The 72,089-nt window shown below is 42.9% G+C and overlaps 1 protein-coding gene and 1 long non-coding RNA gene across 2 annotated transcripts; both read right to left on the minus strand.

Annotated features, from left to right (window-relative positions):
• Positions 1-26,926: 26,926 nt before the first annotated feature.
• LOC120100575 (uncharacterized) lies at positions 26,927-33,305 on the minus strand. Its single transcript, XR_005500402.2, has 2 exons — positions 33,160-33,305; positions 26,927-28,251 (listed from the first exon to the last, which is right to left on the minus strand). It is a non-coding gene; the product is annotated as an uncharacterized LOC120100575 (long non-coding RNA).
• An 18,448-nt stretch (positions 33,306-51,753) lies between these two features.
• On the minus strand, positions 51,754-52,530 carry LOC108350184 (keratin-associated protein 4-4-like). Its single transcript, XM_017591378.2, has one exon. The coding sequence runs from the start codon at positions 52,528-52,530 to the stop codon at positions 51,754-51,756; it is 777 nt and encodes a 258-aa protein (XP_017446867.2).
• Positions 52,531-72,089: the final 19,559 nt, after the last annotated feature.

A 72,089-nucleotide genomic window follows, 5' to 3' on the forward strand; every position in this document is an offset into this window, starting at 1 on the left:
AGAAACTCAAACCAATCTCACTGAAATTAGGAACAAGATAATGTTGTCCAGTCTCCTTATATCTATTCGGTATAACATTTGAAGTCATAGCTAGAGCAGTAAGGCAACTGAAGGAGATCAAGGGGACACAGATTGTAAAGGAAGAAGTCAAAGATGATATGAACACAAGTAACCTAAAAAAAATTCTACCTGCTGACTCTGACAGCTGATAACCACCTTCAGTGAAGTGGCTTGGTACAACATTAAAAGAAATAAGTAGTTCTCCTATATACAAATGACAAATGGACTGAGAAAGCATCATCAGAATAGCACCTGCCACATACTTATCACCTTGAAGGAAACTCAACTCCAAGTGGATCAAAGACTGCAGCCTAAAACCAAACACTGAACCTGGACCTGATAGAAGAGAACATGGGAAATAGCCGTGAACTCATTGGTACAGGAAAGACCTTCTGAACAGAATACTATGAGCCCAGGCATTAAGATCAACAACTAATAAATGGGACCTTTAAAATTGAAAAGCTTCTGTTAGTCAAACACTGTCAATCAGACAAAGTGGCAACCTACAAGATGAAAAAAAGTTTCATTTCGACTTAATATCTGATAGAGGACTAATATTCAAAATAAAGAACTAATATCCAAAATAAAAAACTCAATACACTAGATATCAAAAACGAACAAACAAGCAACCCAATTTAAAAATGGGGCACAGATCTAAACAAAATTCTCAATAGAAGAAGGTCAAGTTGTTGAGAAATGCTCAGCATCCTCAGCCATCAAGGAAATGGAAGCCAAAGCTGCCTGAGATTTCATGTTACACCCGTCAGAATGGCTAAGGCTAATGAGAAAAGTGATGTTTCCTGCTATCTGGGATGTGGAATAAGGGGAACACTCCCCCACTGCTGATGGGGTTCAAACTTGTACAGTCACTGTGGAAATGAATATGGAGTTTCCTCAGAAATCTACCACTCTTGGGCACATACCTGAAGGATGTTCCACCCACCTCAAGGACTCTTGCTCAACTTTGTTCACCGCAGCTTTATTCATAATAGTCAGAAACTTGCAGAACTTCTGGGAGTAGCCAACCAATGTCTCTCAACCAAAAATGGTTAAAGAAAGTGTGTTAAATTTACACAATCGAGTATTACTCACCTATTAAAAAATGATACCATGAAATTTGCTGACAAATGGATAGAACTAGAAAAAAAATCATCCTGAGTAAGGCAATCAGACCCAGAAAGACAAATATGGCGTGTAGTTACTTATAATTGGATATTAGCTATTAAGTAAAAGATAACTAAGCTATAATTCATAGTCCTAGAGCAGTTAGGTAACAAGGAGAACTCTAGGAGGGTATATATGAACTCCTGAGCAAGGAAACACAGAATAAAGGTTTTTGGGTGGACTAGGTTTGGGTGGGGATGGGAGTGGGTGGGATCAGGTGGAAGGAGATGCAATGAAGAGAATGCTGGAATTAGGAGTTATTCAGAGGTAAGGTGGAACATAACACAGTGAAAACTTCCTGGAAGTCTATAAGGGTGATCCTAGAGAGGACTCTTAGTAATGGGGGAGACAATGGAGTCTGACTTGGCCATCTCTTGTAGCCAGGGAAGTCTCGCAGTGGTGGGTCTGGGTTGTATTTGGTTGACTTGTTGGTTGAGGAGGTCCCATAGAGACCCAAAACAACCCAGGCTGATGCTGGTCATCCTCTGAAAAATGACAGAGGGACCCTATTGCTGAGCACAACATCTGCACAGTTCATGGAAAGTGGAGAGATCAAGCTGGTGACTGCATGAAGCCTTTACCCCTACTTTCTAGTCTCTTCAGCGTGAGAAGGAACTCTGCAGGCTACCAAAAGAGAAATCTAGACACTAACCCAGTCATCAAATCTTTGACCTACAACCTGTCCTGCCCGCAAGAGATGATGGGGCAATCTAGTGTTGCAGAATTTGTGGGAGTGGCCAACTAATCTGATTTAACTTGAGGCCCACCCCATAAGAGTGAGCCCATACCCTACACTGATTGGAAGGTCAGGAACCAGAGACTGGGTAGCCTAGAGGCCTAAGGTTGAATCAAGCACACTGGTCTTAAAAAGAAAAATCAATGAAATGATTTGTGATGATATTTTGCTATACTCATAGATCAGTGCCTCCTTCAAAGAGGCTTTCTCTCTCTCATAGGAGAGTGGGTGCAGAGATCCCCAGCAAAACTGTATGCAAAGAGAGTCTAAATTGGAGGTCTCCATTGGGTTCTTCCCCTCGGGGTTTGGGGAAATACCATGGAAGAGGGAAAGGAAAGACTGTGTAAGTCAGGGGAGAGAGTGGACACCAGGAGAGCATGGTCCACTGAATCAACTATGATTCAGCATATGAGCTCATAGAGATTGAAGCAGCAAGCACAGAGTTTGTGGGAGTGTGCATCAAATCCCGTGTGTGTGTGTGTGTGTGTGTGTGTGTGTGTGTGTGTGTGTACGTGTACAAGCATGGATGCCATAGGAGGCTAACAGAGAGTGTTGGATCCCCTGGAGCTTGAGCTACAGGTGGTTGTAAGCCATCTGAAAGGGAATCCAGGTCCTCTGCCATAGCAACAAGTGTTCCTAACCACTGAGTCATCCGTCCAGCCTCTGTTCATGTTTTCTCTATGAACTTTCAGCATGAAAGTTGTCATTTTCATCTTGGTCGTTTCTAGCCTACAGAGGTCTCTTATGAAGGATACTGGAACAATTCAACCTTCACATCCTAACCCAGCTAAGATGGAGAGCATATCCTCAGAGTACTTCAACTGACTTCATGTATATATAGGGAAATATATACAATATAAATATTACTTATGAAACATCCCTATTATTTAAAGACAACCACAGGTATATAATGACTGAGGCAGCTTCTGTCATCAGTGCTGCTCCTCAGAAAAGCATGCCCTCTACAAAGGTTTCTTTTCTAAGGCCACACGCTGAAGGGAACATGGCTGCACCCATTTCCTCCTCTATTGCAACAAGAGGTCATGTTTGTTTAGAACGCTCATGTCTGCTCAGCTTGCACACTCTACAGCACCCTGCCAAAGAACACAGTCCCCCAACCACTTAATCTCTAGTGCCCTCACTTTCTGGTCCTTGGCTGTTATTATAGGAACTGGATCTAGCTAGACTTTGCCTCTGCTGCAACAGGGGAATATTAGGGTATCTTGTGCAATAATTTGCAAACAGTGGCTTGAGAGAAATGGGACATAGAAAAAACATACTTCACACTCTGACCTCTCTACATTGTCACAGGGACTGTTTGGCTGGGCTGGCTTCCCAAGATGGGTGAGGGTAAGAAAGAAAGAAAAACAAAAGGGGGAGAAAAGAAGAAGAAGAGGTTAAGAGCTGGGAGAGGTGGGAAACTTGAGGTCAAATTTCAGCTTATCTAACTAGCATGAAACTTTATACAAGACACTGTTATCTTTAAGGCTCAATTTCTCCATTCATAAAATTTGAAAAATATGAGCTGCCTGGATTTCTCAATGGGTAGAGACCTGCTGCTGAGCCTGATGTCTTTAGATGGGACAGGTAAATAATTAGCAGAGTCTAGCTTATGTTTAATTTCGTTACACTGTTGTTGCTGATGCTGTATTTAGGATCATTAATGAAGTTTTATATGGTCTTGGGTTTACTTGGACCCCAGACAAAATGGCTACACACAGAACAAAACCTTAAGGAAAGAAGGGTTTACCTTGGCTCCAAGGGAAGGCATGGGGACAGGAACTGAAAGAAACTAGTTACATTGCATCCACAGCCAGATTACACAGAAGTGAGGCTAGGCTATCAGACTCCCCTCCAGTACCTTGCTACCTGCAATGAAGCTCTCTCTCTTAAGGGTCCCACAACCTCCCACAATATCACCATTAGCTGGAGAGCAAGTGTTAAAACACAAAGCCTATGGCCAGTGCACATTCAGGCCACAGCAATGGCCAAGGTGAAATGAGCATTTTTCAACCATGTCCAATACTCCCACATAACACAACTATGGTCACTATGCTGCTAAATAGGACATAAGGCAGCAATTCCGTAGCCATGGGGAAAGAGAGTCCTCACACTCCCAAGAGGCTATGAGAGTTCCAGCTGGGATACCTCTACTTGGACAGACAACCTCGAAGTGTGGCAAGTGGTCAGGTGCTTCTGATGGTAGGACTCATGTCTCTCTGGAAAGTCTGCCTCTAGAATGGTAGAGTGGACATCAGTGTGGCTGAGCATCTGTATGGTGTGTACTCTCCTCTAATGGTGGTTGAGAGACTGTGGTATAGTCTATGAGCTGTGAGAATGTTCAACATTTTCCATATTGTTGACATAAAGTTTCGGAAGGGTCCAACACTCTAAGTCAAAGTCTTAAAGTCTGTTAGCTTCTGAAATTCTAAAGGCATACAGCCTTTGGGTACTGTAAAAAAAAGTAGACAGGGTTCAAAGGTTTGAAACAACAAAGAATACAAGATGGAAGCAAGAAGAACAAAAATAATGTAAGTGAAAGTAATATTTTGTAAAGCATTTGATCAACTCAAGATTCAAATTAATATTTCTTCAAATGGTTTTAATAAGATGATGGAACAAAACCCCACAGAGAGCCTAATGATGAGTGGCTGTCCATCCTTTCCGGAAAATACACCCTTGACTTCTTTCTTCCTGGACAGAGATGCCTGTTTATGCAAAGCTCTCCCTTGCTCTTGGTTCTCTCTGAGAGGTTGCCTTGGTGTCTATTGGGTTTGGTGGATGCAAACAGGCCAATGTCTCCTGCTCACCTCCTCCCTAGCTCATGGCCAGGTCGGGCAGAAGCTCCTCCCTGAGTAAGATGGGGTTTATAATTATCCTATTAAGAGGTGAACTGGTTAAAGCAGCATTCAATGTAAAACACCAGATATCATTATTACCACACATTGTTTATGAATGAAGCAGAATTATGAATGAAATAAGATTATGCAATGATATTGGAGATTAGAGATGGGTTTTCAGGGAAGAACAAAATTAAGAACAATGGACCATATTATCATTTCACTAAAATAAAAGCTGTTCCCTAAATTATGCAAATATCTAACTATCCACACAGTGGATCCCTGCTACACAGGACTTGGCTATCTTATCTCTAGAAGGGTCCTTTATTACTACACATTACAATTATCTGCAATGAGAATCACTCAGAGGACAGGATAAAATCTTTTCTCTCTAGAACCCAGTGCAACTTTTGTGCCACATGAATGAAATAACTATTTAAAAGATATAATCATCTATTTGACTTGAAATTGTCCTCATGTATGCAGAAAAGTCAACTGTGTATGCTAAGATTTGCATGTTACAACAAGGTGGTTAAGGCATCCAATAATTTGTATTATATATACCACTGAATTGACTACATACCATTTAGAGAAAAGAACTTGGGGACCAGGCACAAGTCCCGTGGGGTTATGATCAGGATTGTGTCCTTTCTGGCTTCACTTGGTAGAACTGATGCAATGGTGTTTGTTTCTCGTGAAATTACCACATTGAACTTCCTTTGGAATTTTGGTTTTGTCTTCTTCCAGGCTGAAGGATGTACGTGCCAAACAAAATGGGACCCTTTTAAAGGCTCCATTGAATTTCCTGCACACTTGTGAATGTCTGTGGTTTTTCTCATCAAACCACAAGAAAAGCAAGATGAAGACACGTGTGTCTTACCGCCAGGGTGAAGACTTCACATTCATCACGGATGAAAGGCTCAGTGGAGCCCAGCAAGTCCGGATTAAGTCTGGCAAATTTATTGTTATTTTCCAGAAAACTGGCCAAATTTTGGAGGGGGGGGTTGGGCCGGCAGGAGTGGGGCTGCCTATCCACAGCCACATGCTCTCCGTGTGTCAGGCACAAGCTGAGATTTGGACAATCGCACTCTGGATTTAGGGGAGTTGGAAAGAACTCTGACAGGCTCTAGCCTCTTGGAATCTTTCCTCTGTAGACAGACATTCTCATTGAAGTTTTTATTTTGAATTATGTGATTGCTGGTATCTGCCCTTTGTATTAAATCTAACTCTTAAAATGACCAAGATCTTGTGATGTGGCTAGCTGTCAGCAAAATATTGGTGTGCAGGATGGCCAAGAGTCCTTCTTGTATTGACAGAAGGGTTTCTTAACAGGCATTGCTCTTTTGAGAACATCGGAAAGACTGTTCTGCTACAGATACTTGGAAGGGTCAGGCTTGGACCACTACCCCGAAAGCAGCATGCATGATACGGGTACTGGGATTTTTGGTTTCAGATCTGGGTGTTCCTTTCATTATTTACTGTAGACCCTCAGAGAAGTTTACAGTCCTCAACATCACTTCCTCTAGAAGAATACCACTTGGAATCCGTATCCACATCAGAGTTCTAACAGGAAACTATGAGGTATTAAATATGGTGAAAGTAAGAGAATTTAATGAGCTTACTTATAGTGTGGGCACATGTGAAGAGAGCAGAGATGGAGACTGGCAAAGCCATCATGGGGGCACGGCCACATCCATGGGCAGACTGCGGAGAGGATGTTTAATGGTGCCAGCAAAAGCCCTGGCAAGAGAAGAAAGCGGAGCTAGTAAAGTAGAAATATTGCATGTACAAAGTATTTAGAAGACATAGCAGCACGAGGGCATGCAACCATTAGTTTTAAAATGGCTAAAATGTTCACATGTGGAAATAATGAATTGTGTAAAGACATCAATCAATTTTGCCTAGAAGATTGGTCAAAATTTGGAGGGAAAGACTGTTAATGCTGCACTACAGGCAAAACCAAATACCAACACAGCTAACCTAAAATGCTGGAAATAGTAAATTCCGGGAAAAGTGTGGCTGTCCCTTAGCTGTTGAACTCTCATTTTCTCTAGCTGATTTAATATTTACTTCCTGTGTCCTTTCTGGCATTTGACTCGTGTGTGCTTTCCTTATTTAATCTGTCAGCAGCCATTCATTGTGTTTCTTTAATTTGGGGATGGGGATGTGGATATTTTATAGTTTCTGCACAGTATATATTGTCAAGTCCTTGAACAGTTTCTGTTTTCCTAAGCTCGTTAGTGTTGTCACTGGCCCTGGAAAGAAACAATATATCACAATTCCCCACTCTCCAACCCATCTGACTTACATATGGAAAGACATTTCCTGTGGGGGGGGGGGAACAGTATTAATTCTATATTATTTTCTCTATCAATGTCTTGCTCTTAATTCTACTGGATAAACATAAATGACAACTATCTGATTTAGAATTCAGAAAGTTATTTTAACTCTTGTAACTAATTTCTAAATTTCCTTTCTTAGGCTATTTTCAAAACATGAAAGTTGATTAATCTTCTCAAGAGAGCAAACTTCTTAGTGGAATTTGTGAGAATTATATTTTCACTAGAAATTTTGGTAAAAATTTAATACATTGTATGCTTTATTTATCATTTGTGGGCTATGACTTTTACAACCGTAGTTCTATACTCGCTGGGCATTTTTGAGATTATGTAGCCCAGTCAGGCTATGGTCTTGCTATCTAGTAAATGCCAGCCTCAAACTCTTTGTTTCCCCGGGCTGCAATTACAGGGATGTGCCGTCTTTCTTGACTTGTTCTGTGTTAGGACTAACTTAATTTCTTTTCTTTCAGTCTTAGGCAATCAGCTTTATTAGAAAGGAGTTAATACTTAAATGCTGAGCTAGAGAAATGTTTAAGATTTTACTTCTCCATTAACACACACACACACACACACACACACACACACACACACACACAATTTTAAAAGATTACTACACACAGAGGCGGAAAAAAGCCTCAATTACAAAAACATAAGAAAGAAACAAAATCCATGGATAGAATAGATGAGCAAATATACCTTTAAAAGACGGGATTCTGTTGAACTCAGTAGCTTAGTCAACACCTAGTAGAATGAAAAGAACCTATTAATATAAATAACCAGAGAACAAAAGACCAAATTACAGAAACCAGAAAGTTGTGCTCAATAAAAACTCTGAATGTACATACACGATCCTAACTCTCCAATTAGAAGACGAAGTCTAGATGATCAGGTTATAAGACAAGATCGAGCTGCTTTCCTTCCAGTAATGGACTTCATTAACATTTTTAATATTTTAACTAATATTAAGCTACTTCTTCTAATCAACTAAATAGACCCTTCTTGGGTTGTAGTACATGGAAATTTTTTTTAGAAATGTTATACCGCACATTGAATAACAAGACTGAGGGATACTTTAAACAACGAGGTCTAAAGGTCACTACATTTCGTCCTTAGGTTTTTGCAGTCGCCTGTGGAATCTTCGACATGTTAGAACTGAAGATGTGAGGTGCTTGTTTGAACAAACTGCTCTCTGTGTTCTCGATGACAACGAAGGGCAAACACGTGTAAGCTTTGTAAAGTCTTCTAGAAATGATCACTGAGCACCTTGGAGGCTGAAGCCTGTATACACATCTCTTAAACAGGGGGTTGGAGAGCTGGAAAAAAAATGAAGATATGTAGTCCACAAGGCAGAGTCCAGCAGGTCTCATAAGCAAGGGTGAGCAGCCTCCTTCCTAAGCAAGTTCTGACTGTGCTTCATAGCTGGTTGGCTATGGAGCCTCCAACTGATCCCTATGTACAGAGGTACAGAGGGTTTTGTCACCAAGGTTTGCTACTACTGATTCCTCCAGGAAGTAGCATTTCCAGGTCCTTCTTGTAGCCCCTGATGCCTGAGTTCTAGCACCCTAGATTCAGGGAACTTCTAGAGGCCAGGCTGAGTACACACAGCTCCAGCCTCCATGAAAACATCAGCCTTGAGGGCCGTTTTCTGGTTCAGCTTTGTCTACTCTCTAGAGATAGCACGAGACACATGGGTGCCTGCGCTTGAGGGAACAACCATATTGATTGTTGAGTGTGTTTGAGTGCACATGCATGCTTGAATGTGTGCACATGTGTTTGAAAGGCTGTAGGACAACCTGGAATGTCATTCCTCAAACAACGTCCTTTCTTCTTCCCATTGTTTTTCTGGAGACAGGGTTTCTCACTAGCCTGGGGCTAATGGATTAGGCAAGGCTGATTGGTCACCAAGTTCTAAGGATTCACTCTTTTCTGCCTTCCCTGCACTTGGAATAATTCATTTCGCCTGCGTTCGGAAGATGGGACTCAGAGCCATCTCCCCACCCACAGAAGCATCTCAATGATTTTAAGGTTAATAAGGAAGGCAAAAACACCGTCTTCACGACAGGTGGAGATCACAAGCCCACAGGTCAGGGACCAAGATGCTCTGAAGCCATATGTGTTTGGGAGAAGTTGGAGGGATGCAGAGTCCTTATGGCATCACTGGGGGAAAAGCAAATGAAAGCACAGATAGTGAAAACATTGATTTTCTTCTTAAAGCATGGAGACATCAAGGTCCTGGTCACACAGGCACACAAAGCCTCTTACATGGGGGAATGCACAGCTAGGTAAAACAATATGGTTCTAAGTGCGCTTGGGAGGGTGGAATTGTGGGTGGTCAGTCAGCACCAGATGCAGTTTATTTCTTGCTGATTTTGGAAAGAAAAGAGAAAAACAAAACAAAGAAGAAAAAATGTTAAAACTATTTGGACATGTTCCCTAATATTTCAGGAAATAGTCTAGCTTTGGCCCCTGGGAACGCTCGTGTATCTAGATGTTTTCCTTAAAACGCGTGAGGATGAATCTGGTTTTTCTCCGGCGGATGAGTACATCGGGTTAGAGGCAAAAGCTGCCCAGAGCCCCTGTGCCTCTGACAGGCTTCCTGAACTGCTCTGGGCCCGGCTGAATTCTCCACACCTCGATGCACGCCATTGCCGGGAGAGAGGAAAACACCCCACGCGCTTTCATTTTTCTTCCTTCAAAAGCCCAAACATCCAATCTTTGGATGGGTTTCAACCCTGCTTTCATTCATTAAAAAGTGAAACAAAACCATCTTTGGCTTCCTTGACAGTCAGGTTTCACTGGGTCTTCCCACCCCTGCCAAGCGACGCAAGTTCCATTCAGCCCAGTCACGGTCCTTGGAGCGCTGTACGAGTGGAGCCCATCCAAGCACATAGAGACGGGGACCCAAGGGTGTGGGGTATAAGCCAGTGTACTGGTGCGTGGGAAGTCTTAACTACAAACTTCAAAAGGAGCCTGCAGGGAAAGTTATGTGAGGGCCCAAATCAGGGGGGTTTCGATGCCTGTGGGCAAAGAACCTATCCAATCCGTTTTCATCTTTAGCTGAGCAGCTAGATCCTGAAAGCAAGTGTTCTTTGAGAACAGGTTTTGTTTCACTTCCTAAAAACAAAGAAAGCAGCAGTTGGCAAACAGCAGTTACAAACCTCAAAATGGGAACACAGCAGAAGTTTCTGAGTTTAAATTATAGTATTAATTTATTTATTTATTGGCAGGGTGAGAGCAGGGGGTAGAGTGTGTGACTTGGGTGGGGTAAGGAGAAAAATCCTAAATTGTGAGCTTTGTGTGTTGTATTATTGAAGAAAGAAAGGCTGAAAGAAAACACATTCCCTCAGGAAGTGACTAGTTGTAAACGCATTAATTAAACATCTCTTTCTGTCATTTTGTTGGCTGACTAGGGTTTGGGTTAGTTGTGACCATTGTAAGCATTGTCGTGAGGCACGCAGTGAAGACTGAAGGAGCCTGGTGTTCACTCTTAGCCAGGATTAAGCTCTCAGTGTTGACCCTCAACTTTCTCAGAGAAGCTAGCAGCTGACTGCGATCTGCTTGGGAAAGCTACCCTCGGGGTCACTTGTTATTGTAGGCTGTTACTTGATCTAAGTTTTCAATTCTTCATTTATAAGTTGTCCTAAAACAAGTACCTCCCTCCCTCCTTGATAGCAAAGAATCTCAGGACAGAGAGATGGCTCAGTATTGCCTGCCTTTCTAAAGGACCTGGGTTCTCTCATCCCCCACAGGGTGGTTCACACCTATCTGTGACTGCACTTCCAGGACTTCTGACACCCTCACACAGACATACTTGCCAGCAAAACAGCAACGAACACAAAATAAAAACCAACTATATGTGAGGGCTGGCTATGCAGTTATGAAGACTAGTGTTCAGATTCTAGTAACTGGTTAGCCCAGGTAGTATTGAGGTTAAGAATTGTCCCCTTGATTGGCCTAAAAGGGGAGCATACTCTTTTTCTGTCCAAGGTCCACGTTACCCTGGTAGGAGGGCACTCTTGTACTTTTAATGGGAACTGCAGAGAACAATGGCCTTGGGGTTGGTTGGCCAGCATGGTTCTTTCTTTGTTCCCCAAGGTTTCAGTCCCTTGAGTTCTAATGAAACATAGCGTTCTGACTCCACTCCACCTCCCTTGTGCTGGGAGCTGATGAGACCTCCAGCTCACCTCTTTTCTTGTTCTCTCTCTCTCTCTCTATGATCTCAATAAATGTCCCTACTTCACTTCCCAGTCTATGTTGAAGTTTCTTTATCTGTGAGACCAAAAGATGCCAAGGGGAGCCTTGCTCATGACACTGATGTTGAAGGAATTATTTTGGGGTAGCCCTTCATATGTGTCTTTGCTCTTCCCAGAGGCTGAGTTCTCCTCCCTAGGTTCCCTGCAGACCATAATAAATAGCCAAGCAGCACAGGGTAGAGGCAACTAGGCTGAATGCTGGGCCTTGGAAAGAAAGGCCCAGATCCATGGCTTTGTTAGAGGGTGGAGGACTCTGAAAATTTTGTCCCTGTTTTCTAAATTTAGAGTCCTCTACATCCCATTGTGTTCATAAAGGGTTCATCCATCCAGAGGGTAATTATGGTTTTAAAAAAAATGACCAGTTTATAAGGCTTTGAACTGTCACCAATTGCCTTGGTGTTTCCTTCGAAATTCATTTGTTTAAAACAATGGAGAGGAAAATGAAGGGATTACCATTCAAAACAGATTTTTCAGAGTCCTTCAGAAGTTCTGAAGTTCATTTCTGTGAGAGAAGCCGCTGGCTTCGGGACGCACAGTGAAGTTCCTGCTTCTCCTGAATTCAACATCTGCAGCACTAGACATCGCTTATCGCCTTTGTTGTGATTCCCCGTATCTAAATGCTAGGAATGCTTGTTCTACTTACAGTACAGATGTTTTTATGCTGCACTGACGCTGGGATGCTCCTACTAAGCAGTGTTTTTGTATTATTCATTTCAAAGTTTCTTCGTAGATGAGACTCGCTCTGCAGTGGATGGTGGTCTTTGGGTAGAGTGAAAAACCTCTCAACTCCAGTCTATTCTCTCAGGACAAGGATGACTGATCACTGAGAACCCTGAATAGGAGGGGAGAGGACTTCCTGTCTGTGCCCTAACATAATGGGATAAACGGGAAGGGCGGCCACAGAGATGCACAGCAGGAACAACCACTCGCAGCCAAACTAGACAGTGAATACAATCCCAGGATCCAGTGCTAGCAGGAGAGAACTGACTCCCAAATGTTGGTCTCTGACAGCCATGTAGTGCTTACCACCATAAAGCAGCAGCAGTAATAATACGTAAACAGAAAGAGAAGCTACTGGCCTGCGAGCTGGAAGCTGGTATGGATCAAGTAGCCCTCTCTAAGGAAGCCATGGTCTAAAAGGAACCTGACACTTGGTCAGTGGTCCCATCCACTGCATACAGTATGATCCCTGTGGAGCAGCTTGTATGTAAATGAGCATAATACCACACTGGGCAGGCGGGCAGCCATGTGACATGTAATGTGTCATATGACCTGGCATGCTAAGCACCATTTGCTCAGGTTCAGCACTGGCAACAGTGGAGGTTTGACAGGAATGTTTTCACCTGTGTCAAAGCTTATACGCTCTACAAGTGTCATGTACTTACTCATAGGTCACTGTAAAGCTAGCAAAAGGAAATGGTCCTGGCTCTCTGTAGAACCTCTGGGCTTCCAACCACAAAACTGGATAGTCGGCGGCCCTGGGGAATCCAGCAGGGAACGCTGATTCTGCAGGCCAGGGATTTTCTCAAGTCCTGTCAGTTGGCACCTTTATGCACAGTCTTTGGTGAGGGTTTCCCACAACACAGGCTGTGTCTTTTTCCAGTGCCATTCTGCTGTACGTGAACCTCACTCACTCTGTTCGAGAGTCCTTTCCAGCCAGAAACGCCATATCTTCATGGTTGGACTGGAAAGAGTGCTCACCACATCTGAGCAAAAGGTGAATGCTTTCTGTAATTTCCTACAATCTTCTGGGTAAGAGAGGTATCTGATGGGGCTTGAATGTGAGATGTCTCCCGGGGACCCATGTGTTTGAACACGTGCTCCCAGCAATTTGAGGAGGTTGTGGAAATGTTAGGAGGTAGGGCCTCACCAAATGCAGTCTCACAAGCATTTAGGTTTGACCGAATCTATGCTTTCCAGAGGTCACAGAGGAAGCTATCACTGTGACCCTCCCTCAAAAGATTGTGGCCAAAAAGCCCAGAAAACCTTGAGATATATAAACCAAGCATTTCCTTTCTAAAGGGTTCTTAACAACTCCATAGTATTTGTGTTCCCTCCTAACCTGCAGGAGAGATTTGGAGACACTGGCTATGCACACAAACACTGTTTTTCAGGAGGTAGAATTCTCCTGAAGACAATCTTCCATGAAGCACGCTTTGGAAAGCAGCTATCTAGGTGCACTAATCGCTATCAGCAACAAAGCCAATAGATGCTGCCTGCCACATTTCAAATGGCCACAGCCAGAACAAGGATGAGGTAAGCATCTCACAGGACAGCAATAGTGCCTTAGTAGTAGTCCCCATCCCACAACATGTACAAATTCTCTGTGGAGAAGCACAGGCTCCAAGGGTCCCAGCTGCAGCAGCATGCTAACCCGTGAACCACAGGTGAGCGGAAACCCAGGAAACGCACTCTGTCCTGGCAACCATTTGAATCATGCTATTAAATAAAGCAGAATGGAGGTGTTTAGGATTGCATTAAAAGAGCAGAGAGGAATGGGGGCTCTCTCCTTTCTTATATTTTGTGTGTTGATATTCTATTACCCCATAGCCTTCCCTCTTCTCTTCAGAATGAGATGTTTCTGTTGTTTCGATTTGATTCCTTAACTTCCATTTTTCACTTACAAGCAGTTTCAAATCCAGAGCCATGAGTACTGGCGTGTACCTCCTGTGCCTTTGAATACTCTGTGTGCCGACGGGCGGCATCTTACCCCCTCAAGCCTTAAATCCTAGGCTGTAAAGTTTCTGGAAGTGAGTATTTTCTCTGTGGTGAGCAAACTGCTTATTTAAAATTATTTAACAAGCTACTGCTGTGGAAGGCTCACATGCAGACCCCCGGGCCAGGAAACTGTCGCTGCAGATTCCCCTCTCCCTTTTATAGCTCAGGCGTGACTATCAAATTCCATATTTTAGTTGTGTGCTGAGAACTTTCCAGACAGGCAATTCCTGGAAACAACATATGGTGCATCTGTTCTGTCTGCTGGGAGTAACAGTGTGAGAGGAAGGGAGCACAGCCAAGTGGTTTACACTGAGTGGGATTCCCGCTGATCACTTTGACGGGAGATCCCTGTGGTGGCATCATTTGTCCCATAGGTCAGGGTTTCAGGCACTGCCCACATGGACACGCATATCAGGGTCACGATAGGCGTTTTACTTCCTTCAGGTTTAAGTGTGAGGTCAGTGAATGTCGAAAAGTGGGGAAGGTGGATATTGGCGCTCCAGCCTCCCAGAGACCTTTCTCACTTCTTCCCACTCTTTTCCTGGCTCTTGCTTCACAAGGCCTCACATCCTGCTTAATGCTTAGAGACTTCTGGGAAATAAAAGAGTGAATCAGTCGCTGCTGGGGCTGCCCCTTCATAAGGCTGCCTCCTTCCCATTGCCTTCTTGGTCCTCAGCATTTCTGCAAGGAGTGGACCCCCAGCATTGGTGAAGACTAGAAGGTGAAATGCTCAGAACACTCGGGTGTTTCTAAACATTGGGGGAATTCATCTTACAGAACATGATCTTGCAGCAGCTTCGTGCTTCGACTGTGTATGGCTGTGGGCAGCAGCAGGGATGTCCAAAGGGCTGAGTGATACCCCATCCACCGTCAAAGAGACAAAAGATGCTTATTTGGTGCTGAATTTATTACTATAGGAAACATAAAGATCACAAAATGTAGATGTCTTGCTTTGCATTTTTTTTGCTGTGGTAAACACTATGACCAGCACCAGTTTGGGAAGAAAATGGGTTATCTCAACTTATAGTTCGTCATGAAGAAAAGTTGAACTTGAGGCAGGAACTGAAGCAGAGACCATGGAGGAACACTGCTTATTGACTTGCTTTCCCTGGCTTTCCCTTTTATCCCAGGACTTCCTTCCCATAGTGGGCTTGTTGGCCCTGCCACATCACTCACCAATCAAAACAAAACAAAACAAAAAACAAAAAACAAAAAAACCCAAACAAACAAAAAACCAAGTCCCATGAACTTGCTTATAGGCCAGTCTGATGGAGTAAATTCTTCTTGCAAGGTGACTCTAGTTTATATTGGCAAAGACTTAGATTAGGAATTCAATTCCTTTTGAAGTCACAAAACATCAGCCCAACAAAACTCCATGCTAAAAATATATGCAGCCATAAGAGAAACCTCTTCATGTGATGGAATTGGGATTGCTGATTAATAGAAAAATTCAGACAACTCCAGTAACCATAGAAATGAAGTGTTTGTGTTACGATTTCACTTTCTCTGCCAGCATGAGAGTGTCACGTTTTAGGGAATGCCACTCTCTCCCTAAGTGGTAGTAGCTCTATCATGGAATCCTTGTTGAATGTCAAGAATCATAAAGTAAAATCTCCTTTTGATCCCATTAGTGTTAAAACCTTCAAATAATGTTCATTAAACAGTGCCCTAACGCCCTCCAGGTTCATCTGAAAGTGGTCCCCATCAACCTTTGTCCCTCTTCTTCAGGCCAAGCCTCTGGCCTTTGCCTCTGCAGGCTGTTACCAACCTGGAAGCCTCTGATTGTGTGAAGGACAGTTAGATAAGATCACACTGCCCCAGCATGCAACAGTGCTTACCTCTACAGGACAGTCAGCAGTTCCTTCCCAGGTCTCCCTGTAGGATCGGGGTGTCCTCCACTTCTCATGTGCAGGCTATGGACACAGTGTGTGTGCTCCACTTCTCATGTGCAGTTTGTAGACATAGTGTGTGTGCTCCACTTCTCATGTGCAGTTTGTAGACATAGTGTGTGTGCTCCACTTCTCATGTGCAGTTTGTAGACATAGTGTGTGTGCTCCACTTCTCATATGCAGTTTGTAGACATAGTGTGTGTGTGCTCTCTTTCTCATGTGCAGGCTGAATGAGGAATCTCACATGCACAGCCACGTTCATTATCCTCAGCAGTCCTACCACAATCATCATGACTTATTGTTTCATCCCGTCATATTTTAGCCTTCTCTCCATAGTTGGAACAGATATGTAAATGTGTCATTATTAAAGACATTTACCTTCAAATACACTAACCAAGGTTGTTTGCTAACAAGACTGTATCACTAAATTTTGTTCTCTTTTGCAAAAGAGAAAGCCATCAGTATTGGCTGAATATGAGAAGTCCAAGGAACATGCTCTTGTTATGCTCACATTCAATTGTCAAAGTTTACCTAAAATACTAGAATCATCGTTGAAAATCTGTGGCTGTTTTCTTACATTTTATTTAGAGTCAGCTATTTTTAGGGCACTGCTTGCTTCTCTGTCAGCGTTACCTCTGTGCTTGCTAGCTTCAGTTAGAACATTAGCAGGTCTAGATCAAGGATTTTCTATCTCTGTGTATTTGTTTAGTGGGAGTCATGAAAGGAAATAGACTCCTGATCAGAACATGTCTAGTCCATCGATCAGGAGGAGAGAAGAAAGAAACACACATGGAATCCACGGAAGCAGTCTGGAGCAAGGACATGCATGGTCATGAAAACAGACTGGCTCATAAAGCCACAGTGAGACAGCAGGGCTTTTGCATTGGACCTTTTGATATAAGTGGAAACTGTCTGTGCTAGGCAAGGTTTGGGCTGCAGTTACTCCTACTGCTCAGGCTGCCTCTGGGAGAGGACATGGGATGTGCAGGCACTGGTGTGAGAAGGTATCAGTTCCATATTACGGGATGGAATAGAAGCTTCAGTTCCCTTCAGGAGGGTCTGTGTGTCAGAAAGATTCCTGCAAGGTCTGAACTATAACTCAGTCAATAAAGTGCTTGTCATGCAAGCTGGAAGACCTGAGTTCAATTCCCTGTAATCCACAAGAAAAGCCAAGCCTGGTGGTGTGAGTTTGTCATGCCAGCGCTGGGGAGGCAGAGTGTGCCCGATCCTTGAAGTTCCCTTTGTCAGATCTCAGGCCACTGAGCAATTGTCTCAGACAAAGGTCAACAGTGTCTGAGGGGCGATACTTAAGGGTATGCTCTGACCCCTACAGATACATACCACATATGTATGCACACACCCATTGCTTACACACCTGTGCACTCACAGACTCTGCAGCTGCTTATGAAGACCTTCGGCAGCCGCACATGGAGGCCTTCCGCAGCCGCACACGGAGGCCTTCCGCAGCCGCACACGGAGGCCTTCCACAGACGCACACCGAGGCCTTCCGCAGCACTACTTTCCTTTGTTGAAGGAGGCAAAGGACAGCTACACTTCTTCCCTGATTGGACGACTACCCTGACACTCCTGGGCATGCTAGTGTTTCCTAGTTTTCTTTTGCCTTTAAAACTGTGAGAATGAACCATCCTCATCTCATCCTCTTAGAACTCTCCGATGACTGTAATTTTAGCAACGTGGGATTTGCTGAGTTAAACTAAAACATTCTATTCCTCCTCTTCATTCTGTCTTCTAATTGACATTGTAAATAATGACTTCACCACTTTCTTGGCTTTTCCCATTTCAACGCTTGGGCTATTATTGTATTACAAAGGTTTAATTTTGTCCTTAATCACTGGTAGAAATTAATTTATTCAAGGAAAATTGAATATTTTCAAAAGCAAAAAACTAAAAAGGTATTTAGAGGGGTAAGTGCCAAACTTACAAGTAAAGGATCATTTGAAAATGTGTATTTTCTTCTGTAGTAACAATTTAATTATTTTCGATTTTTTTAAAAAAGAAGAAAAAAGCAGTAGATAGAACATATTCTAATTCCTCTTTTAGTGCCTGCCTGTTAGGAAATCAGTTTTTAAATATGTGTCACATCATTTGTTCTCTGCTGGACTTATTAATAGTGTAGAGAAGTCCATTTTAGTAGGATGCATAGGGTTTAATTTTAAGGTTTTATTGCTCTTGTATGCTGTGTGATCTGTCAGAACTCCAACAGAGAAACTTGGACTTCACACTGACATGATGCACTCAACAAAGGTGCAAGGCAGGAGCTGGAAAGAACCCAGATGCCCTTCAACAGAGGAATGGATACAGAAAATGTGGTACATCTACACAATGGAATATTACTCAGCTATCAAAAACAATGACTTTATGAAATTTGTAGGCAAATGGTTGGAACTGGAAAATATCATCCTGAGTGAGGTAACCCAATCACAGAAAAACACACATGGTATGCACTCATTGATAAGTGGCTATTAGCCCAAATGCTTGAATTACCCTAGATGCCTAGAACAAATGAAACTCAAGACAGATGATCAAAATGTGAATGCTTCACTCCTTCTTTAAAAGGGGAATAAGAATACCCTTGGCAGGGAATAGAGAGGCAAAGATTAAAACAGACACAGAAGGAACACCCATTCAGAGCCCATACATATACAGCCACCCAATTAGACAAGATGGATGAAGCAAAGAAGTGCAGGCTGACAGGAGCCGGATGTAGATCTCTCCTGAGAGACACAGCCAGAATACAACAAATACAGAGGCGAATGCCAGCAGCAAACCACTGAACTGAGAACAGGACCCCCGTTGAAGGAATCAGAGAAAGAACTGGAAGAGCTTGAAGGGGCTCGAGACCCCATATGTACAACAATGCCAAGCAACCAGAGCTTCCAGGGACTAAGCCACTACCTAAAGACTATACATGGACTGACCCTGGACTCTGACCTCATAGGTAGCAATGAATATCCTAGTAAGAGCACCAGTGGAAGGGGAAGCCCTGGGTCCTGCTAAGACTGAACCCCCAGTGAACTAGATTGTTGGGGGGAGGGCGGCAATGGGGGGAGGATGGGGAGGGGAACACCCATAAAGAAGGGGAGGGGGAGGGGTTAGGGGGATGTTTGCCCGGAAACCGGGAAAGGGAATAACACTCAAAATGTACATAAGAAATACTCAAGTTAATAAAAAAAATAAAAAAAAAGCACCAGTGGAAGGGGAAGCCCTTGGTCCTGCCCCCAGTGATCCCCCAGTGATCGTGATTGTTGCGGGGAGGGTAGTAAGGGGGGAGGATGGGGAGGGGTAGCCCATATAGAAGGGGAATGGGAGGGGTTAGGAGGATGTTGGCCCGGAAACCCGGAAGGGGAATAACAACCGAAATGTAAATAAAAAATACTCAAGTTAATAAAGATAAAAAAGAGAGAGAGAGAGAGAGAGAGATCAGGCTAAGCCATGATGTAATGGGGAATAGGACCTTTCTTTCAAACCCACGGGAATCACTGAATTTTTTTTTTAGACCAGGTACCTCTTTGCCAAAATGAGAACAGACAAACTAAAGTAAGCAACCAACAAAGAAACACCGGGATTCCTTCGGTTCTTCTTAAATTCTCTTTTACTACTCAAGTTCGATACAATGTATAGACTGATGTTTGGAGAAGAAAATAATACCCTTTAGCGTTTTCTTTTTAAGTCCTGGGTAAGTACACAGCCAGGGTGGGCCAGAAAGAGTGACCCTGACATAGTCTCTGCAGCTCCCCTTTGCAAACCAAGCCCTACTCCAGACACTTTGAAGTCAGACTGGCATTGGGCCAGAAGAAGTGCTGTCTGTACGTCCTAAGTAGCCAGTCAACCATTTCCGTTTCCATAGTGTCACTGAACAAAGAAGCTGGCTGCTGGTGTGCCCCAACAGAGAAAGGAGTGCTCGACTATCCCCTCGCTGCCGCTCAGTGCCAAGGTGGTGTTCAGTCATGGAGTTTGCAGGGAAGCTGCCATTCCAGTCAGCAGTCACACAGCCCTTCCTGCTTCCTATGGGAACTAAGGTCTTGGGGAGTCAGGAGCAGAACTGGTGAGGCAGCAGCTCCTCTCTGGCGAGACTGGAATGCTTCCTTTTCATCCTTGCACACCTTTCGTCTGCTGTGAGACTCGCTGGAGGGGAACGCGATTCTGTTTTCAGCCATTTATGCATGGTGACCCCGGTCAGTTTCCTGGTCCTGTATTCATGTGGCCTTTCTTGTGCTTGCTCCACATCCTTTCCCAGAGTCATTATAAGTCAAGCTTGAATTCACCCTTTGAATTTTCTCTGTCTCAGTCATCTGAATGGGTTCCCAGCAGTAGCTACAAGTTGTTTGATCCATCTCCTTTGGCCCACTGTTTCCGGTTGCTATGTTCATGTTTTATTCTCATTTTATCCTTAGGCATTGTGGATCACAGCTATTTGATGGACGTATTTCCTTTCATGCCATAAGTGAGAATTCAGGATAAAATCAACAGTGTTTTTTTATTTATTTTTTTATTTTTTAGCTTTGAACTTGGCTCTTTTGAGCCTATATTAGAAATGGGTTTGCAAATAACTTTCAAGGCCCAGGGTCTGTGGTAGTGACAGGGAACAAATACACTGTGTATATATAAAATAAGGAAATGTATTTATTTGAGTGAAATTATGGACATGACTATAGTCCAATAAAGCAGATTGGCAGGCTTGTTAAAATAGAAGAATTCATGGAGGGCGAGATGGCATTGCTGAGGGCAGCTGGGGCTAAGGAGATCTTCTGAAGCAGTGACAAAATCCCAGTGGAACAGGATGTTTGTGAGAACTTCTCCAGTTGGCACCGTTCACAGGACTCAGTGGGTCAGAGGGAGTTCTGCAGGTATGCAGGGTAGGACTGAAGCTACAAATCTCTTCTTCATCACAGAGGCCCCATGGTCCTCTATCCATTTCTAGATTTCTGTAGGCTTCTGGATGACTAAATCTGCATGGCCTGGCTTCCCTAGGATGTGTCAAATGGGCAGACCCAAGGAAGAACATTGGAGCTGTGAGTAATGCTGGGGACTGAAGCCTGCTCCCCAGGGCTGCCATGTGTCTGACGCCTTGGGTACCATGTGCTTTGCTATGTGTAAAGAAGCTTTTGTGGTGTGGCTCCTAATTTTGTTTCTCTTGCTGTGATGACATACCTTGGGAGAAAGAAGTTTAGAAGATAGAATTTACTTTGACTCACAACTCCAGGCCATCACTGCAGGGAAGTTCACAGCAGTGGGAGCTAAAGATACCTAGCCACATCCCATCGGCCATCGAGAGAAATGGAGCTTACATGCTCAGTGCTTAGCTGGATGCCCACATCAAGGCAATCAAGAGAATCCCTCACAGAAATGGCCATAGGCCATCCCTCACTGATACTCTATTCCAAGTTGATTCTAGGTTGTGTCAACTTGACAATTAAAGCTATCTCTCCCTGGAGACATTGGCTTTAAGAGCAGCAGAGCTTCAGGTGCCGTAAAAGTTGACCACTGATGCTGTATTGAGTGAGGCAAAAAGCAAAAGCAGACAGAGGAGAAACAGTTGGATGCATCTTTAGAGGGGTGGATGAAGCACCATGGCGCCTTGTGACTAGTACCAAGGACGATATTTCCACACAAAAGAGGAAACTAAAATTCTGATAGTGTCAGAAAGTGGTAGAGAGGGCTAAGGACATCGGTGCAGTCTCCCCTCACAGGCTCAATTTCCAGCGAAGAGCAGTCCCCTAACTCTGAGAAATGAAAACACACTCACCGTTGTGACAGGTCTGGGAAATGGCCCTTCTTAGAAACTCCATGCTAGCAACCACATTTCAGGGTAGATCCTCTCTAGCAAGAAACTCTGCATTTAGAGTGGTCGCTGTAGACCAACAGTGGTTATTTTCTTTTGATGAGTTCTTTAGTCCTCCATGCAGGCTGCCTGCTTCTCATCCACGCAACAGCCCCTAGCCTGCACCATGACCACTGGATTTGAGAATTGGTGTCAGAGATAGAGAAGATCTTTCCTCCTGCACTGTCTAACCAGTGCCAAAATAATCAGATTAATCCTGGTGCCAGCATGCCAAGCTGACCCGCCCGGTAAGTCTTGAAGTGTATCTAGACATTCATATTGGTTCGTTTTGTTTTCTATCCCTGGGGTGATCTTGAGATTCCTGCCAAGGGGGTCTAATATCTGTCAGCAGATAATGCCACGTGAAGGTTTTATAAGCTGACATTTCCTGTTGCTGGGCTTCCATGTCTGAAGGCCAAACCAAACAGTGTTTGGACTCTTTGGATCTCAGACTGTTTCTGTCTCTCCGTCTTCCTCCTCTTGATCTCGCCCTTGGGTCCTCTCACCTCTGCCTCTATCCAGCTCAGGCAGAAGCACAGGCCAGGGTGAGAAGGCCTCCACCCTGACAGAATCACTAAGAACCCCCTTGAGAAACTGAGGCAGATGTTGATGCTGGCATTGTTCTAAGACCCAGAGTGGAAGCCCTGACTGGAGTGCTTCCTGTAGAATGCCAGAAGTTTTAGGTAGAAGTTCAAATCTTTCCTGCTCCTAAGTTCAGGTTCCTGTCCATTGAGCCAGATCAACACAACATTGAAGTCAATAAAGCAAAAGTTAGGAGAAGGAACCAATTGCAATATGGAAGGGCCCAAATGTGTGTGTGTGATGTTTCTCATTAGGTTGTTGTGGTAACTGCATCCCTGCACCATCAAATGACAGCCCCATAGAAAAGTATCAGGGTCCTGAAAGTGTAAGCCATTCTTGATGGTAGAACTCCTGAGCAGACAGGCTAAGAATGCCCCTTTTCCAGAGCTGGTGAATGTCCCCTGGAGCTGAGCAAGGCAAGGCCTGTACATGTGTTTACAGTAGCACCAACCTCCTGCTTTCAACAGCACAAAAAAGGAGGAGGGATGTAGCTGAGTGATAGAGTGCTCACCCTGCATACCTCCCTGAGCTCCATCCCTAGTACCCTATAAATCAGGAATGGTGGTGTACACCTGTAAGCCCAACACTTCCCAGGTGGAAAGCAGTGTAAGTCATTCTCAGTCGCACAGTAAATGCATTGCCATTCTGGGCTGTAGGAGGCCCTGTCTCAGTAAAATAAAACAAGAGAAATTAAAAGAAAATATCAGCCACAGGAAGGTACTGCATTGCCTGGATAATGCCCCCCAGCTCCTCTGAGACCCATGATCTCTTCATGAATGTGTCCCTGTAAAGCCCAACCAACTCTACTTTCAAAGAAACTCCACTTTCTATGAGACCAGGGTCTAACCTTCAATTCCAGGGAGAAAATCACAAAGTCCACCTGAGCAAAGGTCCTTTGATAGCCCACCTTAGCAACAGCCAATCAGCCTATAATAGCAGAATCAAAGTACATAGAGATAACCTAAGACACCCTGCAGAGAATAAACAACCTGACCATCCTGTTTGTCAGGTAGTTTTGCCCTCCTGTTTGGTTCCTACACATTACACCAGAAATACAGTTTTTAAAATACTAACTTGCTGACCCCTATAAAAATTCCCCAAGCTTACCCTAACCACAGTTAAAAACTTTGCATCCCTAGACCCAGGGCTCTCACTCTGACCCACTGAGATGGTGAGCATTTGAGAGTCCTTGCTTTGGAGTTCATAATAAAGACCCTTATGTGTTTGCACCAGAATTGTCTTCTCTGTGGTCTTTGGGGTCCCTGAAACTTGGGCATAACATCCTTATGCACACCTTTTGCCAGCATTGTTCTGACTGGCCTCTTCTTCAGAGAAATCTCAGCTCTCTCAAACTTATATAACTCAAAACCAGTTGATTTTAAATCTTGTCAGGTCAACAAAATTAATTGAGGAAATATAAGAAAATGTGAATGAATTCTGGGTGTCCAGTATGAGTGACTAGACAGAACTCTCATCAACTAAACCTGGGGCATGTTTCTCAAAGAGAAGGATGAGGGAGGATTTAAGACTGTGTTGAGTTAGAAACTCTTGGAATGTGTACCTGGACTTCTGTAGTTGTCTATGTTTGAAATTGAAGAAACAACATAGATCATGACTCTTTCTAGTTTCTCTTCACTTAATATTTTTTAAATGAACATGTATAAAGTTTGTAGTAACACTAAGGAAATAATAAAATTATTCACTCCTCTAGTCATTAATAGGGAGGATGTGTAATGATGGAGACCTCAATGCTTAGCTCTCACTCCTCGGACCTCCTGCACAAGCTCTCTCAAATTTTCTTTGTGGTGACCAGAGTCCTGATAATGATTAGCCCTGAGGCTGGGGATTGACAGTGTTTGAGGCTTAATGATCAGCATATTTTGGTTGCTTTTGTGTCCTAAGGGACATTGGCACTATCTGGATAATGTCAGTTCCCTCTCTTGCCTGCATGAAGCCCTTGTGTTACTTCCCTGCTCATGACTCAAAGTCCCCTATTTACTAATTAATTTCTTCACTAGACACATATTTCACTAATGACTTCTGTTTTTGCCACTTCAGTGTGTTATTCCATCCAAAACAAAATAAATCCTGTCACAGCCTTGACTGTTATTGATACATGAGCAAAGTCAGCTCCAGATTATTTTAGAACTATCATCATCTTCAAAGAAAAGCAAGTGATCTGGAAAGTCTCCTAAATGTAGATTTGTTACCACAACAAAACCAAGTACCATCCGGATGCATGGGCATTTGCACAGAAAAGGAAGAGGATTCAGAATAATGTGAATAGCCTCCTTAGAGATAGCTGGGTAAACAGTATTGAGAAAAGATGTCTAGTAATGACCTGTGTGGAAACCCCCAACACATAATGGGATAATGCTTGGTTCTCTTTTTATTTCAAACATGGTCACCCCATCCCACCCCTATGCACACAGAATGCTAGAATTTGTGTCAGGGGCAGGGAGTGACCTGAGGGTTCCATGCAGGTAAGGCATGTCTGTAAGAGTTCCTGGAGAGGTTTGCCTGAGGAACAAAGAGTCATCCTATTGGCTGCAAAATCCAGTGTTGATGGGCTGAATAAAACGAAAGAGTTCTAAGCACTGGCATCTGAGCAGTGGCTATACCATCTCTCCTAGAATGCACGGCAGCCTTCTAGCATCCTTCTAGAAGCATGAGAAGACACAATTCTTCTTCCCTTAAGTTACTTTTGTTGGATATATTGTTATAGCAACTACTACACTTAGCCACCAAACCCTGTTAATTAAATGGTCTGAACTTCTTTGGGATTCACTCTTCCTTCCGTAGCTCCCGCTAAGGCTTTGTTTGCATCCACTTCATTTGCGTCTTTCCTCATGTCCTGTAAGTGGCACCCTCAGTTCCTAACTGAGTTGTCTGGTGCAAATCTCTCTCTGCCTCCTGGCGTCATCCCAGCCAATACTACTGCTCCATGTAAAACGGCATGGACTCTGTGTCTCTCCCTCCAAAGACCCTTTGTTATCTTTACTAATTGTCTAACAAAGTCATGCCACAGCTATTTTTATACTTAACAAAAGCATCAAGCCATTATTCGTTGTTGGGTATGAGCTAAATGAATACTCAAGATAGAGAAAGGATTTCACCTTAAGAAAGTATTCATGATTTAAGTGACATTAAAATTGAATTATTTCCATTGTTCAGAAAGCAACTTTCACAGATTGAGTCTCCAAACCACATCAAGAAATGCGGTGTTTGTAGCTCATATCTGTGACGAGGGACTCATTTATGTTTTATGAGTCTCCAGAAGTTTAAGAGGCAAATAACCTAATACATAAAGCAGGCAAGTGACCAATGAGCCAGTGCGACAGATGACAGGGAGATGGCTAAAATATGGAGGAAAAGGAGCGCAGAGGAGAATGACAAGTACTGCTAGGTGTGATTAGCACCCCACTCAATCACTGGAGACCACAGAATGGGGAACATGGAGAAAAACACCACCCAGTGTTAGTGTGTGGATAAAAACCACTTTTATGTTCCTTAAGGCAGAATTCCTCTTCCAGTCCCATAAATGCTTTCTGGAACAACAATTATGCATGCAGCCATATTAAAATAGGTCTCTAAGGACAAGGTCTCAGGGAAGAGCCTGTTGTAGAATTGTATTCAACAACAAGAAAACAGTTGCCTTCAATCTTAAAATCTCAAAACTCTTAGGGTCAGGGACTAAAGTCAAATGCAGAGTGGTGAGCTAAGATTTCCATGTGCACTTCTGAAACTGGACAAAAGTAATGTTCAGCATGAAAGAGAGGCAGGGGCTTCTGAAAAGGAGGTAAGCCAGAAAAGCAGAAGTCTTACCCAAACCTAAGAGACTAGGCTTCTACCTGGAAACCCTCTGTTTCTATCACTGCAGCATAGGAGTGGGGTGGACTTCTGAAGGCTCTGTGGACGTCACATCCATAACTGCTCTCATTTTTATCTCATGCCACATATACTAGCACGTACGCGCGCGCACACACACACACACACACACACACACACACACAACAAATCCTTTAAAAAATAATATAAAAAATGGACGAAGTTGAAATCAAGCATGATAGTATATGCTCACAATGCCAATGCCAGGGAGTATGTAGAGGGAGGAGGATTGCTGCAAGTCTGAGGGTACCCTGAGCTATAAGAAATATCAATCCCAGGCATGGCTATACAGCCACGTGAGACCTTGTCTCAAAAAGTAAAACCAAATAATGCCACCCCACAAGAATGTATAGAATTAAAGCCACAGTGATAAGAAAATGTGTAAGAACTTACCCTGAACGGGAGCAGAATGGGGTAAGAAAGACACGCACGCACGTGCACACACACAGTGCACACTCTCATAATCCCATACACATAAGTAAAAATATAAGTAAACATTTAAAAGAAAAAATATGTGTCCCTGTGGTAAACTTTCAAAATAAATAAAAGTAATTCAGACTGAAAATTACATAATTCCAGCTGTCAAACACAGAAATCAGGTCAAGAGCCAAGAAAATGGGAAATCTTAGCAACAGGTAAGGATCAAATACCTCTGTTGCACAAATGATGTTTATTTGTTGAGCTTTTTGAAATCTTTACATGGAACTGTGAGTCTCAACTGGTTTGGGTTCCTAATAAGCTTGACATTTGTATAGGTCAACAAGAGTTTTGCCAAGGTTCATGAACTTCCATCAATAATGGGCTAAGGTTTTATTATTTTTATTTTAAGTTGGGCTATTCAATAACTTTGACCATGTTTAAACTAGATTCCTTTTCAAATGAAGAGTTTCAGGTAACAGACAAAGGGAGATAGTGCAACTAGTCTTTGATTTTATAAAGGAAATCTACTGCATTTTTTTCTTCACGCCTTTTTTCAAAGTTTCAAAGAAAAATTGACTGACCAGGGGAAAAAACAAAAAAACAAACAAAAACCCAACTTAGTCTGTACGGAAGAGTCACCAGAATTTATATGACCAGGGAAGCTAGTTTCTATGCAAAACCAACAGTATTAAGCTTATATTGCCATAGCAATACAAATATTTACTGTTATTATTTAAAGTATCTTGTGTGTATTCCATGATTTATGTCTGCTGTAGATCCCTATTGTAAATCCCCTTAGAGACTAAACCCAGCTTTGTCAGCCTTAACAGGAGCCAGAGACCCAGGTCCATGCCACATGAGCCCAGCCTCTGGAATACTGCAGTGACCTCTACTCTTGTGAAGCCAGGCTTCTTGACTGCAAGACAGGAAAGACTGTCAGGATGGATTTGAAGCAGTACTGGGGTTTATTAATAAGATGTTTTAACACTGGTTTAAACATGGGTCTTAAGATGGGGGAGGGTGGGGGTGGTATTGCATACGCAAGTGGGGCCGGCTGAGGTCCTCTCAAGGAGGAGGAGGAGCTGCACTTAAATCTCTGTAAAGAGCTACATGTTTTGCTGTTCCGATGTTATGTTGTTCAGAGTATTTCTATGCACCCTCCCATTTGCCCTTTCAGTAAATGAGACAGGAGGGTCTGTCTGTGGTTCACAAAGGTCCAGGAAAACCTCACTGGTTGTGAGTTGTCCAGAATAGAAGTTAGGAGCTGAAATTTGGTCTCCAGGAAGAGGAAAGCTCTCTTAACCACTGAGCCATCCCTCTATCCCTAATCTTAACACTTTATAGTTTTTAAATAAAATATTATTACAAATGCAATTTTTAGATGTTTGCCGGTGATGTAGATGATTCAGTCACGAAGTCAAGGATGGGCTAATTCGCATTAGACAGCAGGCTCTTGGGAGTTCCTTTAGATTTGAACACAGTGGAAGATGGGCTTGTAGCTGGAACCTTAGACGGAAGACCTAGAGAAAAGAGAAGCAGTCTGAGGTTACTCCCTTCTTGGTGAGACAACTCTTCACAACCGTGGACCCCTGTATCTGAGTTCCAATAAGGTTTACAGCAAGAAATTTTTGCTTATTTGCTCAGGAAATTAAAGTAGATCTGTTGGAAGGACACAGTCCATGAAACGGACACTCTGCTGCTGTCAGCTATTTATTGAGTACACACCCCCTTTACTAGGATTTCCTGGCCTCTTCATAGTTTAACCCTGACATATACATCAACAAAAAGGACAAGATGCTGTGGAAAATCAAAGTGTAGAACAATTACTTAAATGCTGGAAAACACGTCTGTTATGGTGACTATAAACAACCTGTACAGCATTTCACAGGGAAATACAATAGCTTCTGATTATGCCAAGACTGTGAATAACAGCATTGTTTAAGTCAGGCGACCATTTAGTTATTTGGCAGAAACACATAGAGGGGTAATTAATGTATGGAAACATCAGTTGTAGCGAGGCTATTAGTATAATCAAATTAATAATGGAATTCTGTAACCTTGGGAGCTTCCTCTCGCATCTGCTTTTGGTAGAAGCATCATGTTTTCACTGACCCTTCCTCCCTCCCACGAGTCTTGGCATATAATTCAAACCTGAGTTTGGCCACGGCAAGGATCAGGGTTCAAATGTTCCACTCTTGATGGCGGTCCAATGGCTTAGACTTTGCCCAGGGGTCTTTGTGCTAATTACAGTGATGTTACACTCACAAAGCTTCTCTTGGCTTAAACATCAGAAGACAGCCTGTGCTGCACACTGAGGGGGAAGCTGTCATTCATGTGTTCTGTCAGTTACACCGTGGAGTTTATTAGCAGTTTGGTACACTGGTATTTTTAAAAGTGATTTCTTTTGATCTCAGGGTTGTGTGTCAGGATGTACCTATGAATACTGGTGTGTAAATGTGAGTGCGGGTACCTGTGGAAGAAAGACATATCGGAGTCTCTGGAGCTAGAGTTACAGGCAGTTAGGTGCCTGATGTTTGTAGTGGGAACTGAACTCTGGCTCAGTTCCAGTACTCTTCAAAAACAAGAATGCTTTCATAACTTCTGACCCATCTTTCTAGTCCCCAGTTATGTTAAATTTTTGATATTGGTTAAATTTGGGTAAACAAACAAATAAATAACAAACAAAACAGATTTAGGTCCTATTATAAAATGTAGCCTCTCAAACTCATGAACTTTGAACAATAAAAATGAACTAGGACCAGAACTGCTGTTGCAACTTAGCATAAGCACTGAGCCTATATCCTTGCTCCATAACTCCTGTGCCAACCCTTTGTGCAAATGTTTTCTGTACAAATGCAACATGTTCGGTTAGTAGAAGAAGCCAGGGTGTCAGGGAGGTGTTCAGCAAAAGGCTGCAGTATTCCCTGGATATGGTTATTATTTGGACTCTCTTAGCAACAGCTGATAGTTTGCCTGAGATGAATAGTTTCTAGGAGGCTGACATGGAGATGACTTAATACAGAATATGGCTTGTGTTAGTTAAACTCCAAAGGATTAGTCTTGCTAGCTTTCATAAATAACACCTGCTCGAGCCTGCTGGAGATGTCTGTCCACAAGGAACGCACCAGTGCAAAACCTGGCAGAACTGACAGACTGAATTATCAAAGACAGAATATTTTATTGCTAAAAAGAAAATCTGATGTCTTTTTAATACTGAGAACTTGGAAATTAACCCTGAAACAGCCATTTCCAAGCAACTATAAAAATCACACAATTTTACATACACATAGACAGACAGCAAGCAGGATTGATGCTCTAGTATGAGTTTCCCAGTATTTTTTATAGGGAAATAAGAGTCTTCTAGAATGTCTCTAGATATTAGCAACATGCTCATTGAGAACAGTCAGCATAAATACAAAGGACTTGGCAGGCTTAGTAGGTAACATTCGCAAGTTCACGTAGTTGATGAACTGCAAAGTTGCCTTCACTCTGAGCCATTTGGAACATTGTTTTCCCAGGTGGTTCACTTTGCAGACAATTCCAGATACAGAACTTTTCTCCTACTGCAAGAATCTGAGAGGGCACGTGGCTTGTCTGTGTGTCCTTCTGTTTCTGTCTTTATCCCATTTCCCCCTCTCTTCACTAGCTCTGCCTACCTCCCAAACAAGTTTAAGCTAGCCTGGGGAAGAAGTGCAAATCCTTTGGAGTACAGCCATGGCTCCCTGGCCAGTTTGTCTATCTGCCAGTCAACTCAGATCCCCACCCCAGCTTCCTCGTGACATTCAAGTGAGCCCAGCTGTATCAGTGGAGAGAAGCTTAGATCAGGAAGCATCATCGCCTTTGTGTGTGTGTGTGTGTGTGTGTGTGTGTGTGTGCGTCCTCTGTCTCAATAGTTTATTTTCTTAAGAGAAGAAGTATTGTACTGAGAGCTTGGCTGCTTCCACAAGACACCATGGATGAAACTCCTGAGGGAGGTTAGGCTTTCCCTCAGCTCCCTTTCAAGACCTACATGTGGACCAATAAATACCCCTGTGCAGTTGGAAGCAGCGACCCATGCAGGTACTGTACAAAGGCTGGGAAAGTGTGCTGTTTTCTCTTTTCTTTTTTTTTCTAATGCTTAAAACCCTAGCAGTTCACAGTACTAAATGGAACGTGGACGTCAGAGGCCACTCAGCACAAAGAAGACAGACTTTGTAGTTTAGAGAAGTAATTAAATAAACTACTATGACAATAGCAACAACACCAAAACACAGGCAACTTTGAGAAGACTTGATATGTGAGGAACATCTGATTCCCAGAGCTGTCACATTCTAAAATTCAAAATGTTTGGTTTTTATAGAAATTACTTTCATTTGTGTCTGTGCACACATGTACATATGTGTGTGTGCGCGAGTGCACAATAACGTGTGTGTGTGTGTGTGTGTGTGTGTGTGTGTATCAGTGGAGGCCAGAAAAAGAACATTGGGTCCCCTGGAGTTGTGTTATAGGCAGTTGTGAGTCACACTGTGTGGTTCTGGGAACTGAACTGGGTTCTCTCTAAGAGTGGCAAGTGCTCTTAACTATTGCCTTCTCCAGCACCCAAAATGTCTAGCTTTCCTTAAGTTATTCAGTGTACAACAACAAAAATAAGTTTATCCCTTTCCAGGGAAAGAAAAATCAATGGGAAGCATTCCTGAAGAGACTTGGCCATGGCATTTTTTAGCCACCAAGACTTTAGTCAAATACATTAAATATGTTCAAAGAGATAAATGAAATCATGGGTGAAAGACGAAATGAAGAGGATAAGTTAACAATAGAGTGTGGTGGTAATTACTGATTATAAACTGATGGGAACTACAGTTACCCAGGAGACAAACCTCCATGCACAACTCTGAGCTATTTTTTAAATCAGGTTGACTGCATACCTGTGAGCACTCATCAACATTAGATTAATCGAGGTGAGAGGATTCCCCCCAAAGTGAGTGGCATTGTTCCCTGGACTTGTGTTCTGGACCATACAAAGGAGACCTGGAGTTAAGCACCTTCATTCATTGCTCTCTGCTTCCTGACTGCAGATGTGTTGCAACAGCTGCCTCATGCCCCCGCTGCCATGATGGGCACACTCACAGCAGAATTTAAAGAAATTGGGAGAGTCTGTACTGGTTTTTAAATTTTATTTGTTTCCAGATATCACAGAGATAAGTGTCATGGGAGTTAAAGGAGTTGCTGTCAGCCAATGTTTATCTCTGATCAAATGCCTCCAGGGTGCCAACAGGTCTCATCTGCCCTAGCGCGGATCCATCCCGACGTTTATCATGGATGGATGCTATCTCAGATCTGCCTGAAGAGTTAAGGAGCTTGCGTACCCCAGTAACTCTGACTTCTTTTCAAGGAAAGATGTTGAGAAGCACAGAAAGATAATTGAAGCAACATGAAGCTGAACACGTGCTACTATACAAACACTCCCTGCTTTCTCAGTGGAAAAGGTCTCCACCACGGGGTTCAGATCAAGCTAATGGTGAACCACAATCTTGGATCAAGAAAAATCTAATCAATAGTATTTTCCCAAACATCTATAAACATTTTAATGTTTATAATATTTTTAAACATTTATAATAATGACAGAGAATCCAGTTATTTTTAAGTGATAGTCTAATTCCTGCAGAAGCGTAGGAACTTTAAGACAAAATGTAAAAACAATAAACTAAAGCGTTAACTGGAGATCCCTAAGCATCCAGAACTTGACAAAATGCTGACTTTGCCCTCCTCTGGTGCCATCTTGACTTGAAGCCCATCAGGTGACTCATATTTCAATGACTGCCACAGTGTCTCTGGTCCAAATTGCTACAGGGTAGGGAAGTACTCTCTAGATACTCAAATTGATTAATAAACCCTGTTCAGAAAACCTGTAACAGCCACACCTTGAGGAAGACACAATGTCTCTTATGAGCCCTTCTTGGAAGGAATCTACATTCTGCCTGAATCTGAGAAGCAAAACCAAAACACTGTTAAAAATGAATTATGGTTGCTCACTTAGATTGTGTGTTTGTGTGTGTGTGTGTGTGTGTGTGTGTGTGTATGTGTGTATGTGTATGTGTGTGTGAGTGTGTGTGTGTGCACACACATGTGCACGCATGTGTGCAAGATATTGGGTGTTTGTTCAAAACATTGTTAACTTCTTCTTGCCTGGAAATGAGAATGGCTATTGGGCCATTCTTGAGGGTGATTGCACAGAGTTCAGAGTACATTCCACGAGGCCTCTCTATGTGCAAGCGCCGTCTCTGTAAGAAAGTGCTCTGAGAGTGCCATATGGGATGCAGGGTGTGGGCCAAGGTTTAGGTACAGAACCACACTCACCTAAAAATCACTGCTGTACAATAACATGGAAAATTCTGTAGAGATAGGGTTTAAAGGAAATGTTCACAGTCGTTCCTAACTTTAGCTTTTACCTTAATTGACTTCTGCAGGCTTCTTCTTATGGAGGCAGCTGCTTCATCGGTCTAGCTCCACCAGGAAAAGAGTAAATAATGGATTAATGAGTCCTTGCGCATTTTCACTGGGTCGTTTGGGAGATGCAGGTGATTCATAACCACTGTCAGCTGGAAAACAGTAAAGAGACCTGATGCGTCTCAGTCCATAGACCACAGAGAATCCCAGGTTTCATCTCCAACACATAAACTTCTCTGACTGGACTGGGAGCATAGACCCAGGTCTGTTTGTCCCAGGTCTGTCCCTCCCTAGGTCTGTGTTAGGACAGGTGGGGGTGGCCAGTGTGACCTGAGACACGGTAGTGGTAAACAAGAATTTAAGAAAGAGCAGCATAGTAGCACAGAAAATGGAGTATCCATTTGCTGTCAATGCCAAGGTGAGAAGGGAACATTCCAGAAACTCTGCTTGTGAGACCACAGAACCTAAGCATCTCCCCAAACTTAGGCCTCGCTTGTCAGTACACAGCACTCTCATGAGTTGGGACAGATCACTGGGAGACAGTGGACAATCTAACTTCTCTGTGAACAAGATGCAGGTGCTCTCAGAACCAAACCATTCACCAGGCTGTCTGTCTGTCTGTCTATGTTCATGTCCTTCTCCATGGAGTTTTAGCTCCCCCCAGGTGACAGCTTGGGAAGGCTGTGGGCCTTGTCTGAAGGTGCAACGCAAAGTTAAAGTGTTCATGACCAAAAAGAAAGCTCAGAAAGGGAGCACCTTTCACCCACTGTCTGCTGGTACACTGGCTGTGGACTTAGAAACACCTAACCTAAAGATGCTTAGTTGATTTATTCTTAAAGTCATTTGTGTTTACCGAGGAGGAACCATTTTGTACTTTAAAAGATTTAAACTGACTGCTCCTAATTTCTCAGAAGCTTGGCTCTCCGTTACTATATTTTTCATATTAGAAGTAGTGATATTATCTACTTATTGATGGAGTCTGTGCTCTCTGAAAAGCATTTAAGTGGCTTAACCCTTTATTACAACAGCAAAAGGTACACACAGCCTCCTCTTCCCACCTGAGGATCGGAAGAGCAGAAAGGTAAGGTCCATGCTCATGAAGCTTCCAAACAGTAAAATTTCTGAAAAACAAAAAATAAAACAAAACAAAAACCCACAGAACCAGTATTTAACCTCACTGGGAACATTTCAGAGGCCGGAGGTCACCATGGAGTCTGGGCTACTTTCAACTCTCCATTCTCCTGTCTCTAGAGAGCTGAGATTCCAGGAATATGCACAAGAGCTTAACACTGTCCGTGACCCTTGGACATTCTATACTCATTCCAATTTAGATTTCACTAAAATACTGGTGGTGTCACCACCAGGGAGAGACAAGCTATTTTAAATACAGTATTTAATAATCATTTAACATTTTTTCTTCTAGACATTTTATACACACAAAACAGTTTAATCATCCCAGCAACCAAACAAACTCGATTTAATTATGATCTCCAACGTGTAAGGAAGAAATTAATGGAGGAAAAGTTAAGTGACCTGTCCCAAACCACACAATGAATAAATGATAGTGGTAGAGCTTGACTTGGGCAGTTTGATTTAGGCTTAGTTCCTTAGCCACTATACTTGGCACTTTTTAAATCAAGAAGAGACTAAGTCCTCTTCTAACTCCAGTGTTTCATGTCCCCTCTTGGATGAGCTCTGTCAGTATTTTATTATGTTTGTGTTTGTATCTTTACTCCTCTGTTTCCAGGGTCAAATGTACTCCTTGTGATCCAGGAAACAACCAAGAACTAGCCAAGGGAATGACTCCTGATCATTTTCTGTGAGATTCTTTACATAGCCTTTGCATGGAGACACTCATTGCAGAGGGCAGCGCCACAGTGATTTACTTTAAGTTCATTCAGAGCCGTCACTGAATTTCTAGATCACTTTTGCTTTTAATGGCACATTTTACAATCAGTGGGTCCCAGTTGTTTTTTGTTTTGTTTTGTTTTTTGCTTGTTGGTTTTTTTTTTTTTTTTGCCATATCTTCATGTTATACCCATTGGGCAGGAAGTAGTCAGGAATTCTGCTGCCCTTGTGAAATCTGGCCCCACCATATATTCAGAAAACTAACAGCAGTCACCCTAGAGTTTGAAGACCAAAGATCAAGATTATTAAAGCTACAGCTGCTCCCATGGGCTGTTAGTGTTTTCTGGATAAATAACTTCACTTCTCATTTAAGGCATAACTTTAAAGGCAGAGATTTGAATATTTCACAAAGATTCACTAGCTAAACTCTTCAAACACATTGTTTAGGCTGCAGGCAGTGGGAACGCTGTGTTAAGACCAGGGTTAAAGATTCAGGACTCTAAGATAGCTTTGACTAGGTTTCTACCCACAACCAATGTTCTGAAGCAGAATTCCAGGGGTGTTAGCAATTATAATATTATTTAGCACATAGACAATTCTTTGTGGACAGTAACCATTAATCACTGGCATCCCACTGTTTCGGATGCATGCTTAGAGACTGCTAGTTTATAGAGGCAAACACTGAAAAGGTCAAGGGTGTGTTCAAGGTCACGGCCTGAGTTTCTGCTTCAGACACAGTGGTGCATGCATTTTCTGACTCAATCCCAATCACATTCCCCAAGACCCGACCGGATTGTTATGCCAAGAGCTTTTTAGGTAACAAGGAGAATACACAATTCTGTCAAGCACTGCTTGCTGTCCTCAAATCGTTTTCAGAAGACCTTGCGGAAAGGAGTCTGAAGCCATAGGTTACACTTCTTGGACACACCTCCAGTCTGTGGAATCTGTGGGGACCTCCAAAGATGTCCAAGTTTCATTATTCTCTAAAGTACAGAGCAGATCACTGTTTTTCAACTGAAGAAAACGTTGAGAGTTAAACATAGTTATACATAGGTAAATTGATGCTAGAAATCAATCATATTTTGGATAGTCACTATATGCAAATATTCAAATTCTCAGCAGTTTATTTTAAATGTAATTTTATTTATTTATTATTTATTTTTATTCAAAGATACTTTATATTGCATGCCTGCAAGGCATATTGTTTCATGGAGTAATAATAAAAGCACTCACTGTCAAATCTTCATGGAAGAGAGATAACAAGAAACTAGTATGCAAATACACCTGCAGTACGAGGTGGAGATTGTAGTGTGACAAACTTCATGAAGAAAAACAAATGAGAAGACAGAGAAGGGAGGCTCACTGCTCTCTAAAGAGCACTCCGTAAGATGTTCACGCAAATGTATTTGAAGAAAGGTCCCAGTCAGCCTCTGGCTGGGCATTCTTCGTAGAGAACACGTTACCCACAACCCCACTGGGCTTGTTCCTCAGTTCAGAAGTGATGAGGAATCCACAGAGGCCGGAATGGGGTTAAAGAAACAGAACCAAATGACTGAGGCACAGCAGGCTGCCAATCACTTGGCCGAAGGTCCCAGTTGGAATTTGGGATTTTACTCCAAAGCAGCCTAGCAGATTTCAAACATGCCATGCACGACCTGAGTTTGTTTATGTGTTAAATAAAATCTAGAGCATGAGTGGCAGTAGGGAACCAATATGGAATGGTACTGTGACTAAAATTGATGGTGTGGGGTTGGAGGAATGACTGAGCAGTGAAGAGCACCTGGTGATCTTACAGAGGGTCCAGGTTTGGTTTCTGGCCCCTGTGTGTATGTCTGATGGCTCACAATTCAGGGCTAAGAAATATGGCACCCTCTTCTGGTCTCCACGGGCACCTTCAGTTATGTGTGTACATGCACACAGAGGGGGGAGGGGGGGAAATGGGGGTGGGGGAGAGAGAGAGAGAGAGAGAGAGAGAGAGAGAGAGAGAGAGAGAGAGAGAAACTAGAGACTAAATCTTTGATAAGATGACATAAAGCAGAGAATCAAAAATAGAAACCAGATTTAAGGTTTTAAGCAGTATTTTGACTTGATTGAAATATAGCAAGAAATTGGCTGTTAAAGTCAGGAAGGGAATTCAAGTTGATATTGCCGGCATGTTGAACTATTAAAGGTCTCAATGGTGGATGTCAATCCCTAGAGAAACGGTAGAGAGAGAAGTATATGGGAAAGCACGAAAATACTGCAGCTGGTTAGGAGCAACAGAAAGAAACAGGTAAGAAGGGCGAGAAGAATGATGGAGGTTCTAGAAGGATCAGCAAAGCAGGGTGGCAGGGAGGAAGAAGTAAACGTTGTGTGCATCCCTCTGGGCTGTCAGGTAAGGGGGTATCTGACTATGTCAGTGGGAAGGTCTCTGTGTCCATGGGGTGGGTTGAGTTGTGCTTCCTGTCTGCGCGAACATTCATTTTGTTTGAGTCTAGTTTAGTGGAGCTGTTTTGAGCCTCTGGTGGCTTACCTGCTCATCCATCTGATGATCTGTCATCAGGGTACCAGCACACAGGGACATCAGGTGGCAATGAGCAGATGGAAGCTTTATTCTTTTTACCTTTGACATATCACCCATTCTGCCATCAGAATTAAATTCTCAAACCAAAACTCGAACAGTGTTTCCTCAGTTTAAAAAATAAACACTTCCTTATTTTTAAAATGTCTTTCCTAATGTGAATACAAAGCCTCACCCTGGTTTCCAAGATTCTGGGCTGTGGGACTCAGACTGGGCTGTGGGTTGGGGGCTGACGTCTGTGCTTCCGACACCTGAGACAATGCCGCAGAATTTCAGCTTTACAATCCAGTATGACTCTAGGAACACTGAAGGTTTCCACCAACAGATTACATGCCCTGTAAGGAGGAGATCTCAGCTTTGCTTGACACAGCCTGTCAGACGTCCTGGCACTCTGCCCGCCTCTGTAGAATATCTGCGTGAAGAAACTCAACCCAAGGCTTACGCCTTCTTTTTTATCTAGGGAATTCTCTTTGGAATCTGGGGGGCCTCTGGGGCGGGGGTCTTACATGACATGTCTAAATGTGTAATGCCTTTGTCCAGTAAAGCTCTGCGGTCTGTTGACTCAGATAGAAGCAGCATATTTACTGAGGCGGCAGAATCAGCCAGTCCTTTGTCCTTCCAAACTGTAAAGCGGAACACTCAAAGACAGTCAGGGCGAGGAAACCAGAGTGGTTCCGGTCTCTTCCCTGATGACGTACTTGGCACACCGACTCCCACACTGCTGGACTGATAGTCACCAACCACAAAGGAAAGGTGGACAAGTCCTTTCTTCCCCAGCCTTCCCCAAGGACCTGCAGCTGCCACTCTGTCTCTTGGAGCTAAAGGGGCTCTCTGTCCGTTGGTTTTTCGACTGAGGAAACTTTCCATGCATCAGAAAAGACATATGTAGCCTTTTGAGCAGGGAAGCCTGCCAAGTTTATTGCACTAGATCAATATAAACCTTTCTACATTACATACTTAAAATTCTCTTCCATTTATGGTAATTCTTCACCATATAGTGGTCTCTCTTCTTTCTTTTAAGAACAAGAGCCATACATGAAATGTCCCAATAACATCACACTATAAGGTGAATCTGCAAAGGGCTGCATCAGCCCACTCTCTGACATGTGACAAAACGTATGGGATAATCAACTTAACAAAGAAAAAGGTTTGGGGTCATGGTTGTTGAACCTTGCTACTTTGGGCTTGTGTCTGCCTGTTCATCATGGTACCAACACATGGACAAGGATGTATGTTCACATCACGGTGGCCAGGAAGCAAAGGGGCCAATGTCCTTCAGGGTACATCCAGAATCATCTAACTTCCTTTACCGGGCTCCACGCCTAACATTTCCCCTGTCTGTGCTGGACATTCATGCACACAATACAGAGAGCACTCAGGCTGATTCTCCACAAACACTAAGTTATCACCAAGTACTCACTTCAACCCAGTCCGTGACTGAGGCTGTCCACAGGCCTAGCTGAGTAATTAGAGGATGCTAAGCTTCTCGGCAGAACATATAAGGAGCAGACCTGAAGTGTTAGACTTTAAAAGGGGAGTTTGAGGTTGTGGATGTACCTTTCCATAAGGACTTTTGCCTTACAGTTTTGGACCCCTGACTTTGGTCACCAAGACCACACAAACATAAAAAAAGGTGAAATCACAAGATTTGTTTAATCTTATCAGTAAATCTCTATAGTTTATCTAATTCTAATCCATTGCTTTTCCAACAAAATGTGTGGGAACAAGAGAGGAGGAATTCAGACCTTTGACAACAAAGGATGCAAAGAATCGCACACCTCAGGCCACACCGAGGCTCGGGCCCTTGGGAGTGAGAAGAATTTGATGATGGCTGCACTGTCACTCTCCTTGACTCCTGTAGCAATATACAATGACTCACAAATGGAATCAGTCTCTGTGGGAAAGAAAGTCAGCCACCTCCTCACCTGGTACTTAGCCTCTCCCTCACCTGGGCATGACACTGGTGACAACTTCTTAGACTGGTGTCATGGAGCTGAATTTAGAGGTCACAAAAATTGTCAGCAGCAGAAGGTTTATGATCACAGAATCACTATTGGTTCAAAATCAAAGGCAAAATGAATCTGGACGTTTTCTGGCTGTGCTGGTCTATGTCATATGATGTGACTTCCCTGGGGCCTTGGGTCTGAAGATATACCATACCTGGTTGACACTGTGTTTGTTCTCATGCCTCGTAAGGCCAAGGAGGCTTGCGTGGAGTACCTCAGCTCAGACCCTGACCATTCTGTGCTCCAAGCTTCACTGCCCATGCACAGTTTCTGCTCTCACAGAAACAATCACAGAAAGCAAAGACTTCCCTACCGTCTTCTGCAGCCTATATAAAACCAGAATATTTGGCTTGCATGGTGGCAGAACATTTGGTTTTAAAGATTGTTGTTTGAGCCACTAGCTTGAGTTTAATAAAAGTAGTCAACTTTGGTTTGGGGTTTGGGCAGATGCTCCAAGAATTCTGAAGTGATACACGTCCACCATTTTTCCTTCTGTGTTTATGTGAAACAGTGTCTCAGCATTGACACTTAAAACTACACATCAACTCCAGGATCTTTCAGATGTTCAAAATGCTTCATGTTTAACAGTATCGAATAGTGAAGACTTTAAATACTGTTATGTGTGTTATGCACAAGATCATGTATATGACATGCATGTAGGTGGTGGAATCAGAGGGCACCTTTCAAAATGAGTCTGCTCTCTCCTCTTACGTAGTTGGGGCAAACTTCCCCCCAACACACACATGTACTCTAGTTTCTGTTGAGTTGGAGACTCAGTTAGCCTTGAATTTGGGATGAATCTTCCAGCTCCCATCAAACCTTAGACGCGCTGGGATTATGGAGGCACACCACCTCTTTGGATTTCTTACATGGGGTCTCGGGATCATGCTCAAGCCTGCTTATTGCAAGCACTTTTTCCTTCTGAGCCATCTCTCCAGTACAAGATTTAATTCTGTATGTAAAAACAAGCAAATTCATCTCAGTAATTTTTAATTTGCCTTCACCTTGGACAATTGTATACCTGTTTAAAGGATAGCTGTAAACTGTTTATTACCCATAAATACTTGATTCATATACAATTACACTTTTCCACGTCCACTGCCCCTGAATGGGTTTTTAGAACTTTGAGCCATGACTACATAGCGATGGAAGGAAGCTTAACAGAGGAACGTCAGACAGACTCTCAGAAGTCCTCTAATTGTGAAAACGATTAAAAGTGGAATAAACATTCTCAGGGAAAGGATGGCTAGACAATTCTGAAAGTTTGAAACTGGGGCTAGACCAAGTGTCGGAAGAGAAAGGAGGGCAAGATTGATTCCTGGTGGAGAAGTGAGCCGGTGATAGAACGATCTTTCCCCTCTGCACCCTGAGACCCTTTCATGTATCCACAGAAAGAGAAACAGACACCTAGCCCCAAAGCAGTATTTGAATGTGGAGAAACTCAAGTTCCAATGGGAACATCACCAGATAGACTGTGATGAAGGCTCCAGGGCGTCAGCTACCTCGTTTCCTTTGTAGTTGACTATGAAAGACAATCGGGCGCCAGCCTGTTGGATTTCCTGGCACACTCCCATTGTGGTTCTTCTTCTTTGTCTGTGTGTCTGTCTTGCTCTGACAAGAGGTCTGTTTCTCCCCAAAACAAAGTAGTTTTTATGTATTTACTAATGCCAACCATAGTGTGTTCAACTGCTACATGGAGGCATTCTTCCTTGCCTGTCTGGAGACTTGTGAATTCATATGCTGGGGTTGAAGAGTAGTACAGGTCTTAGAATTTAAAAAATGTGGTGGGAAGGATTGAAGTAGATTGGAATGGTCACTACTGGTTGAAGCCAGTAGCTTTCCAGATCATGAGATGACTTTTGTAGGCAGGCGTTGTCTAGGAGGAGAAAGCACCAAAACTCACACACCAAGCATTACCGTGCTGTAGAAGTGAGTGAAGACAAACTGGGGGAGTTGACTGGATGAAAGGACCTGGATGCTTTGATTAATGGTTTTCATGTATTCATTTCCATAAAAGTTTACTTAAACATGATCATCATCTGATCTCAATAGCGTTGGTTCCTGTAGGTCATAGCACTTGATCTCTTATGTCAGGACAGTGGCTGTAGGACTTACATGTTTCAGAGTATTCAGTGCTCCATTCTTTATTATGAAGATCATGGCATGATGGGTTGTGAGGTGCTCCCAATTAGGATGTCCATGTGAGGTTTTTTCCTTTTGAATATACTGGGTTTATTCACACAGACATTCCTTATAATACTATGCTATTATCAAGATTAAGGTCGTATTATGTAAACTGACATCTCACCCCAGCAGGAACACTTGGGGCAGAGAACGATGCATAGAATCACTGCAGTGGTAAAGATGCTTCTGGAGCACTCAAGTACTGGCCATGAAGTCCTTCAGTTGTGGCAGCTTTGAAGATGGAACTTTTGGAGATCCCAGGAGGTCCTGGGGAGCCTTGGCCATTGACTAGTGCTAACAGATAGGCATGTGTGAACTCAGCAACCATGCCAGAAGCTTAATGGACATTACCACAAAGCAACCAGGCCACCATCCACATTTCACACCTGCCTTTCTGTGAAGCAGTAAGCTAATTTACACAGGGACAGTTTGCGCATAACCAGAAGTCCCATCTTTTAAGAAGCTCGGTGGCCACTGAAGTCAGAGTTATGTGGTAGACAGTTTCAATGTTCCCCTGTCAATGCGCTAATCAGCACAGACTTCAGACATTGTGTCTCAGGAGCAGGGCAGTGGGATCCTAGAGGCCATCTCCAAGGTTCCAATTTTTATGGTTTTCCAGTAGGCCTTAGCTTAGTTTGGGTCGACTCATTAGAATATCAAAGCCTGTCTTGGGCTTGGTTCCTATATTGCAAGCTTTGCATTATTCTAAGTCACCCCAAAATGGTTTTCAATTGCTCAAAATGGTCGAATTTATAAATCAGTTTGGAGGCTTCTGGCTGGTAAACAATGAGCAAAAAGAATTTTTATGATTCAACTGATCGTAAAGATGTTAGTGTATGCTCAATGTTTTCCACCTAGCCATGACCTGTCATGGCTCAAGCAATCCTGTTCTGCACATACAGTTGTGAGGTAAGACACCCGGTCTGGTGAGATGGCTCAGTGGTTAAGAGCACTGACTGCTGGCTGCCGCCGCAGAGAGCCCTTGGGCAGCACCCCGCGAGCAAACTTGAACCTCGGGACCACAGGTAAGACCAACTTGTCTGCTGCAAGAGAGCTGCCTGGTGAGATCGGGACACACAGAGGCAGAGTTCATCTAGGACCAGGCACATCCTGTGTTTGCCGGAGGTCCCACGCCCGCGGATCCCGGACCCGCAGCAGCTCTCTGCTCCCAGACCCTGTGGGAAAGACACCTCACCGCCTGATCAGGTGGGCACTCCTGAGGCTACAGAGCGGAAGAGACCACCAACACTGCCCACCCCTGCCCACATCCCTGGCCCAAGAGGAAACTGTATAAGGCCTCTGGGCTCCCGTGGGGGAGGGCCCAGGAGCGGCAGGACCCCTGCCTGAGACACCACCGGAACCTGAGGGAAACAGACCGGATAAACAGTTCTCTGCACCCAAATCCCGTGGGAGGGAGAGCTGAACCTTCAGAGAGGCAGACAAGCCTGGGAAACCAGAAGAGACTGCTCTCTGTACATACATCTCGGACGCCAGAGGAAAACACCAAAGGCCATCTGGAACCCTGGTGCACTGAAGCTCCCGGAAGGGGCAGCACAGGTCTTCCTGGTTGCTGCCGCCGCAGAGAGCCCTTGGGCAGCACCCCGCGAGCAAACTTGAGCCTCGGGACCACAGGTAAGACCAACTTGTCTGCTGCAAGAAAGATGCCTGGTGAACTCAAGACACAGGCCCACAAGAACAGCTGAAGACCTGTAGAGAGGAAAAACTACACGCCCGAAAGCAGAACACTCTGTCCCCATAACTGACTGAAAGAGAGGAAAACAGGTCTACAGCACTCCTGACACACAGGCTTATAGGACAGTCTAGCCACTGTCAGAAATAGCAGAACAAAGTAACACTAGAGATAATCTGATGGCGAGAGGCAAGCACAGGAACCCAAGCAACAGAAACCAAGACTACATGCCATCATCGGAGCCCAATTCTCCCACCAAAACAAACATGGAATATCCAAACACACCAGAAAAGCAAGATCTAGTTTCAAAATCATATCTGATCATGATGCTGGAGGACTTCAAGAAAGACATGAACACACTTAGGGAAACACAGGAAAACATTAATAAACAAGTAGAAGCCTACAGAGAGGAATCGCAAAAATCCCTGAAAGAATTCCAGGAAAACACAATCAAACAGTTGAAGGAATTAAAAATGGAAATAGAAGCAATCAAGAAAGAACACATGGAAACAACCCTGGATATAGAAAACCAAAAGAAGAGACAAGGAGCTGTAGATACAAGCCTCACCAACAGAATTCAAGAGATGGAAGAGAGAATCTCAGGAGCAGAAGATTCCATAGAAATCATTGACTCAACTGTCAAAGATAATGTAAAGCGGAAAAAGCTACTGGTCCAAAACATACAGGAAATCCAGGACTCAATGAGAAGATCAAACCTAAGGATAATAGGTATAGAAGAGAGTGAAGACTCCCAGCTCAAAGGACCAGTAAATATCTTCAACAAAATCATAGAAGAAAACTTCCCTAACCTAAAAAAAGAGATACCCATAGGCATACAAGATGCCTACAGAACTCCAAATAGATTGGACCAGAAAAGAAACACCTCCCGTCACATAATAGTCAAAACACCAAATGCACAAAATAAAGAATATTAAAAGCAGTAAGGGAAAAAGGTCAAGTAACATATAAAGGCAGACCTATCAGAATCACACCAGACTTCTCGCCAGAAACTATGAAGGCCAGAAGATCCTGGACTGATGTCATACAGACCCTAAGAGAACACAAATGCCAGCCCAGGTTACTGTATCCTGCAAAACTCTCAATTAACATAGATGGAGAAACCAAGATATTCCATGACAAAACCAAATTTACACAATATCTTTCTACAAATCCAGCACTACAAAGGATAATAAATGGTAAAGCCCAACATAAGGAGGCAAGCTATACCCTAGAAGAAGCAAGAAACTAATCGTCTTGGCAACAAAACAAAGAGAATGAAAGCACACAAACATAACCTCACATCCAAATATGAATATAACGGGAAGCAATAACCACTATTCCTTAATATCTCTCAACATCAATGGCCTCAACTCCCCAATAAAAAGAAATAGATTAACAAACTGGATACGCAACGAGGACCCTGCATTCTGCTGCCTACAGGAAACATACCTCAGAGACAAAGACAGACACTACCTCAGAGTGAAAGGCTGGAAAACAACTTTCCAAGCAAATGGTCAGAAGAAGCAAGCTGGAGTAGCCATTCTAATATCAAATAAAATCAATTTTCAACTAAAAGTCATAAAAAAGATAAGGAAGGACACTACATATTCATCAAAGGAAAAATCCACCAAGATGAACTCTCAATCCTAAATATCTATGCCCCAAATACAAGGGCACCTACATATGTAAAAGAAACCTTACTAAAGCTCAAAACACACATTGCACCTCACACAATAATAGTGGGAGATTTCAACACCCCACTCTCATCAATGGACAGATCATGGAAACAGAAATTAAACAGAGATGTAGACAGACTAAGAGAAGTCATGAGCCAAATGGACTTAACGGATATTTATAGAACATTCTATCCTAAAGCAAAAGGATATACCTTCTTCTCAGCTCCTCATGGTACTTTCTCCAAAATTGACCATATAATTGGTCAAAAAACGGGCCTCAACAGGTACAGAAAGATAGAAATAATCCCATGCGTGCTATCAGACCACCACGGCCTAAAACTGGTCTTCAATAACAATCAAGGAAGAATGTCCACATATACTTGGAAATTGAACAATACTCTACTCAATGATAACCTGGTCAAGGAAGAAATAAAGAAAGAAATTAAAAACTTTTTAGAATTTAATGAAAACAAAGGTACAACATACCCAAACTTATGGGACACAATGAAAGCTGTGCTAAGAGGAAAACTCATAGCGCTGAGTGCCTGCAGAAAGAAACAGGAAAGAGCATATGTCAGCAGCTTGACAGCACACCTAAAAGATCTAGAACAAAAAGAAGCAAATACACCCAGGAGGAGTAGAAGGCAGGAAATAATCAAACTCAGAGCTGAAATCAACCAAGTAGAAACAAAAAGGACCATAGAAAGAATCAACAGAACCAAAAGTTGGTTCTTTGAGAAAATCAACAAGATAGATAAACCCTTAGCCAGACTAATGAGAGGACACAGAGAGTGCGTCCAAATTAACAAAATCAGAAATGAAAAGGGAGACATAACAACAGATTCAGGGGGCTGGGGATTTAGCTCAGTGGTAAAGCGCTTACCTAGGAAGCACAAGGCCCTGGGTTCGGTACCCAGCTCCAAAAAAAAAAAAAAAAAAACAGATTCAGAGGAAATTCAAAAAATCATCAGATCTTACTACAAAAACCTATATTCAACAAAACTTGAAAATCTTCAGGAAATGGACAATTTCCTAGACAGACACCAGGTACCAAAGTTAAATCACGAACAGATAAACCAGTTAAACAACCCCATAACTCCTAAGGAAATAGAAGCAGTCATTAAAGGTCTCCCAACCAAAAAGAGCCCAGGTCCAGACAGGTTTAGTGCACAATTCTATCAAACCTTCATAGAAGACCTCATACCAATATTATCCAAACTATTCCACAAAATTGAAACAGATGGATCACTACTGAATACCTTCTACGAAGCCACAATTACTCTTATACCTAAACCACACAAAGACCCAACAAAGAAAGAGAACTTCAGACCAATTTCCCTTATGAATATCGACGCAAAAATACTCAACAAAATTCTGGCAAACCGAATCCAAGAGCACATCAAAACAATCATCCACCATGATCAAGTAGGCTTCAATCCCAGGCATGCAGGGATGGTTTAATATACGGAAAACCATCAACGTGATCCATTATATAAACAAACTGAAAGAACAAAACCACATGATCATTTCATTAGATGCTGAGAAAGCATTTGACAAAATTCAACACCCCTTCATGATAAAAGTCCTGGAAAGAATAGGAATTCAAGGCCCATACCTGAACATGGTAAAAGCCATATACAGCAAACCAGTTGCTAACATTAAACTAAATGGAGAGAAACTTGAAGCAATCCCACTAAAATCAGGGACTAGACAAGGCTGCCCACTCTCTCCCTACTTATTCAATATAGTTCTTGAAGTTCTAGCCAGAGCAATCAGACAACAAAAGGAGGTCAAGGGGATACAGATCGGAAAAGAAGAAGTCAAAATATCACTATTTGCAGATGATATGATAGTATATTTAAGTGATCCCAAAAGTTCCATCAGAGAACTACTAAAGCTGATAAACAACTTCAGCAAAGTGGCTGGGTATAAAATTAACTCAAATAAATCAGTTGCCTTCCTCTATACAAAAGAGAAACAAGCCGAGAAAGAAATTAGGGAAACTACACCCTTCATAATAGACCCAAATAATATAAAGTACCTCGGAGTGACTTTAACAAAGCAAGTAAAAGATCTGTACAATAAGAACTTCAAGACACTGAAGAAGGAAATTGAAGAAGACCTCAGAAGATGGAAAGATCTCCTATGCTCATGGATTGGCAGGATTAATATAGTAAAAATGGCCATTTTACCAAAAGCAATCTACAGATTCAATGCAATCCCCATCAAAATACCAATCCAATTCTTCAAAGAGTTAGACAGAACAATTTGCAAATTCATCTGGAATAACAAAAAACCCAGGATAGCTAAAGCTATCCTCAACAATGAAAGGACTTCAGGGGGAATCACTATCCCTGAACTCAAGCAGTATTACAGAGCAATAGTGATAAAAACTGCATGGTATTGGTACAGAGACAGACAGATAGACCAATGGAATAGAATTGAAGACCCAGAAATGAACCCACACACATATGGTCACTTGATTTTTGACAAAGGAGCCAAAACCATCCAATGGAAAAAAGATAGCATTTTCAGCAAATGGTGCTGGTTCAACTGGAGGGCAACATGTAGAAGAATGCAGATCGATCCATGCTTATCACCCTGTACAAAGCTTAAGTCCAAGTGGATCAAGGACCTCCACATCAAACCAGACACACTCAAACTAATAGAAGAAAAACTAGGGAAGCATCTGGAACACATGGGCACTGGAAAAAATTTCCTGAACAAAACACCAATGGCTTACGCTCTAAGATCAAGAATCGACAAATGGGATCTCATAAAACTGCAAAGCTTCTGTAAGGCAAAGGACACTGTGGTTAGGACAAAACGGCAACCAACAGATTGGGAAAAGATCTTTACCTATCCTACAACAGATAGAGGCCTTATGTCCAAAATATACAAAGAACTCAAGAAGTTAGACCACAGGGAAACAAATAACCCTATTAAAAAATGGGGTTCAGAGCTAAACAAAGAATTCACAGCTGAGGAATGCCGAATGGCTGAGAAACACCTAAAGAAATGTTCAACATCTTTAGTCATAAGGGAAATGCAAATCAAAACAACCCTGAGATTTCACCTCACACCAGTGAGAATGGCTAAGATCAAAAACTCAGGGGACAACAGATGCTGGCGAGGATGTGGAGAAAGAGGAACACTCCTCCATTGTTGGTGGGATTGCAAACTGGTACAACCATTCTGGAAATCAGTCTGGAGGATCCTCAGAAAATTGGACATTGAACTGCCTGAGGATCCAGCTATACCTCTCTTGGGCATATACCCAAAAGATGCCCCAACATATAAAAAAGACACGTGCTCCACTATGTTCATTGCAGCCTTATTTATAATAGCCAGAAAATGGAAAGAACCCAGATGCCCTTCAACAGAGGAATGGATACAGAAAATGTGGTACATCTACACAATGGAATATTACTCAGCTATCAAAAACAACGACTTTATGAAATTCGTAGGCAAATGGTTGGAACTGGAAAATATCATCCTGAGTGAGCTAACCCAAACACAGAAAGACATACATGGTATGCACTCACTGATAAGTGGCTATTAGCCCAAATGCTTGAATTACCCTAAATGCCTAGAACAAATGAAACTCAAGACAGATGATCAAAATGTGAATGGTTCACTCCTTCTTTAAAAGGGGAACAAGAATACCCTTGGCAGGGAAGAGAGAGGCAAAGATTAAAACAGAGACTGAAGGAACACCCATTCAGAGCCTGCCCCACATGTGGCCCATGCATATACAGCCATCCAATTAGACAAGATGGATGAAGCAAAGAAGTGCAGACTGACAGGAGCCGGATGTAGATCTCTCCTGAGAGACACAGCCAGAATACAGCAAATACAGAGGCGAATACCAGCAGCAAACCACTGAACTGAGAATAGGACCCCCGTTGAAGGAATCAGAGAAAGAACTGGAAGAGCTTGAAGGGGCTCGAGACCCCATATGTACAACAATGCCAAGCAACCAGAGCTTCCAGGGACTAAGCCACTACCTAAAGACTATACATGGACTGACCCTGGACTCTGACCTCATAGGTAGCAATGAATATCCTAGTAAGAGCACCAGTGGAAGGGGAAGCCCTGGGTCCTGCTAAGACTGAACCCCCAGTGAACTAGACTGTTGGGGGGAGGGGGACAATGGGGGGAGGGTGGGGAGGGGAACACCGATAAGAAAGGGGAGGGGGAGGGGGATGTTTGCCCGGAAACTGGGAAATGGAATAACACTCGAAATGTATATAAGAAATACTCAAGTTAATAATAATAATAATAATAATAAAAAAAACCAAACCCTGCTTCATCTAAACCATTGCGGATCGGACACGAGAAAGAACTCTCTGGATGGTAGATGGGAATTGAATGCCAGTTCTTAAGTTTGTTCTGGACATTTAAAATACTGACTTTCTAAGAGCGATCCAATTTTGAAATAAAATTGCTTGCTTTAAATATAAAAAAAAAAGTGTCATCTTGACCACTTTGAAAAGCAATAAAAACATTTTAAAGTGAAAAAAAAAAAAAGAGCACTGACTGCTGTTCCAGAGGTTCTGAGTTCAATTCTCACAACCAGGTGGTGGCTCACAACTGTCTGTAATGGGGTCTGATGCCCTCTTCTGATGTGTTTGAAGAAAGTGACAGTGTACTCATATAATAAATAAATCTTTTTTAAAAAAGAAAGAAAGAAAGAAAGAAAGAAAGAAAGAAAGAAAGAAAGAAAGAAAGAAAGAAAGAAAAGAAGTCCTTCCCTTTTTCAGAGGCACAGGACCAGAGGGACATTACCACAAAGCAAAGATTCCTGCATCCCAGGCCACTGTTCACATATGGCACCTGCCTTTCTGTAAGCTAATAACATAGGGGCAGTTTGTATATAACCTGGTCATAAAGGCACATTATATATTCCCAGCTCTATTAAATCTATGATTCTCCTGAGAATTTCATAATTCAATGACCAAGGAAGAAAATATGCTTCTCCAGTGATCAGGTCACACCAAGGCAGAATCCTAAGCTCAGGTCATCACAGGCTCCTATAGACTCACTTGCCCTGGAGATGAGACACAGCCAGAGTATCCCCGCCTGTTGACATACAAGGTTGACGTTCAGGGGAGGAAGGTTCATCTACCCAAGACATACAGAGTGTATTCGTCAGGGTTCGCTAGAGACAGGACAGAGGCCGTGAGGATATAGGATAAAGGAGATGGATAAAATGGCCGTGGGGGTAACCCAATGGATGTCTACACAGTGAAGAGTCCCAGAGCTTGAAAGTTGCCCACTCTACTAGGAGGGAGGCCTCAGTGGTTCCAATCTGATACCAAAGACCTGGAGGCATCCTGGGGAACTGGTCACCTTCAGTATGAGTTGGAAAGCCAGAGAAGTGGGTTCTGGTGTCAGGAAGCATGACACCCACAGTAGCACGACACCCCCGGCAGCACGACACCCACGGCAGCACGACACCCCCGGCAGCACGACACCCCCGGCAGCACGACACCCACAGCAGCACGACACCCCCGGCAGCACGACACCCCCGGCAGCACGACACCCACAGCAGCACGACACCCCCGGCAGCACGACACCCACGGCAGCACGACACCCCCGGCAGCAAGGTTGATGCTCAGCAGCCAGAAGCAAAGGCAGAGCAAGCAGCGCAGCTCTGCCCTTGGACCTTTGCCTGTGTCGGCCATGTCTTGGAGGCGCCTCTAGAGGGTTATCTTCTCCCTGTAGCTAATTCCTTCTGGGAATCTCTCACAGACACACCCCGGGGTGTGCCTCTTAGTTGATTCTGGATTCAATCAGGTTGACAATCAGGATTAACCATCCACAGGGGACAAATAAACCATACACAAGAGCAGGGGATGGAACTTTCAGACGGACGGGATGAAAGGAAGGCCATTTGGAGAGGCAGAGTGTGAGGGATGGACACTTGCCACAGCACACACCACTCAGACACACCAGAACAGAATCTAGATGGAATAGGAAAAAGCACACATATGCACCCAGCTCAGAAGGGTTTGGAGAGTTCAGATCACACGAACTTAAACTTGAGAACACATCTTGATTGCCTGCCAGCGGTGGATCCCCAGTGTTCTCCAGGGCTCGGTCCAGTACAGATCTGTAAGCTGTGGTGAATACCAGGGAGCTTTTAGATAAAACAGACATTTGTTTCAGGGACCTTAAGGAAGGCTCGGTTGGGTTCCCTACAGCCCACCCACAGCCTCAGTAGCTCTCCTGAGTATTAGTGGTCTCCTTTCTGTATATGGAAACATCTTCCAGCTGGAAGCTAAATACAGTGATGTCTGCCTGTCGTGCTGCTGGGTGAGAGACATAACAGATAGGCTGATGTCTAAGACACAGTTTATTTAGTGCTCTTACGTGTAGCCTCTGTACTGTCTTGCTCCTACATTTGCCAAACACAAATGTCCAGGCCAGATGCTTTGTGGTAAGACAACAGCTTTGTGCTTAGAGGAACATACACTAGAGTTTTTTTACCCCAATATTTAAGTGTCCTTTATTATTCATAGATAAAAAGTGAGCTTTAATAGGGAGAAATTGAGTTGGGTATCCTTTAAATTGTTCATCTTTATAATAAGTAATGCTTCATTTGGTGGCCTCTCCTTAGAGTGCGCCTCTCACACTGCTCCCTTTACAGTGCTCCTCCTTACAGCGCTCCTCCTTACAGCGCTCCTCCTTACAGCGCTCCTCCTTACAGTGCTCCTCCTTACAGTGCTCCCCTTTACAGCGCTCCTCCTTACAGCTCTCCTCCTTACAGTGCTCCTCCTTAAGTGCTCCCCTTTACAGCGCTCCTCCTTACAGTGCTCCTCCTTACAGTGCTCCCCTTTACAGTGCTCCTCCTTACAGTGCTCCTCCTTACAGCGCTCCTCCTTACAGTGCTCCTCCTTACAGTGTTCCCCTTTACAGCGCTCCTCCTTACAGCGCTCCTCCTTACAGTGGTCCTCCTTACAGTGCTCCCCTTTACAGCGCTCCTCCTTGCAGTGCTCCCCTTTACCATACTCCTCCTTACAGTGGTCCTCCTTACAGTGCTCCCCTTTACAGCGCTTCTCCTTACAGCGCTCCTCCTTACAGTGCTCCTCCTTACAGCGCTCCTCCTTACAGTGCTCCTCCTTACAGTGCTCCCCTTTACAGCGCTTCTCCTTACAGCGCTCCTCCTTACAGTGCTCCTCCTTACAGTGCTCCCCTTTACAGCACTCCTCCTTACAGTGGTCCCCTTTACCGTACTCCTCCTTACAGTGCTCCTCCTTACAGTGCTCCCCTTTACAGCGCTTCTCCTTACAGTGCTCCTCCTTACAGCGCTCCTCCTTACAGCGCTCCTCCTTACAGCGCTCCTCCTTACAGCGCTCCCCTTTAACGTACTCCTCCTTACAGTGCTCCTCCTTAAAGTGCTCCATCTTTGCTAATCTTCACTTTAGCATGGACCTGCTGTAGATTCCTCTTATGGTGACTTCTAATCTGTTCACTTTTTTAATTGGATATATTTATTTATTTACATTTCAAATGTTATTCCCTTTCCAGGTTTCCTGTCCATAAGCCCCCTATCCCCTTCTTCTCCCCCTCCCCCATAAGATCCCCTCCATTCACTCCCCTTACCACCACCCCCAACATTCCCTTGCTCTGGGCGTCCAAGCTTGGCAGGACCAAGGGCTTCTCCTTCCACCGGTGCCCAACAAGACCATCCTTTGCTACTAATCGTTCACTTTAAAATGTGCTTCTTCTCACAACTGACCATCTCCCCCTTTCCTCTTATCCAGGCTCTATCCTTTAGGATGGCAAACCTCAACTTTAAGTTACAGGCTTTCAAACTTGGCTGTATCCATTGGACTGTTTGACCTAGGATGCTGACTTCCAACTTCGTGTCTCTGGGGTAGGGATCAGAACCTGTAGTGTGTGTGGTGTGGGGTGGGGTATGGGTTTGGGTGCATCTGTGGGGATGTAGGTGCATGTGTGGGTTGAAAACACAACTGTTCACACAGTGCATTTGTGTGTGTGTGGGGGGGGGGGAGGTCACAGGACAAGTTCTGGTGTTGATGCCCAGGCATCGTCTGCCTCTTATTTGAGACAGGGTCTCTCATTAACCGGGGATTGCCCACAAGCATCCAGGAATCCACCAGTCTCCACCACACTTCTTGGCATTTCTAGGATTGCCAATTCTCACTCTAAAAAGTTTAAATAGTTTATTAAAATGCTGTATGGGCCAGGCTGATTCTCAGCCAGAGTCTGCATTTTCACAATGCTTCCTGCATTAGCCAGTCTCTCAGACTGAGACCTAACTTGAGCATGACATCCCCTTGGATGGTCACATCTATGAATTAGGGAATGGACACTTCATGTGTCTTGTATCCTTGGTGTTCCGTGGGTGTGTTTCAACAGTGACGGTTCATTGAATCATGGCAAACATTGAGCCAAGGTATCACTTCCCCCAGCTCTCCTGGTCATCCATCCCCTTTCAGGAAGCTGACATTTGGAGAAGTGTAAAACTTCAGCCAGGACCACGGCGACTATCTTGTGGCTGGAAGATGGCTGAACAGGGATCGGTGGACTCTGAACTGTGCCAGCCAACTGCTGCTCTATCCCCCCCCCCCCCCACATAGGCTTTCTATGCATTCTTCTGACCTGCAGGAACCCTGACACACATCACCAAAAGTATCCTGGACATCCTGGCATTCTGAGGTAGTCATTATGCATTCGACTCAGTTTCGTGTGTTAGGATAATTTTTATTGACATGGAGTCACAGAAACCTAGAGAAAGAAGGAAATTTTTGGTCAATTAAATATCATCAATATAGTCTATCCATTTATCTGGCAAACACTGAGAAAGTAAAGGGTTCAACTGTAAGAAATAGATACGGATAATGAAGCCGCAAGACAACGCATTCTCTATCAGCTTTGCTTAGCTCTCACAATTTAGAACTGTTACATGTCTCAAAATATTGCTCTATTGTCTCACTATAGAAAGACATTTGCTTTGTTATATAGCCTTCATAATTAAGTTTAGTTCAAGCATATATGAAAATCTGCTTCAGAACTGCCTTTTAGTACTCATTTTTTGTTACATACACTTTAGCCCAGGCTGACCTCGAACTCGTGATCCTCCTGCCTCTGCCTCCTTCAGCAAATCCTACTGGTGTGCGCCACCACAACCGGCGAGGTTACATACACTTTAAAATGTACCCAGAGGCAACACCACTAGCATCAAACAAAAAGCAGAAATTGCTCAGTTGAGTAAATTTGTAGATAGTAAAAATCATGCTCATTACTCGTGCTAGGGTCTAAGTTCAGTGTGGAAGGGCTGCCTGGCATGGCCAGAGCCTTTGTTCAATCTACCAGCACAACAGAAAACCAAAGCTAAAGGGTTGAAGATGTCCCCAGAGGCAGTGCTTGGTTAGTGTGTGTGAAGGGCCTCCCTGAATAGCACAGGCTGGGGTTCCCTATTCAGTACTGTAAGTTGGCATATTGCCAGTCCAAAGTGGGAGGACTTTCTAATTTCAGAATATTCCCCAAATGGCTGACTGACAACAGAACCCCACCTCCACCGCAGGGTCATTTCCTTCCATGGACATCTTCCGTGGCCACAGTCTTAGGACAGACAAACCCCTCATCACACACCTAGACCATGGCTTCCTAGCAAGAAAACTAATTCGAGTCTCTGTTGCCAGGAAACTCCTGTCAGGAAAACAAATCACATCTTCCGATGTCCCTTCCTTTCCTGCGGACCATGACTGGCTGCAGAGGGCAGGGCTAATTGTTACAGCAGCAGCACAGAGCCTTTGCCCTAAGCTCCCACACAGATCACAGCAACCGGGCTTTGGTGACTGACTATAAGACAGCAACACACCTGCTAATTAGAGCCCTAGGAAACAGTTTCCCCTCAGTTGTTTCTTCTTTTCTAGTTAAAAAATACAAGATATCTACAAAATCTTTCTCTGAGCTCCATACAGAGCCCATGGGAATTTGCAGGCCCTGGAAATTCTGCTTCCGCCTTTGCAACCACACCATACGCACTGTTTCACACAATCTTTTCATTATCCGCCTTGCAACATATCAAAACAACATTACATTTCTCTTTAATTTCAAGCCAACCCGTTTTGTTCTTCTGGGACAGCACACATTTGAAAGGTTGAGCCGGGTTTTTATTTATGCACTCTGTGTTTGGTTAAAGGAAAGAGAAAAAAACCGAGACGGAACTTCTGAGCCGTTCTCAGAGCTGTGATTAGACAAAACCGAACGTCCGAAGCAATGCAATTTATGACACTATAAATCACATTCTATCTTCAGAGCTTGAGAAGTCACAGAGATGCAAGGACTCCAAGGGGAATGTTCACCTTTTCTCCGCCCAGTCGCTTGTTTGTCAGTAGGCTGATGACCACAGGACTTCTCCGGGCTCCCCATGTGTCCACTCAGGTGGCTTTGTGGTCTCACGCCCTTTTGCAGAAGACAAGTTAAAGGCGAACCGCTGCGGGTGTGAGACAATGAGGTGGGCTGGAAATGCAGTCCTAATTCTCCGGAAATCTTCAGAATGATGGGCAAAGCAGCTGTGGAATGGTTCCGTGCAACAATTTGGTTTTATTTTAGAATTGCTTATGTTACTTGGGATTTATAAATGTTTCATCCCATGAAGAGAACGGCACAAAAGCCTTGGATGGAAACGCTGCTCTTTCATGGCACGGGGCCTCCCTGAAAGCCTGAAGAAGCACAACTTCGATTATGTCTGGAAAGTCGCTAGCAGACAAACAGACCAGAAGAAAGTGAATCTGGGTTTTCAATTTTCTTGGAAAAACTGCAACCTTCAGAAGCCCGGTCTGTGGAGGCTGTAGATGTGAAACTGTTTCATTCTGAAAGTTACCTGCCCTTGCAGTCCTCGCCTCTCCCTCTCAATGGTCTTCAAAAGCTGCGTTTATCTCCTTTGACTATTGAAGGGCTCTAATGAGCAAAGCTTTTCAAAAGTCACTATAGACACTTCCATTTCCATTATGGGTAGGAGAGGCGGGAGGAAGCGGGAGAGAGGTATTGATATGTGACCTTCAGAGACAAAGTCACTCTGCTTAGCGAGTGTTCCTGTAAAATGCTTGACTGCGTGTTGATGCTCGCTCAGCAGTAGTCTGATATAAACTCGTGGCATTCCGCAAACAACAGAGCGATTGGTACAAGCCGTGGGCTGTTTTAGAAGGCATTGCATATACTATGCTGACCAGCACAGGCAAACAGCATACTCTTCAAAGTTGTTTTTCTGTTTGTTTCTTTTTGTCCTTATTCTTTTGGACATGACACCAGGCACAGTGGTACACAACTGTAATCCCAGTATGCATGAGACTGAGGGAGGAAGATCCTCACAAGTCTGAGGCCAGCCAGGGTTAGTGAGATGCAACACCCTCACATAAAGTGTGCTTTGCACGAACGTTTTAGATAGGGTCTCACAGCCCCGGCAGCCTTCACTGTGTAGCTGTCTCTGCTTCCCAAGTGCTAGGATTACAGTACCAAGCCTGGTTTACACATTATTTGTCTCACAGATTATATTTAATTCCAGCTGGAAACAGTCACATGTCTTTACAGAAAACTCTAGAATCTTAGACTCATGGCAAACCTTCCTTATAATGACCTCAGTTGGCAATTCCTCCCCACAGAGAGAGGCTCACCAACTCACCACCTGCAGCCAGCTTGCCAACGACCCTCTTTCCTCATGATTTACTGTAACAGCAGATGTAACAGTAAATGCATATGTGCAGGCATAAAATTATTCATTTCAACCTTAGTTATAAGTAATTGTTATTTGAGTTAGTTTTACTTTATGCATAACACTTTTATAATTAGGCTTTACACACATCCTGTGTTATTTTAAATATTAATAATGTAAGAAATTTATTTAAAACTTACATAAAGTTTAGAAATATGGTTGGCTTTGCTTTGCCTCATACAGCAGGACTACTGACATGGTAAAACCAATACTAACGGCTAGTTTGGAGAAAACGCACACTGTCCGTCAGTGTGAGGCCAGAATCTGTAATCGCAGCAAGTGGGAAGTGGAGGCAGGAGGATCACAAATTAAAAGAACAAAGATAGCGCGGATCCCGGCCCGCAGCAGCTCTCTGCTCCCAAACCCTGTGGGAGAGAGACCTCACCGCCTGGTCAGGTGGGCACTCCTGAGGCTGCAGAGCGGAGGAGACCACCAACACTGCCCACCCCTGCCCACATCCCTGGCCCAAGAGGCAACTGTATAAGGCCTCTGGGCTCCCGTAGGGGAGGGCCCAGGAGCGGCAGGACCCCTGCGCCTGAGACACCGCTGGAACCTGAAGGAAACAGACTGGATAAACAGTTCTCTGCACCCAAATCCCGTGGGAGGGAGAGCTGAACCTTCGGAGGGGCGGGCGTGCCTGGGAGGCCAGAAGAGACTGCACTCTGCGCACGTCCAGACGCCAGAGGAAAACACCAAAGGCCATCTGGAACCCTGGTGCACGGAGGCTCCCGGAAAGAGCGACGCAGATCTTCCCGTTGCTGCCACCGAGGAGAGGACTTAGGCAGTACCCCACGAGCACACTTGAGCCTCAGAACCTCAGGTAGGACCAACTTGTCCCCTGCAAGTGACCTGCCTGGTGAACTCAAGACACAGGCCCACAGGAACAGCTGAAGACCTGTAGAGAGGAAAAACTACACCCCCGAAAGCAGAACACTCTGTCCCCATAACTGGCTGAAAGAAAACAGGAAAACTGGTCTACAGCACTCCTGACACACAGGCTTATAGGACAGTCTAGCCACTGTCAGAAATAGCAGAACAAAGTAACACTAGAGATAATCTGATGGCGAGAGGCAAACGCAGGAATCCAAGTAACAGAAAGCAAGACTACATGGCATCATCGGAGCCCAATTCTCCCACCAAAATAAACATGGAATATCCAAACACACCAGAAAAGCAAGATCTAGTTTCAAAATCGTATTTGATCATGATGCTGGAGGACTTCAAGAAAGACGTGGAGAACTCCCTTAGAGAACAAGTAGAAGCCTACAGAGAGGAATCGCAAAAATGCCTGAAAGAATTCCAGGAAAACATAAATAAACAAGTAGAAACCCATAGAGAGGAGACACAAAAATCCCTGAAAGAATTCCAGGAAAACACAATCAAACAGTTGAAGGAATTAAAAATGGAAATAGAAGCAATCAAGAAAGAACACATGAAAACAACCCTGGACATAGAAAATCAAAAGAAAAGACAAGGAGCTGTAGATACAAGCTTCACCAACAGAATACAAGAGATGGAAGAGAGAATCTCGGGAGCAGAAGATTCCATAGAAATCATTGACTCAACTGTCAAAGATAATGTAAAGCGGAAAAAGCTACTGGTCCAAAACATACAGGAAATCCAGGACTCAATGAGAAGATCAAACCTAAGGATAATAGGTATAGAAGAGAGTGAAGACTCCCAGCTCAAAGGACCAGTAAATATCTTCAACAAAATCATAGAAGAAAACTTCCCTAGCCTAAAAAAAGAGATACCCATAGGCATACAAGAAGCCTACAGAACTCCAAATAGATTGGACCAGAAAAGAAACACCTCCCGTCACATAATAGTCAAAACACCAAACGCACAAAATAAAGAAAGAATATTAAAAGCAGTAAGGGAAAAAGGTCAAGTAACATATAAAGGCAGACCTATCAGAATCACACCAGACTTTTCGCCAGAAACTATGAAGGCCAGAAGATCCTGGACAGATGTCATACAGACCCTAAGAGAACACAAATGCCAGCCCAGGTTACTATATCCTGCAAAACTCTCAATTAACATAGATGGAGAAACCAAGATATTCCATGACAAAACCAAATTTACACAATATCTCTCTACAAATCCAGCACTACAAAGGATAATAAAGGGTAAAGCCCAACATAAGGAGGCAAGCTATACCCTAGAAGAAGCAAGAAACTAATCGTCTTGGCAACAAAACAAAGAGAAGAAAAGCACACAAACATAACCTCACATCCAAATATGAATATAACAGGAAGCAATAATCACTATTCCTTAATATCTCTCAACATCAATGGCCTTAACTCCCCAATAAAAAGACATAGATTAACAAACTGGATACGCAATGAGGACCCTGCATTCTGCTGCCTACAGGAAACACACCTCAGAGACAAAGACAGATACTACCTCAGAGTGAAAGGCTGGAAAACAACTTTCCAAGCAAATGGTCAGAAGAAGCAAGCTGGAGTAGCCATTCTAATATCAAATAAAATCAATTTTCAATTAAAAGTCATCAAAAAAGATGAGGAAGGACACTTCATATTCATCAAAGGAAAAATCCACCAAAATGAACTCTCAATCCTCATCTTCGGTTGGTTTATATACAAGTGTGCAATTTCTAGGCTTGAAAGTAAAATGATGCTATCTGGTGCTGGATAGAGAAGCCTTATTTTTTATTATGGCAGCTTGCTATTTTTGTAACATGGTGATTTGGTTGAACACAATAAAGTACAGTAGTAACTGATCTCCCCTTCTTCCTGGATGAGTGAGGAGATGATTAAATGTTGATGTCAGCATCCTTGAGCATATTCAGATGAGCTTCTGCTTCTGTTGAAAATGATGCTGTGTTTGATTGTGGTCCGAAGCTTTGAAGCACTACTTGGCATCTCCTTCCTTGGAGGTCTCACTGTTTAAACATAACAGATTTGATAGCTTGTTGGTAAGGTGAGGTCCAGCTTGTCTCCACTAGGTCATCTTCATGTCAATCCGGTGGTTATACGGTTTTGTTCTAGGGATATTTCATTTTTTAATAACGGTTTTAGCTGACATTTATGGAGAGAATGAATCCTTAGAACTGTGTCACTAGTGAAAGGAAATCCTGTCTAGAGTATGTTTCTTTACAAAGCTGTGTCACACCATCCTTTGGGCCCTCTGCTGGAAAAGTAGAATCAAGTCTCAAATAATGCCTTTTAAATTGTATCCTCTAGTATTATAGATGTAGGACAGTACTGTATCATACCTCTGTGGATGTAAAATAGCTTGTACTTGCTTTATGATACGTAGTAGTGACCGTGCTTTATCAGAGCTGTTTTTAATGATGTTGCTCAGAATGTTTTCTTTCCAGATGATGATTGAGAAGCTAATTTAAAAAAAAAAATGGTGCCAGGTACCACAAGAGTAACAGAACTGTGTTGTTTTCTCGGGTTTTGTTTTTTTACTTTTTTTTTTTAATGGAGTGTGCTGGATGTCTCTACAGTTTTGTTCAGATGACTGCAGAACCTGGAAAAGCTGTTGCTGCTGTTGATGCATAACACACTGCTATTATTGGTCTTTTATATAAATATAAATATATATATACAGATATATAATTTGAATTTTTGGAAACTTTAGCTGTGCTGGCAACTTTGGAAAAAAGTATCCCCGTTTACTGTGTTGAGTTGGCACTGTACAGAAATTAACAGCCATATTGGTCTAGAAATGTTGAACTTAAGTTTTTTCCATTTGTACAGGGGTAACGCACTCTATTAAATATGTAAGGTCTTATCTACGTGGGTTTGATTACAAAAACTAATAAAGTATTCTCTAAATTAAAAAAAAAAGAACAAAGATAGGAAATAAAGACATTGTCAATATACAGCAGTGTCTGTCCCATGAGTCTTTTCCCTATCTACACACTCTTGGAAGTTTGACTTTGAATGTTCTTCACTTCTGAATTCAGTCTTACCACAATCTAGCATGCTTTCAAAATGTTTAATTTTTTTTTTTAGTTTTTCAATAAATTTTTTTATTTACTTTACATCCAGGTCACAGACCCCATTCCTCCTTCCTCCCAGTCCCCCCTTACAAATCCCTTCCTCCACTCCCTCCCCCACTTCTCCTTAGAGAAGGAGAACACCCTCTTGAGTATCGCCTGACTCTGGGACATCCAGATGCAGCAGAACTAGGGGCATCCTCTCCTGAGACAGCCCCTGCTCCAATTGTTAGGGTACCCACATGAAGAGCAAGCTGCACATCTGATAAAAATGTATAGCAGGTCTAGGTCAAGCCCCTGCATGTTCTTTGGTTGATGCTTCAGTCTGTTTGTACCCACGGGCCCAGGATAGTTGAGTCTGTAGGTCTTCTTGTGATGTCCTCCAGCTTGCTCAATTCTATCCTCAACTCTTACACAAGACTTTGCCTGGTTGATCTCTGCATCTGTTTCCAACCATTGCTAGATGAAACCTCTCAGGAGACAGTTATGCTAAGTTCCTGTCTACAAGAATAGCAGAATATCATTAATAGTGTCAGGGATTGGCTTCTTCCCATGGGGTGGGTCTCAAGTTGGGCAGCCATTGGTCGGTCATTCATTCAGTCTCTGTTCCACAGCTATCCCTGCACATCTTTAAACTGAAGGTTTTGTGGATGGGTTGATGTCCCTCTCCCTCCACTGGAAGTCCTGTCTGGCTACAGGAGGAACTCACTCAGTCCCTATATTCCCCACTAGTAGGAATCTCAGCTAGGGCCACTCCCGTAGACTCCTTATAGTTTCCCTCTTCCCAGGCCACCAGCTAGCCCCAAATCAATACACATATTTCCATTCTCACTCCTAGCGCTCTCCCACCCACTCCCCACATCTGATCACCACACCCATTCCCCTCCTCATGTGCTCTCCCACCCAGTTCTCTCTTTCCACCCATCCCTGATTACTATTTTGTTTCCCCTTCTAAGGAAGATTCAAATATTTGCACCCTCCCTTCTGTCCCTCCTTATTACCCAGTTTATTTGGGTCTATGGATTGTAGCATGGCTATTCTGCACTTCATGTTTAATGTCCACTTATAAGTGAGTATATACCATACATGTCTTTCTGGGTCTGAGTTACTGCGGGATGATATTCTCAAGTTTCATTCATTTGCCTGCAAATTTCATGATGTCTATGTTTTTAATAGCTGAATAGTATTCCATTGCATAGATTTACTACATTTTTTCTATCTATTCTTCAGTTGAGAGACATCTAGATTGCTTTCAGTTTCTGGCTATTACGAATAAAGCTTGTATGAACATAATGGAGCATGTGTCCTTGTGGTATTGTGGGGCATCTTTTGTGTATATACCTAGGAGTGGTATAGGTAGGTCTTGGGGTTAGAAGTGTTCCCAACTTTCTGAAAAAATCTGGAAATTGATTTCCAAAGTGGTTTTACTAGTTTGCACTCTGACCAACAGTGGAGGAGAGCTCCCCTTGCTCCACATCCTTGCTAGTAGGTGCCGCCACTTGAGTTTTCGATCTTAGCCATTCTGATGAGTGTAAGATAGAATCTCAGAATCATTTTGATTTGCATTTCCCTGGTGAGTAAGAATGTTGAAAAGTTTTAAGTGCTTTGTGGTCATTAAAGAATCCTCTGGAGATTCTTCTGTACCCACTTTTTAATTGGGTTATTTGGTTTATTGGTATCTGATTTCTTAAGTTCTTTATATATTTTGTATATTAGTCCTCTTTTAGATGTAGGGTCACTAAAGATCTTTTCCCAATCTATAGGCTGACATTTTGTCCTACTAGAGGTGTCCTTGGAACCTTACAAAAGCTTTTCAGTTTCAGGAGGTCCTATTTCTTAAGTTTCGATTTTAGAACCCGAGCCATTGCTGTTTCAGGAAGTTGTCTACTGTGTCAATGTGCTCAAGCCAGTCCCCCATTTTCTCTTCTATTAGATTTAGTGTGCCCTGTTTTATGTTGAGGTGTTTGATTGACTTAGACCTTGGTTTTGTGCAGGATGATGAATATGGGTCTATTTGCATTTTTCCACATGTAGACACCCAGTTAGACAGCACATTGTTGAAGATGCTTCCTTTTCTTCTAATGTATAGTTTGGCTTCATTGTCAAATATCAAGTGTCCATAGGTGTGAGCATTGATTTCTGGGCCTTTGATTCTATTCCATTGATCAGCTTGTCAATTTTCATGCCAATGCCACGGAATTAAAGGGTTTTTATTACTATTACTCAGTAGTACAGCGGGAAATCATCGATGGTGATACCTCCAGAAGATTTTTTTTTGGTACAGGATTATTTTAGCTAACCTGCTTTTTTAAGGGGGGTTCCATATGAGGTTGAGACCTATCAAGGTCTGTAAAGAATTCTGTTGGAATTTTGATGGAAATTGCACTGGATCTGTAGATTACTTTTGGTTAAGATGGCCATTTTACTATGTTAATCCTACCAATCCATGAGAATGGGGGATCTTTCCATCTTCAATTTCTTTCTTCAGCTACTTGAAGTTCTTATTAAACAGGTCTTTCACTTTCGTGGTTAGAATTACACCAAGATATATTATTTGTGGCCATTATAAAGGATGTTGTTTCCCTAATTTTTTCTCAGTCCATTCATCAATTTTATAAAGAAGGTCTACTGATTACTTTGAGTTAATTTTGTATTCAGTCACTTTGCTGAAGGTCTTTATCAGCTGGAGAAGTTCTCTGGTAGAATTCTCTGGTGATCACTTATGTATACTATCACATCATCTGTGAATAGGGATACTTTGATTTCTTCCTTTCAAATTTGTATCCCTTGATCTCCTTTAGATGACTTATTGTTCTGACTAGAACTTCCGGTGGTCTATTGAATAGATATGGACAGAGTGGGCAGCCATGTCCTGTCCCTGATTTTAATGCAATTGTTTTGAGTTTCCAATTTTGTGGAGTACAGGTTTTTGAAGTAAGACCTAATGATTCTTTGGATTTCCTCAGTGTGCGTTAACTTGATGTTAGCTATTGGCTTGCTGCAGTTTGTTTTTCATTGTATTTAGGTATGAACTTTGTATCTCTGTCTCTACAAGACTTTGACATGAAGGGGTGTTAGATTTTGTCAAAGGATTTTTCAGCATCTAATGAGATTATTATGTGATTGTTTTCTTTCAGTTTGCTTATATGCTGGGTTACATTGATGGATTTTCCATACATTGAACCATCCTGCATCCCTAGGATGAAGCCTACCTGATAGTAGTGGATGATGTTTTTAATGTGTTCTTGGATTGTTTACAAGTATTTTGTTGAAGTTTTGCACCGATGTGCATAAGATAAAATGAAATTTTCTTTCTTTGTTGAGTCTTTGTGGATTTTAGGTATCACAGGGACTGTGGCCTTATAGAATGAGTTTGGCAATGCTCCTTCTGTTTCTATTTTGTGGAATAGTTTGAGGAGTATTGGTATTACTCTTCTTCGAAAGTCTGGTAGCATTCTGCACTAAAACAATTTGGCCTTGGGCATTTTTTTGTTGGGATATTTTAATGACTGCTTCTATTTCTTTAGGGGCTATAAGGCTACTTAAATAGTTTGCCAGACCTTTATTTAACTTTGCTGAGTGATATCTATCTAGAAAATTATCCATTTCATTTAGATTTTCCAATTTTGTAGACTACAGGTATTTGAAGTAAGACCTAATGATTCTTTGGATTTCCTCAGTGTGCGTCATGTCTCCCTTTTTATTTAATTTGTTAATTTGGATAATGTCTCTCTGCTCTTAGTTTGGCTAAGGGTTTGTCTATCTTGTTGATTTTCTCACAGAACCAGCTCTTGGTTTCCTTGATTCTTTGTATTGTTCTTTTTGTTTCTAATTGATTTTAGCCCTGAGCTTATTTCCTGATTTCTACTCCTCTTGGATGTGTTTGCTTCTGTTTTTTCTAGAGCTTTCAGGTGATCTTTTAAATTACCAGTATGAGATCTCTCCAATTTCTTTATGAAGGCACTTTATGCTATAAATTTTCCTCTTAGCACTGCTTTCACTGTATCCTCTAAGTTTGTATATGTTGTGTTTTCATTTTTATTGAATTCTAGAAAGTTTTTTATTTCTTTATTTATCTCTTTCCTGATCCAGTGTGGTACACTCCCACCCTGAACCATGAATCCAGGTCCCCTACAGAAATGACTCACTGCTCTGTCTTTTCTCTGATCTCGGGAAGACTTTTCCTTTCCAATTGTCTAGATTTTAGCCAACATTATCCAGCCAATTGCCACCAACAGCACAGCCTGTGTTACTCATTAAGAAAGAACTTGTGAAAAGTCTAGAACTTTAATGATAAACCAATCCCCCCATGCCTGTGTCTTCTCCCCATAGAAATCTCCTGATCACCTTAGGTCCTTGGGGCTCAAGACACGGAGAGCATTTCCAGCTGGGGGAGGAGAAGTAGCCACTTTTGTTTGTGTCACCAACCAACTGCACAATGTGAATGCACTGTTCCTTTATTTGAAACATTCAAAAGAAGTGTATGTGTGGAAGTGTTAATGCACAGTGGTATAAAAAAGAACTACTGATATTTCTTTAAAAATCAAAAACAAATATTTAAGGAGTCTTTCTGCCTGGTGAGGCAAATAGAGCTGAAATCATGTTTCAATGCTGGGGGAAGGAGGAGTGCAGAGGGAGGAGTTGCCAAGGAGAGAGTGGCCCAGTGGGTGGAGGTCTCCTCAGCAAGCTATTCTAGAGAACCAAGAATGACGGGTAATCTCTCAGTAGGACTGATGAAGATAAAGGATACCTGTAAAATGCTAAACTCACACACACACACACACACACACACACACACACACACACACACACACACACACGTACATGCACACACCACAAATATTGACAACTCTACATAACTGAATCTTCACAAGGTAACATTGCTCTTAGTGGATTCACTGTGTGCGTGAGTTGAGGTGTAAGGGAAAGTCCAAGTTTTCTCAAAAGGACTAAGAGTTGTGGGGGACATGAACACGTACAGATGGGTTGGAGGCTGTGACAGAGGTGTGCATGCTTCAATCTGTGCATTCATTGCAGTCACCAGGCAGACCAGAAGGGTTACACTCAGTGAATCAATTGCTTTTTCAGATCTGTTCTCAGACATGTTCATCTATGCCAACAGAGGGCGTAGTGCTTTTTGAAATCCTTCCTGACTGTGTCCTTGTCTGGCTCCAGCATTCCATCCCACTCAATCTGCAGACCTTATTGTTTCTCCACAGACTTGCCTATTCTTTCACATCCCTCTCTAACTGAAGCAGGCATTAAGATGGACTCTTGTCCAGTCTCCTGAAGCCACTTTAGGAGTCATCACTTTGCCGTGAACTGCCGGTGACGGTCATGTTATTTATTGCTCACACATCTTTGTGTAAAGTTCAGTATAGATAGCTATAAGATCCAAGGCAAGGGTGCCAACCGGCGGCTCGATCCACTGTGCACCTTAAGCAACATTTCATCTCCAGCTCCAGCTCCAGCTCCAGCTGAGCGTTTAGCATATGCCTGCATTGGCCTTTGCCAGCAGACTTTGGCTTTCCTGGTATGGTGCTTGCCAAGTTTGAAAGGTGAGGGCTAAAAAATAGACTGCTCACATCTCCAGATGTTTACTTTTAGTTTAAAAACGAGGAGATCTGGGGTCGGTGAATAAGGCAGTATGGATAGGGGCTGCTATACTACCCAAAATAAAGAAACAATGTGGAGTCTTGGAGCCTGCCTTTGCTTGGGGTTCTGAGATGACTCCAAACCGGAGAAGGAAAGTAAAAGTTATCCAGCCCTGACCCAAACATGCTGTGCTATGTGGTAAGTTCAGTGAACAAGCCAATAATGTCCAGGTTGAGAGTTTAGGTGTTGAATATACAGCCTTTAAAAACCCAGCACACAGCAATGGGAAATGTCATCTGAGGTCTGTGGTCCTTTACAGGAAAGACACTCAGGTTTGCTGTTGCATTCCTGGTCCCTTAAGATGGCTATTAGATCAGCCACTACAGGCTGCATGACCCTACGGTGTCTGCCATGGGGCAACTGTCATATCTTTATCAAAATTCAAGGCAAATACATGAATCCAAGGGGTCACCAAGTATGCCCTAGATTGACCATTGATCTTGGCTTCTCACAACCTACTCATTACACAAGAACAAAGGTAGAGTGGTAAGGGGTGTCAAATTATGTCTCTCTTCTTCTACCTTGTTGTTTATTATGAAAAATCGCAACTAGGACTAGAGAGATGGCTTAGTGGTTAAGAGCCCCGACTGCTCTTCCAGAGGTCATGAGTTCAATTCCCAGCAACCACATGGTGGCTCACAACCATCTGTAAAGAGACCTGATGCCCTCTTCTGGTGTGTCTGAGAACAGCTACAGTGTACTTATATATAATAAATGAATAAATCTTAAAAAAAGAAGAAGAAGAAGATAACAGGATAGTTTCAGCCTCTTTCTCACACCACAGTAAGTTCACACAGTGCTTATCCACACAGCAGAATCTTTTCTTGGGATCCTCACAGGATTGACACAGATTGAGACCCAAAGGAAGGGCCTCATAAGAATGGTGGGAAGCATAGCTTCATTTCAACTGTACTGCCTCTCCCCTTTCCCAAGTCAGAACAATGTCAGCTCTCAGAACCTAGACTTCCTCAGGACTCAAAGTATGAGAGATAGCACCCCATAATTCTTGTATTACAGGACACTTTCCCAGAAGCCCACTATGCCACATCTTATAGGACAAGGGAGGGGTGACGTACTGTTAGCACACTGACATGGACAGATGGAGAAGCCTGCATCTCCTCACAACATCTGGATTTACTGAATGAAAAATTCACAAGGAATGCGCCTTGATGTCTGGGCTTTTCCAAGTAGGCCAAATTTCTCTTGCTAGCTGGCCATTGGCAAGCTCAGGGTTTCTCTCTGATCTGCATTCCATGTCACACAGTACATATACTTCTATGTGTGGATGTGTGCGATTAGAGACTGGTTACCTTGAAAGTGTTAAAGAGGCCCCAGCAGAATATAAGGAGTCCAAAGAGGCCAAAGACTGCCAGAGATACCCAGAGAATCTCTGAGCACACTAGGATTTCTAGAGTGCAGATGTAGATGTTGAAAGGGTGAAGGGCAGGTCCATGTCAGGATAGACGAACGGGTGGATGGAAGAGCTGGATGTCAGCTCAGGGCGGCTGTGTTGGCAGTAGGGGCAGGCCAAGCTGAAGCCCGTGAGACAGCTAAGGTTGCTGTCTGTCAGTCTCTCCCTGTGACACCAGGTGGTTAGATGGCAGGTCAGTGGGGGCCAGCACTGTCTCAGTGTTAGGTGTCTTCCTCAACATGGAAACTGAGTCACGAGGTTGGATAGGAAACTCTCACTGTTTTTTTTTTCCTAGTTTCAGTTCACTGTGGCTTTTTCCTTTCTGTGGTGGATAACTGAATGAAAATGCAGTGGATAGTGAATGTGTACGACACTAAGTGAAGCTCCGTGCTTCAGAACGACAGCGAAGGTGCATAGAGTTTGGCGAATGTTTGAGGGGCTTTCTGGAAGCGGTTCTGTGATGCTTTGACCATTTATTACAATAAAATGATGTTATTTATTACAAAAAGCAAGGAATCGACTTTAAAAATCATGCATAGTTCTACGTATATCTGTGTGTATAGTTATCCCCTGAAGCTGGAGCCACAGATGTGTGTGTGTGTGTGTGTGTGTGTTTGTGTGTGTGTTTGTGTGTGTGTGTTTGTGTGTGTGTTTGTGTGTGTGTTTGTGTGTGTGTTTGTGTGTGTGTGTTTGTGTGTGTGTGTTTGTGTGTGTGTGTTTGTGTGTGTGTTTGTGTGTGTGTGTTTGTGTGTGTTTGTGTGTGTGTTTGTGTGTGTTTGCATGTGTGTGTTTGTGTGTGTGTGTGTGTTTGTGTGTGTTTGTGTGTAGGGGGGTGCTGTAGGAAATCCTCTGTAAGAACAGTATGCACTCTTAACCACTGAGCCATCTCTCTCACCCCTCTCTTTGAATTTTTAAAGTGTAACCTCCTCCCTTGTAGAGCTTGACTGTTAACAGTTTCTTCTTCCCTCCAACAATTTCTGAGCTACTTCGGGGTTCCCTCTTACTTGCTCCTTACTCTTCTAAACAGGTTTTATTAAACAAGTTTGCCTCAAATTACTTGAGTGTGCCGTCTGCCTCAAGTCAGGCTCCAGACAGAACACCGGGGCACAAAGAAAATGTATCTGCAAGTCAGGAAACGATTCCTTTTCTGAGTTTGAGATATAAACAAGCTCCAAAGATCTGGCAAACAGTAACCATTAGCATCGTAGGTAAAAATGCCCACCGAGTGTGACATTGTGCATTCTTAAGCAATCACAATTACATTTCTAAAATAGAACTAAAACACATTTAATTTTAATTATTGGGGGTAGGTGTTAAAGTACATTCCCAACTTTAAGAAACCGTGTGTCCCACACTGAAAGTGGTTTCCTAGAAGGTCATTTTAGAGAAAAGTTTGGAGATATTAAGTTATAAAAGTTGCAAAATCCCAACCTTGGGCCCCAACACATGCACTTTGAATTGCATCACCGACGGCCCCTGAGAACACAGTATATCTCTACCAAATCCCTTACAAACTGCTAATAGTGGCCACATGGTGCCTATGGGATGGCCTCCATGGACATAAACCCCAAATTGCTGCCAATTATTTAATCCTGCAAGCTGAACCTATCTGGAAAGCAACTCGAAATCAGATCTTCTAGTTTCCAGAGTTCCCAAACTCTTTGGCTCTATCCTAATTTCTTCTGGTTGGTGCTGCTTATCTCTGAGCCTGCTTAAGATCTGTCTGGATGTGGGGGAAGGGACATGGTGGGGGGCAAGGAGTTGACTGGGGTGTTGCCTGCTCTGTATGATTGTATTTGGTCTGCAGGAGAAGTTAACTTCTTCCTAAGACCTCACTAGGTCAGCCACTTAAGATTGTATTACCACTTCCAGTATTTCCAACCCAAAGAAAGATGGCTTTGGGGTTACTCTTGCAGTTTGAAAAATGCACAGATTCTTTGGCTAACTAATGGAGATTAATACTGCCGAAAACCTAGGTAAGTACTATTGGTTGTCTTTCGAAACCATCCGATGCAGTATCATGGCTTATTGGGGAGCACGCCCTTAAGCTGTTAGGCTGTCTCTGTTCTTAAGGAAGGGACTAAGGCGTCTTCATGTGTCTCCCGTGTCACAGTGACACTGTCTAGCCTTTCATATATATTGGCAATCAAAATGATCATATTTAAAGATAATGGGAAGCATCATGCTTTTTGTCAATTGTGACTTGATAAGGCTGAGGAAAACCATTTCATAATTGACTATATGCAAGTAGTGGATATAATACTAAAATATGCCTCAAGAGGAGAAAAGAATAAGAGAGGTGTGGTGTTCCTGACAGGAATTATTGATATGGAATCTGGTAAACTATTTTAGTCTGTGGAGATAATGGTTATGTAATGCATTAGCAAGAGACAAGTTAATTTACCCACTGCATTTGCTAAAAGCAATCGACAGATTAGAAGCAACCTTATACAAGAAATGCCCACCACAAGTGTTGGCAGTAACATCCAGACATAGTTTCTTTGCAGTACTGAGTGTTTTGGGGTCAGCTGCGGTCTGGGAAATGACTTCTCCCCTTCTCTGTTAGAGTTGTCTTTAAAGCACCATCATTTCTTTCCCATGTTATGCTTAATAAATACAAAACAAATCCCTTGTTAGGGGTAGGGGGACAGACATCAGTCACATAGATCAGACACACAGAACAGACAGGCTACAGATGGGCCAATAACCACAAACCACCAACAGTAGGAAGGCACAAGAGAGAAGAGAAGAATTCCAATTAGGTTTAAAATAACAAAAAAGTAGTCTTTGTTTTTTTCCTTAATGTGACACTGACACATTCTTGTGCCACTGAATCTCTTTAATGTGTTAAGGGATGCACTGAGGCACTTTGGAGTATTAAATTCCAATCCCAAAGGTTATGTAATTGCATATAGCAAAAGACAGCTAAGAATGAGCTATAATTATCATCAACGTTTTCAGAAAAGTGGGAACGTCTATTTAAAAATGCATATATATATATATAAAATCAAAAAGCTATAAAGGCGTTGTTATATGTTTGAGTTATTTTAGATCAGGGCTATTTGCAATTAGCTAATAAAACAAATACCAGAATGAAATGCATATGCAATAATAAAAATCTTTAATCATTTAATAAAATTATACATTGCATGCCTAAAAACTGCTGGATTATAGTACCAAAATCTGAAAATGTCAATCAACAGAAGATATGTGACTGATGATAGGTAGGTAGATAGGTAAATAGGTAGTTGATAGATGATCAATAAATTAGAAATACTTCATAGATGATACATAGATGATTGATGGCTGATAGATATATAAGCGATACATGTTAGATGGATCGATAGATTGGAAGGAAGGAAGAAGGAAGAAAGGGCAGAGAGAGAGAGAGAGAGAGAGAGAGAGAGAGAGAGAGAGAGAGAGAAAGATGGTAGATAGAATTGCTTGGCAGCTTGCAGGAAGTAAGCACTGTGCTACAGTGAAAATATGAATAGAAGTCCATTGTTGTAGAAGTGGATTTGTCAGCTTGGGAATAAGACCAGAATGATTTAAAGAATAAACCATTTAGCAAATGAGCTACATTGAAAGAGTCCAGGCAAAATTAAGCCCACATGAAAATGTTCTGAAAGTTAATGAGAATCTATTCAGTACAGTTAATGCTCTGAAGACTGCCATTGTTCCTTTGCATACAAAGAATGAATGGATTTGGCATGGAAGAGGAAGAGAAACAGGCCAAATAGGATGAACTTTGGCCTGAGCTGGGAAGCCAGAGCTCCTATGGCTGAGTGGACTAAGATAAATGCATATGTTGCATATGGAAAGCATGCAAACACCTCAGCAGCACTACTGAAGGCAGATAATAGCGACAGTGTACTAGTTCCATCAGGTTCCCTTCATGACTTCTCATGTTCCAGCCATTCCTATCAAGTCCAACTGCCTTCAAGTTAGTCTTATTTGCACCGTCCAGATGTGGTTACATAGATAGAGCTTATGTATTTGATAGCTATATAGATCTGGTTCCTTTTACTTATTTAATGGATTATGTATATGTTTGCAATCCAGTACTAGATGCAGAAGACACTGAGGTAGAGAGAAAGAAGGAGAAAGAGAATAAAGCAGCAAGAAAGATAGAAGAAGAAGAGGATGTCCAAAAGCATAGAGAGGAAGTGGAGGGGGCAGAAGA

Source organism: Rattus norvegicus, chromosome 2 (assembly GCF_036323735.1).
Source record: "Rattus norvegicus strain BN/NHsdMcwi chromosome 2, GRCr8, whole genome shotgun sequence".
In the NCBI taxonomy this organism is placed as follows: domain Eukaryota; kingdom Metazoa; phylum Chordata; class Mammalia; order Rodentia; family Muridae; genus Rattus; species Rattus norvegicus.

Excerpts from the sequence above, each read along its gene's own strand:
- LOC108350184 (XM_017591378.2), bottom strand. The coding sequence starts at position 52,530 with ATGGAGCACTTTAAGGAGGAGCACTGTAAGGAGGAGTACGTTAAAGGG.